The sequence below is a fragment of the Scyliorhinus torazame genome, unplaced genomic scaffold (genome assembly GCF_047496885.1).
Source record: "Scyliorhinus torazame isolate Kashiwa2021f unplaced genomic scaffold, sScyTor2.1 scaffold_1115, whole genome shotgun sequence".
Taxonomy (NCBI): Eukaryota; Metazoa; Chordata; class Chondrichthyes; order Carcharhiniformes; family Scyliorhinidae; genus Scyliorhinus; species Scyliorhinus torazame.
In genome coordinates, this window is record NW_027308842.1 from 1 (window position 1) to 66,143 (window position 66,143).

General features: G+C 53.1%; 1 protein-coding gene across 1 annotated transcript; it reads left to right on the plus strand.

Moving 5' to 3' along the window:
• Positions 1-9,224: 9,224 nt before the first annotated feature.
• On the plus strand, positions 9,225-42,472 carry LOC140407028 (sulfotransferase 1C1-like). The gene is made up of 4 exons (XM_072494810.1): positions 9,225-9,426; positions 10,225-10,319; positions 39,270-39,450; positions 42,309-42,472. The coding sequence occupies exons 1-4, from the start codon at positions 9,360-9,362 to the stop codon at positions 42,419-42,421; spliced, it is 456 nt and encodes a 151-aa protein (XP_072350911.1). The 5' UTR covers positions 9,225-9,359; the 3' UTR covers positions 42,422-42,472.
• Positions 42,473-66,143: the final 23,671 nt, after the last annotated feature.

The following is a 66,143-nucleotide window of genomic DNA, read 5'->3' on the forward strand; positions in this document are numbered from 1 at the left end:
AACTGTGGGACTCCCTCACTCCTCCCTCCTTCAGTCTCCAAACTGTGGGACTCCCTCACTCCCCCCCTCCCTCAGTCTCCAAACTGTGGGATTCCCTCACTCCCCCTCCCTCAGTCTCCAAACTGTGGGACTCCTTCACTCCCCCCTCCCTCGGTCTTCAAACTGTGGGACTCCCTCACTCCCCCCCTCCCTCAGTCTCCAAACTGTGGTACACCCTCACCCCCCCCCCCCCCCCCTCAGTCTCCAGACTGTGGGACACCTTCACTCCCCCTCCCTCAGTCTCCAAACTTTGGGACTCCCTCACTCCCCCCCCCTCCCTCAGTCTCCAAACTGTGGGACTCCCTCACTCCCCCCTCCACAGTCTCCCAACTGTGGGACTCCCTCACCTCCGCCTCCCTCAGTCTCCAAACTGTGGGACTCCCTCACTCCCCCCCTCCCTCAGTCTCCAAACTGTGGGACTCCCTCGCTCCCCCCCTCCCTCCGTCTCCAAACTGTGGGACTCCCTTACTCCCCCCTCCCTCAGTCTCCAAACTGTGGGATTCCCTCCCTCCCCCCCACCTCAGTCCCCAAACTGTGGGTATTCCCTCACTCCCCCCTCCCTCAGTCTCCAAACTGTGGGACTCCCTCTCTCCCCCCTCCCTCAGTCTCCCAAACTGTGGGACTCCCTCATTCCCCCCCTCCCTCAGTCTCCAAACTGTGGACTCCCTCACTCCCCCCCTCCCTCAGTCTCCAACTGTGGGACTCCCTCACTCCCCATCCCTCAGTCTCCAAACTGTGGGACTCCCTCACTCCCCCCTCCCCTCAGTCTCCAAACTGTGGGACCCCCTCTCTCCCCCCTCCCCTCAGTCTCCAAACTGTGGGACTCCCTCACTCCCCCCCTCCCTCAGTCTCCAAACTGTGGGACTCCCTCACTCCCCCCCTCCCTCAGTCTCCAAACTGTGGGACTCCCTCACTCCCCCCTCCCTCAGTCTCCAAACTGTGAGACTCCCTCACTCCCCCCTCCCTCAGTCTCCAAACTGTGGGACTCCCTCACTTCCCCTCCCTCAGTCTCCAAACTGTGGGACTCCCTCACTCCCCCCTCCCCCAGTCTCCAAACTGTGGGACTCCCTCTCCCCCTCCCTCAGTCTCCAGACTGTGGGAATCCCTCACTCCACCCTCCCTCAGTCTCCAAACTGTGGGACTCCCTCACTCCCCCTCCCACAGTCTCCAAACTGCGGGACTCCCTCACTCCCCCTCCCTCAGTCTCCAAACTGTGGGACTCCCTCACGCCCCCCCTCCCTCAGTCTCCAAACTGTGGGACTCCCTCACTCCCACCCCCTCCCTCAGTCTCCAAACTGTTGGACTCCCTCACTCCCCCCTCCCTCAATCTCCAAACTGTGGGACTCCCTCACTCCCCCCCCTCCCTCAGTCTTCAAACTGTGGGACTCCCTCACTCCCCCCCCCCCTCCCTCAGTCTCCAAACTGTGGGACTCCCTCACTCCCCCCTCCCTCTGTCTCCAAACTGTGGGACTCCCTCACTCCCCCCTCCCTCAGTCTCCAAACTGTGGGACTCCCTCACTTCCCCTCCCTCAGTCTCCAAACTGTGGGACTCCCTCACTCCCCCTCCCTCAGTCTACAAACTGTGGTATTCCCTCACTCCCCCCCTCCCTCAGTCTCCAAACTGTGGGACTCCCTCACTCCCCCCTCCCTCAGTCTCCAAACTGTGGGACTCCCTCACTCCCCCCCCTCCCTCAGTCTCCAAACAGTGGGACTCCCCTCACTCCCCCCTCCCTCAGCCTCCAAACTGTGGGACTCCCTCACTCCCCCCTCCCTCAGTCTCCAAACTGTGGGACTCCCTCACTCCCCCCTCCCTCAGTCTCCAAACTGTGGGACTCCCTCACTCCCCCTCCCTCAGTCTCCAAACTGTGGGATTCCCCTCACTCCCCCTCCCTCAGTCTCCAAACTGTGGGACTCATTCACTCCCCCCTCCCTCGGTCTCCAAACTGTGGGACTCCCTCACTCCCCCCCCCTCCCTCAGTCTCCAAACTGTGGGACTCCCTCACTCCCCCCCCTCCCTCAGTCTCCAAACTGTGGGACTCCCTCCCTCCCCCCTCCCTCAGTCTCCAAACTGTGGGACTCCCTCACTCCCCCCCTCCACAGTCTCCCAACTGTGGGACTCCCTCACTCCTCCGCCTCCCTCAGTCTCCAAACTGTGGGACTCCCTCACTCCCCCCCTCCCTCAGTCTCCAAACTGTGGGACTCCCTCGCTCCCCCCTCCCTCCGTCTCCAAACTGTGGGATTCCCTTACTCCCCCCTCCCTCAGTCTCCAAACTGTGAGACTCCCTCACTCCCCCTCCCTCAGTCTCCAAACTGTGGGACTCCCTCACTCCCCCTCCCTCAGTCTCCAAACTGTGGGACTCCCCTCACTCCCCCCTCCCCCAGTCTCCAAACTGTGAGACTCCCTCTCTCCCCCCCCCTCAGTCTCCAAACTGTGGGACTCCCTCACTCCCCCCTCCCTCAGTCTCCAAACTGTGGGACTCCTTCACTCCCCCCTCCCTCAGTCTCCAAACTGTGGGACTCCCTCACTCCCCCCTCCCTCAGTCTCCAAACTGTGAGACTCCCTCACTCCCCCCTCCCTCAGTCTCTAAACTGTGGGACTCCCTCACTCCCCCCCTCCCTCAGTCTCCAAACTGTGGGACTCCCTCACTCCCCCCCTCCCTCAGTCTCCAAACTGTGGGACTCCCTCGCTCCCCCCTCCCTCTGTCTCCAAACTGTGGGACTCCCTCACTCCCCCCTCCCTCAGTCTCCAAACTGTGAGACTCCCTCACTCCCCCTCCCTCAGTCTCCAAACTGTGGGACTACCTCACTCCCCCCTCCCCCATTCTCCAAACTGTGGGACTCCCTCTCCCCCCCCCCTCCCTCAGTCTCCAGACTGTGGGACTCCCTCACTCCCCCTCCCTCAGTCTCCAAACTGTGGGTCTCCCTCACTCCCCCGTCCCTCAGTCTCCAAACTGCGGGACTCCCTCACTCCCCCCCTCCCTCAGTCTACAAACTGTGAGACTCCCTCACTCCCCCCCCCCTCAGTCTCCAAACTGTGGGACTCCCTGACTCCCCCCTCCCTCAGTCTCCAAACTGTGGGACTCCTTCACTCCCCCCTCCCTCAGTCTCCAAACTGTGGGACTCCCTCACTCCCCCTCCCTGAGTCTCCAAACTGTTAGACTCCCTCACTCCCCCCCTCCCTCAGTCTCCAAACTGTGGGACTCCCTCACTCCCCCGTCCCTCAGCCTCCAAACTGTGGGACTCCCTCACTCCCCCTCCCTCAGCCTCCAAACTGTGGGACTCCCTCACTCCCCCCTCCCTCAGTCTCCAAACTGTGGGACTCCCTCACTCCCCCTCCCTCAGTCTCCAAACTGTGGGACTCCTTCACTCCCCCCTCCCTCCGTCTCCAAACTGTGGGACTCCCTCACTCCCCCCTCCCTCAGTCTCCAAACTGTGGGACTCCCTCACTCCCCCCCTCCCTCAGTCTCCAAACTGTGGTACACCCTCACCCCCCCCCCCCCCCCCCTCAGTCTCCAGACTGTGGGACACCCTCACTCCCCCTCCCTCAGTCTCCAAACTTTGGGACTCCCTCACTCCCCCCCTCCCTCAGTCTCTAAACTGTGGGACTCCCTCCCTCCCCCCTCCCTCAGTCTCCAAACTGAGGGACTCCCTCACTCCCCCCTCCACAGTCTCCAAACTGTGGGACTCCCTCACTCCGCCTCCCTCAGTCTCCAAACTGTGGGACTCCCTCACTCCCCCCTGCCTCAGTCTCCAAACTGTGGGACTCCCTCACTCCCCCCTCCCTCAATCTCCAAACTGTGGGACTCCCTCACTCCCCCCTCCCTCAATCTCCAAACTGTGGGACTCCCTCACTTCCCCTCCCTCAGTCTCCAAACTGTGGGACTCCCTCACTCCACCCTCCCTCAGTCTCCAAACTGTGGGACTCCCTCACACCCCCCTCCCTCAGTCTCCAAACTGCGGGACTCCCTCACTCCCCCCCTCCCTCAGTCTCCAAACTGTGGGACTCCCTCACTCCCCCCCTCCCTCAGTCTCCAAACTGTGGGACTCCCTCACTCCCCCCCCTCCCTCAGTCTCCAAACTGTGGGACTCCCTCGCTCCCCCCTCCCTCCGTCTCCAAACTGTGGGACTCCCTTACTCCCCCCTCCCTCAGTCTCCAAACTGTGAGACTCCCTCACTCCCCCTCCCTCAGTCTCCAAACTGTGGGACTCCCTCACTCCCCCTCCCTGAGTCTCCAAACTGTTAGACTCCCTCACTCCCCCCCTCCCTCAGTCTCCAAACTGTGGGACTCCCTCACTCCCCCGTCCCTCAGCCTCCAAACTGTGGGACTCCCTCACTCCCCCTCCCTCAGCCTCCAAACTGTGGGACTCCCTCACTCCCCCCTCCCTCAGTCTCCAAACTGTGGGACTCCCTCACTCCCCCTCCCTCAGTCTCCAAACTGTGGGACTCCTTCACTCCCCCCTCCCTCCGTCTCCAAACTGTGGGACTCCCTCACTCCCCCCTCCCTCAGTCTCCAAACTGTGGGACTCCCTCACTCCCCCCCTCCCTCAGTCTCCAAACTGTGGTACACCCTCACCCCCCCCCCCCCCCCTCAGTCTCCAGACTGTGGGACACCCTCACTCCCCCTCCCTCAGTCTCCAAACTTTGGGACTCCCTCACTCCCCCCCTCCCTCAGTCTCTAAACTGTGGGACTCCCTCCCTCCCCCCTCCCTCAGTCTCCAAACTGAGGGACTCCCTCACTCCCCCCTCCACAGTCTCCAAACTGTGGGACTCCCTCACTCCGCCTCCCTCAGTCTCCAAACTGTGGGACTCCCTCACTCCCCCCTGCCTCAGTCTCCAAACTGTGGGACTCCCTCACTCCCCCCTCCCTCAATCTCCAAACTGTGGGACTCCCTCACTCCCCCCTCCCTCAATCTCCAAACTGTGGGACTCCCTCACTTCCCCTCCCTCAGTCTCCAAACTGTGGGACTCCCTCACTCCACCCTCCCTCAGTCTCCAAACTGTGGGACTCCCTCACACCCCCCTCCCTCAGTCTCCAAACTGCGGGACTCCCTCACTCCCCCCCTCCCTCAGTCTCCAAACTGTGGGACTCCCTCACTCCCCCCTCCCTCAGTCTCCAAACTGTGGGACTCCCTCACTCCCCCCCTCCCTCAGTCTCCAAACTGTGGGACTCCCTCGCTCCCCCCCTCCCTCCGTCTCCAAACTGTGGGACTCCCTTACTCCCCCCTCCCTCAGTCTCCAAACTGTGAGACTCCCTCACTCCCCCTCCCTCAGTCTCCAAACTGTGGGACTCCCTCACTCCCCCTCCCTCAGTCTCCAAACTGTGGGACTCCCTCACTCCCCCCTCCCCCAGTCTCCAAACTGTGAGACTCCCTCTCTCCCCCCCCACCCCCTCAGTCTCCAGACTGTGGGACTCCCTCACACCCCCTCCTCAGTCTCCAAACTGTGGGACTCCCTCACTCCCCCTCCCACAGTCTCCAAACTGCGGGACTCCCTCACTCCCCCCTCCCTCAGTCTCCAAACTGTGCGACTCCCTCACTCCCCCCCCTCAGTCTCCAAACTGTGGGACTCCCTCACTCCCCCCTCCCTCAGTCTCCAAACTGTGGGACTCCTTCACTCCCCCCTCCCTCAGTCTCCAAACTGTGGGACTCCCTCACTCCCCCTCCCTCAGTCTCCAAACTGTGAGACTCCCTCACTCCCCCCCCCCCTCAGTCTCCAAACTGTGGGACTCCCTCACTCCCCCCCTCCCTCAGTCTCCAAACTTTGGGACTCCCTCACTCCCCCCTCCCTCAGTCTCCAAACTGTGGGACTCCCTCCCTCCCCCCTCCCTCAGTCTCCAAACTGTGGGACTCCCTCACTCCCCCCTCCACAGTCTCCAAACTGTCGGACTCCCTCACTCGCCCCTCCCTCAGTCTCCAAACTGTGGGACTCCCTCATTTCCCCTCCCTCTGTCTCCAAACTGTGGGACTCCCTCACTCCCCCCCTCCCTCAGTCTCCAAACTGTGGGACTCCCTCACTCCCCCCTCCCGCAGTCTCCAAATTGTGGGTCTCCCTCACTCCCCCCCTCCCTCAGTTTCCAAACTGTGGGACTCCCTCACTCTCCCCCTCCCTCAGTCTCCAGACTGTGGGACTCCCTCACTCCCCCCATCCCTCAGTCTCCAAACTGTGGGACTCCCTCACTCCCCCCCTCCCTCAGTCTCCAAACTGTGGGACTCCCTCGTTCCCCCCTCCCTCCGTCTCCAAACTGTGGGACTCCCTCACTCCCCCCTCCCTCAATCTCCAAACTGTGTGACTCCCTCACTCCCCCCTCCCTCCGTCTCCAAACTGTGGGACTCCCTCACTCCCCCCTCCCTCAGTCTCCAAACTGTGGGACTCCCTTGCTCCCCCCTCCCTCCGTCTCCAAACTTTGGGACTCCCTCACTCCCCCCTCCCTCAATCTCCAAACTGTGTGACTCCCTCACTCCCCCCTCCCTCAATCTCCAAACTGTGGGACTCCCTCAATCGCCAAACTGTGTACTCCCTCACTCCATGTTATATTCTTGTCGGATGGCCTGACATATATTACTAGAACACTTGTAGCTAAAGCCATAAACAATTTATTAACATTAACTGTGGGTCAAATATAAACAAAACGACAGATGAATAACAGTATGAACATGCACAAGAAATCTCTCCCCCAGCTCGTAGTTTTTTTCCAATTGGCTGAATTTTTAGATTTTAAAAAATCAGTCATGCTGATTAAATTGGCTTTGGCACCAGTGTCTAACTTCAATCGGACCACCGTTCCCTTCAAGCGGTAGCAGCCATTTGTCCACATCAACCTCATTTATTTTAAATGGAGCAACAGGTTGAATTATTTGAAGTGCTGGAGAATTCTTTGATGTCTCCCTAAAAATATTCTTCTCTTTTATTACTCCAGCAAAGAATGATGTTTCATGCCTGGAGACTGTGTCTGCCACTGTGCTGACTGGTCTGGGGTTCAGCTCAGAGTAACAATTCTGAGCAAAGTGATTTTTTTTCCCTTTGCGTCTGGAATAAAACTTGCCAAACGCTGGACGCTGCCTTAATCTGTGCCTTTGAGAACACTTTTTACTCAGAAATCCTTCCTCCTGATCTTTAACCTGTGTGTTGGTGTGCGAGGAGCTGCACAAACCTTCCCACCTCTTTGGAAAAAGGGCAGCAACTTTCCTCCCAGGAGACGCCGCCATGACTGGGAAACATTTCGGAATGCTGTGCTGCCAGCTCGTGAGCCCGACAAATCTTAACTGTTTGTTCTAAAGGCAGCTCCCATTCCCTCACCAACCGCTCCCTCAGCTTATTCTCATTCACACCAAACACAACCCGGTCCCCAATCATGGACCGCAGAAACATTACAGGTTTTAGCTTTTAACTTTAAATCAGTGATGGAATGATCCATAGACGTAAGAACATAAGAACTAGGAGCAGGAGTAGGCCATCTGGCCCCTCGAGCCTGCTCCACCATTCAATGAGATCATGGCTGATCTTTTGTGGACTCAGCTCCACTTTCCGGCCCGTACACCATATCCCCGAATCCCTTTATTCTTTAGAAAGGTATCTATCTTTTTCTTAAAAACGTTTAAAGAAGGAGCCTCAACTGCTTCACTGGGCAAGGAATTCCAGAGATTCGCAACCCTTTGGGTGAAAAAGTTCCTCCTACACTCCGTCCTAAATCTACTTCCCCTTATTTTGAGGCTATGCCCCCTCGTTCTGCTTTCACCCGCCAGTGGAAACAACCTGCCCGCATCTATCCTATCTATTCCCTTCATAATCTTATATGTTGCAATAAGATCCCCCGCATCCTTCTAAACTCCAATGAGTACAGTCCCAGTCTACTCAACCTCTCGTCATAATCTAATCCCCTCAACTCTGGGATCAACCTGGTGAATCTCCTCTGCACTCCCTCGAGTGCCAGTACGTCCTTTCTCAGGTAAGGAGACCAAAACTGAACACAATACTCCAGATGCAGCCTCACCAGCACCCTATACAATTGCAGCATAACCTCCCTAGTCTTGAACTCCATCCCTCTAGCAACGAAAGGCAAAACTCGATTAGCCTTCTTAATCACCTGTTGCACCTGCACACCAACGTTTTGCGACTCGTGCACTAGCACACCCAGGTCTCTCTGCTCAGCAGCATGTTTTAACATCTTACCGTTTAAATAATAATCCATTCTGCTGTTATTCCTCCCAAAATGGATAGCCTCACACTTGGCAACATTGAATTCCATCTGCCAGACCCTAGCCCATTCCCCTAACCTATCCAAATCCCTCTGCAGACTTCCGGTATCCTCTGCACTTTTTGCTTTAGACTCTTCTGTCTTCTGTAGATGTGACCTAAACACAAAGCGTTCACAAGTGTCATTCTTTCTGGGGTTACAATGTTCATCAGATCTTCGAATTACTTTGTTAAAATTGTTACTAACTTAATCGTTTGCAAATTTAAACGTAGTAAACACAGCAATTGCTTCGGGCTCTGCCACTGTAAGGAGCATCGCTACCTAAGGAGACCAAGGCAGGCCAGCAGCACGGTTCAATTCCCGTACCAGCCTCCCCGAACAGGCGCCGGAATGTGGCGACTAGGGGCTTTTCACAGTAACTTCATTTGAAGCCGACTTGTGACAATAAGCGATTTCCATTTCATTTCGTGAGGCAAATCTGATTGATCTCCTAAATTTACTGCAGTAAGAAACAGAATAACTTGTTGTTTAAACACACGCCAGTTGCCGTGACCAGGCAATTGCAGACATTCGTAGCTTCAGCGACTCCACGTGGTTCATTCTTGAAGTCTGCAAAATCTCAAAATCTCTGTGGACCGCGATGCAGGCTTCACTCGATGATGTTATCGTTTTCTCACAGCGTTTAATACCATCCAAACCTGGTACCATGTAATGTCCTTGTAGGATGGCTGGTTTATATTACAAGAACACTTGTTGCTAAAGCTATAAATGATTTATTAACATTGGCTGAGGTCAAATATATACAAAACAACAGATGAATAACAGTAAGACCATGCACAAGCAACCTCTCTCCCAGCTCCCTAGTCAGTCTGAGGTCATCTGACTCTAACATTCACTTATATACTAATGAGACTCCTAGTGGTCAGTCAGTGAATTACAACACAACCATGATATCATCACATCCCCTTCCTCAGGCTCCAAACTCTGGGACTCCCTCGATTCCCCACTCACTAAGACAAGAGGGAAGAGTGAGGATTCCTAATGGATTTGTGCTTCCTCTTCCCAGACCATTGTGGTCACTCGAAATGCCAAAGATAATCTTGTGTCGTACTTTCATTTCCATCTGATGGACAAAGAAATGCCGGAACCGGGAAACTGGCCGGAGTTCTTCGAGAAATTCCTGCATGGACAAGGTGAGATTCTTCCGCACATCAACATTCCCCAAACTGAGCATCAAACATTCCCAGGACAGGTACAGAACGGGGTTAGATACAGAGTAAAGCTCCCTCTACACTGTCCCCATCAAACACTCCCAGGACAGGTACAGCACGGGGTTAGGTACAGAGTAAAGCTCCCTCTACACTGTCCCCATCAAACACTCCCAGGACAGGTACAGTACGGGGTTAGAGACAGAGTAAAGCTCCCTCTACACTGTCCCCATCAAACACTCCCAGGACAGGTACAGCACGGGGTTAGGTAGAGAGTAAAGCTCCCTCTACACTGTCCCCATCAAACACTCCCAGGACAGGTACAGTACGGGGTTAGATACAGAGTAAAGCTCCCTGTGCACTGTCCCCATCAAATACTCCCAGGACAGGTACAGCACGGGGTTAGATACAGAGTAAAGCTCCCTCTACACTGTCCGCATCAAACACTCCCAGGACATGTACAGCACGGGGTTAGATACAGAGTAAAGCTCGCCTTGACACTGTCCCCATCAAACACTCCCAGGACAGGTACAGTACGGGGTTAGATACAGAGTAAAGCTCCCTCTACACTGTCCCCATCACACACTCCCAGGACAGGTACAGTACGGGGTTAGATACAGAGTAAAGCTCCCTCTACACTGTCCCCATCACACACTCCCAGGACAGGTACAGCACGGGGTTAGATACAGAGTAAAGCTCCCTCTACACTGTCCCTGTTTTTGTCTTTGGGAACAGGCAGATACTCGGTGGGATCTTACTGTGCCTGTTCTTGCTCTGTTTCAGTGAGCTGGGGTTCCTGGTACGACCATGTGAAGGGATGGTGGGAAGCGCAGGACAAACATCGGATTCTCTTCCTCTTCTATGAGGATATGAAGGAGGTAACGGCAGTGGGAGGGACCGAGTGTGGAGGAGAATGAGTGTCCGAGGGTGTGACACAGACAGAGGGAGGGGGGTGTGAGAGAGAGAGAGGGAGCAAGATAGAGAGGGAGATAGAGAGAGGGAGATAGAGAGAGGGAGATAGAGAGAGCGAGATAGAGAGAACGAGATAGTGAGAGCGAGATAGAGAGACCGAGCTAGAGAGAGCGAGATAGGGAGAGCAAGATAGAGAGAGCGAGATAGAGAGCGCGAGATAGAGAGAGCGCGAGATAGAGAGAGCGCGATAGAGAGAGCGCGATAGAGAGAGCGCGATAGAGAGAGCGCGATCGAGAGAGCGCGATAGAGAGAGCGCGAACGCGATGGAGAGACCGAGCTTGAGAGAGTGAGATAGAGAGAGCGAGATAGAGAGAGCGAGACAGAGAGCGCAAGATAGAGAGAGCGAGATAGAGAGAGCGAGATAGAGAGAGCGCGATAGAGAGGGCGCGACAGAGAGAGCGCGATAGAGAGAGCGAGATAGAGATAGCGAGATAGAGAGAGCGCAATAGAGAGAGCGCGATAGAGAGAGCGCGATAGAGAGACCGAGCTTGAGAGAGCGAGAGAGTGAGATAGCGAGAGCGAGATAGAGAAACCGAGCTAGAGCGAGCGAGATAGAGAGAGCGTGAGATAGAGAGAGCGCGAGATAGAGAGAGTGCGAGATAGAGAGAGCGAGACAGCGAGAGCGCGATAGAGAGAGCACGATTGAGAGAGCGAGATAGAGAGAGCGAGATAGGGAGAGCGAGATAGAGAGCGCGAGATAGAGAGCGCGAGATAGAGAGCGCGAGATAGAGAGAGCCCGATAGAGAGAGCGCGATAGAGAGAGCGCGATAGAGAGCACGAGATAGAGAGAGCGAGATAGAGAGAGCGCGAGAGAGAGAGAGCATGATAGAGAGAGCGCGATAGAGAGAGCGAGATAGAGAGAGCGAGATAGGGAGAGCGAGATAGAGAGAGCGAGATAGAGAGCGCGAGATAGAGAGAGTGAGACAGAGAGAGCGCGATAGAGAGAGCGCGATAGAGAGCGCGAGATAGAGCGAGATAAAGAGAGCGAGATAGAGAGAGCGCGATAGAGAGAGCGCGATAGAGAAGCAAGATTGAGAGAGCGAGATAGAGAGTGCGAGATAGAGGGAGCGAGATAGAGCGAGTGTGATAGAGAGAGTGTGATAGAGAGTGCGCGATAGAGAGAGTGCAATAGAAAGAGCAAGATGGAGAGAGAGACCGAGGGACAGCGAGACAGAGAGTTTGATAGAGAGAGCAAAATGGAGAGAGAGCGAGATAGAGAGAGCATGATAGTGAGAGCGAGATGGTGAGCGAGGAAGAGCGAGATCGAGATGGAGAGAGAGCGAGGAAGAGCGAGATTGAGAGAGTGAGATAGATAGAGCGAAAGAGAGAGAGCAAGATAGTGAGCACGAAAGAGCGAGAGCGCGACAGGGAAAGCGAGACAGTGAGAGCGAGATAGAAAGAGCGAGATAGAGAGAGATAAATAGAGAGAGCGAGATAGAAAGAGCGTTATAGAGAGAGCGCGATAGAGGGAGCGAGATAGAGAGAGCGAGATAGGGAGAGCGAGATAGAGAGCGCGAGATAGAGAGAGTGAGACAGAGAGAGCGCGATAGAGAGAGCGCGATAGAGAGCGCGAGATAGAGCGAGATAAAGAGAGCGAGATAGAGAGAGCGCGATAGAGAGAGCGCGATAGGGAGAGCGTGATAGACAAAGCGAGATAGAGAGCGAGATAGAGAGAGCGAGATAGGGAGAGCGGGATAGGGAGAGCGAGATAGGGAGAGCGGGATATGGAGAGCAGGATAGGGATAGCGTGATAGAGAGAGCGAGATAGAAAGAGCAAGATAGAGAGAGCGCGCGAGATAGGGAGAGCGAGATAGGGAGAGCGAGATAGGGAGAGCGAGTTAGCGAGAGCGAGATAGGGAGAGCGAGATAGAGCGAGCGACATAGGGAGAGCGGGATAGGGAGAGCGGGATAGGGAGAGCGAGATAGAGCGAGCGAGATAGGGAGAGCGAGATAGGGAGAGCGGGATAGGGAGAACGGGATAGGGAGAGCGGGATCGGGCGAGCGAGATAGAGAGAGCGAGATAGAGAGAGTGCGATAGAGAGCAAGATAGAGAGAGCGCGATAGAGAGCGAGATAGAGAGAGCGCGATAGACAGAGCGAGATAGAGAGAGCACGATAGAGAGCGAGAGCATGATAGACAGAACGAGCGAGATTGAGAGAGCAAGATTGAGAGAGCGAGATAGAAAGTGCGAGATAGAGGGAGCGAAATAGAGAGAGCGCGATAGAGAGAGCGAGATAGAGAGAGCGAGATAGAGAGAGCGAGATAGAGAGAGCGAGATAGAGAGAGCGCGATAGAGAGAGCGAGAAGGAGCGAGCGAGATGGAGCGAGCGAGATGGAGCGAGCGAGTTACAGAGCGCGAGATAGAGAGAGCGATATAGAGAGAGCGATATAGAGAGAGCGAGATAGAGAGCGCGAGATAGAGAGCACGAGATAGAGAGAGCGAGATAGAGAGAGCGAGATAGAGAGAGCGAGATAGAGAGAGCGAGATAGAGAGAGCGAGATAGAGTGAGATAGAGAGCGCGAGATAGAGAGAGCGAGATAGAGAGAGCGAGATAGAGAGAGCGAGATAGAGAGAGTGAGATAGAGAGCGCGAGATAGAGAGAGCGAGATAGAGAGAGCGAGATAGAGAGAGCGAGCTAGAGAGAGCAAGACGGGGAGAGCGAGATAGGGAGAGCGATATATAGAGAGCGAGATAGAGAGAGCGAGATAGAGAGAGTGAGATAGGGAGAGCGAGAAAGAGAGAGCGCGACAGGGAGAGCGAGATAGGGAGAGCGAGATAGAGAGAGCGAGATAGAGAGAGCGAGATAGAGAGAGTGAGATAGGGAGAGCGAGATAGAGAGAGCGTGACAGGGAGAGCGAGATAGGGAGAGCGAGATAGAGAGAGCGAGATAGACAGAGTGAGATAGGGAGAGCGAGATAGAGTGAGCGAGATAGAGAGAGCGCGATAGGGAGAGCGAGATAGGGAGAGCGAGATAGAGAGAGCGAGATAGAGAGAGTGAGATAGGGAGAGCGAGATAGAGAGAGCGCGACAGGGAGAGCAGGATAGGGAGAGCGGGATAGGGAGGGCGGGATAGGGAGAGCGGGATAGGGGGAGCGAGATAGAGAGAGTGAGATAGGGAGAGCGAGATAGAGAGAGCGAGATAGAGAGAGCGCGACAGGGAGAGCGAGATAGGGAGAGCGAGATAGAGAGAGCGAGATAGAGAGAGTGAGATAGGGAGAGCGAGATAGAGAGAGCGCGACAGGGAGAGCGAGATAGGGAGAGCGGGATAGGGAGAGCGGTATAGGGAGAGCGGGGTAGGGAGAGCGGGATAAGGAGAGCGTGATAGAGAGAGCTTGATAGAGGGAGCGAGATAGAGAGTCCAAGATAGAGACAGTGTGAGATAGAGAGAGCGAGATAGAGAGTGTGAGATAGAGCGAGCGGGATAGGGAGAGCGAGATAGAGAGAGCGTGATAGAGAGAGCGAGATAGAGAGAGCGTGATAGAGACCAAGATAGAGAGAGCGCAATAGAGAGCAAGAGAGAGAGAGCGCGATAGAGAGCGCGATAGCGCGATACACAGAGTGAGAAAGAGAGAGCTCTATTGAGAGAGCAAGCTTGAGAGAGCGAGCTAGAGAGAGTGAGCTAGAGAGAGCATGATAGAGAGAGTGAGATAGAGAGCGCGAGAAAGGGAGAGCGAGATAGAGAGAGAGAGATAGAGAGCGTGAGATAGGGAGAGTGAGATAGAGAGAGTGAGATAGGGAGAGCGAGATAGAGAGAGCGAGAAAGTGAGAGCGAGCTGGAGAGAGCGGGATAGCGTGAGCGAGATAGAGAAAGCATGATAGAGAGCGAGATAGAGAGAGCACGATAGAGAGAGAGAGCATGATAGAGAGAACGAGCGAGATTGAGAGAGCAAGTTTGAGAGAGCGAGATAGAGAGTGCGAGATAGAGGGAGCGAGATAGAGCGAGTGCGATAGAGAGAGTGTGATAGAGAGTGCGCGATAGAGAGAGTGCAATAGAAAGAGCAAGATGGAGAGAGAGACCGAGGGACAGCGAGACAGAGAGTTTGATAGAGAGAGCAAAATGGAGAGAGAGCGAGATAGAGAGAGCGTGATAGTGAGAGCGAGATGGTGAGCAAGGAAGAGCGAGATCGAGATGGAGAGAGAGCGAGGAAGAGCGAGATTGAGAGAGTGAGATAGAGAGAGCGAAAGAGAGAGAGCAAGATAGTGAGCACGAAAGAGCGAGAGCGCGACAGGGAAAGTGAGACAGTGAGAGCGAGATAGAAAGAGCGAGATAGAGAGAGATAAATAGAGAGAGCGAGATAGAAAGAGCGTGATAGAGAGAGCGAGATAGAGAGAGCGAGATAGAGAGAGCACGAGAGAGAGAGAGAGCATGATAGAGAGAGCGCGATAGAGAGAGCGAGATAGAGAGAGCGAGATAGGGAGAGCGAGATAGAGAGAGCGAGATAGAGAGCGCGAGATAGAGAGAGTGAGACAGAGAGAGCGCGATAGAGAGAGCGCGATAGGGAGAGCGTGATAGGGAAAGCGGGATAGGGAAAGCGGTATAGGGAGAGTAGGATAGGGATAGCGTGATAGAGAGAGCGAGATAGAGAGAGCAAGATAGGGACAGCGCGATAGAGAGAGCGAGATAGGGAGAGCGAGATAGAGAGAATGCGATAGAGAGCAAGATAGAGAATGCGCGATAGAGAGCGAGATAGTGAGAACACGATAGAGAGCAAGATAGAGAGAGCGCGATTGAGAACGAGCTGGAGAGAGCGAGATAGGGAGAGCGAGATAGAGGGAGCGAGATAGGGAGAGCGAAATAGGGAGAGCGGGATAGGGAGAGCGGGATAGGGCGAGCGAGATAGAGAGAACGGGATAGAGAGAGTGCGATAGAGAGCAAGATAGAGAGAGCGCGATAGAGAGCGAGATAGAGAGAGCATGATAGAGAGCAAGATAGAGAGAGCACGATAGAGAGCATGATAGAGAGAACGAGCGAGATTGAGAGAACAAGTTTGAGAGAGCGAGATAGAGGGAGCGAGATAGAGCGAGTGTGATAGAGAGAGTGTGATAGAGAGTGCGCGATAGAGAGAGTGCAATAGAAAGAGCAAGATGGAGAGAGAGTCCGAGGGACAGCGAGACAGAGAGTTTGATAGAGAGAGCAAAATGGAGAGAGAGCGAGATAGAGAGAGCGTGATAGTGAGAGCGAGATGGTGAGCAAGGAAGAGCGAGATCGAGATGGAGAGAGCGCGAGGAAGAGCGAGATTGAGAGAGTGAGATAGATAGAGCGAGAAATAGAGAGCACGAGAGAGAGAGAGCATGATAGAGAGGGGGCGATAGAGAGAGCGAGATAGAGAGCGCGAGATAGGGAGAGCGAGATAGAGAGAGCGAGATAGAGAGCGCGAGATAGAGAGAGTGAGACAGAGAGAGCGCGATAGAGAGAGCGCGATAGGGAGAGCGTGATAGGGAAAGCGGGATAGGGAAAGCGGTATAGGGAGAGTAGGATAGGGATAGCGTGATAGAGAGAGCGAGATAGAGAGAGCAAGATTGGGACAGCGCGATAGAGAGAGCGAGATAGGGAGAGCGAGATAGAGAGAGCGAGATAGAGGGAATGCGATAGAGAGCAAGATAGAGAATGCGCGATAGAGAGCGAGATAGTGAGAACGCGATAGAGAGCAAGATAGAGAGAGCGCGATTGAGAACGAGCTGGAGAGAGCGAGATAGGGAGAGCGAGATAGAGGGAGCGAGATAGGGAGAGCGAAATAGGGAGAGCGGGATAGGGAGAGCGGGATAGGGCGAGCGAGATAGAGAGAACGGGATAGAGAGAGTGCGATAGAGAGCAAGATAGAGAGAGCGCGATAGAGAGCGAGATAGAGAGAGCATGATAGAGAGCGAGATAGAGAGAGCACGATAGAGAGAGAGAGCATGATAGAGAGAACGAGCGAGATTGAGAGAGCAAGTTTGAGAGAGCGAGATAGAGAGTGCGAGATAGAGGGAGCGAGATAGAGCGAGTGTGATAGAGAGAGTGTGATAGAGAGTGCGCGATAGAGAGAGTGCAATAGAAAGAGCAAGATGGAGAGAGAGACCGAGGGACAGCGAGACAGAGAGTTTGATAGAGAGAGCAAAATGGAGAGAGAGCGAGATAGAGAGAGCGTGATAGTGAGATAGAGATGGTGAGCAAGGAAGAGCGAGATCGAGATGGAGAGAGAGCGAGGAAGAGCGAGATTGAGAGAGTGAGATAGAGAGAGCGAAAGAGAGAGAGCAAGATAGTGAGCACGAAAGAGCGAGAGCGCGACAGGGAAAGTGAGACAGTGAGAGCGAGATAGAAAGAGCGAGATAGAGAGAGATAAATAGAGAGAGCGAGATAGAAAGAGCGTGATAGAGAGAGCGAGATAGAGAGAGCGAGATAGAGAGAGCACGAGAGAGAGAGAGCATGATAGAGAGAGCGCGATAGAGAGAGCGAGATAGAGAGAGCGAGATAGGGAGAGCGAGATAGAGAGAGAGAGATAGAGAGCGCGAGCTAGAGAGAGTGAGACAGAGAGAGCGCGTTGAGAGAGCGCGATAGGGAGAGCGTGATAGGGAAAGCGGGATAGGGAAAGCGGTATAGGGAGAGTAGGATAGGGATAGCGTGATAGAGAGAGCGAGATAGAGAGAGCAAGATAGGGACAGCGCGATAGAGAGAGCGAGATAGGGAGAGCGAGATAGAGAGAGCGAGATATAGAGAATGCGATAGAGAGCAAGATAGAGAATGCGCGATAGAGAGCGAGATAGTGAGAACGCGATAGAGAGCAAGATAGAGAGCGCGATTGAGAACGAGCTGGAGAGAGCGAGATAGGGAGAGCGAGATAGAGGGAGCGAGATAGGGAGAGCGAAATAGGGAGAGCGGGATAGGGAGAGCGGGATAGGGCGAGCGAGATAGAGAGAACGGGATAGAGAGAGTGCGATAGAGAGCAAGATAGAGAGAGCGCGATAGAGAGTGAGATAGAGAGAGCATGATAGAGAGCGAGATAGAGAGAGCACGATAGAGAGAGAGAGCATGATAGAGAGAACGAGCGAGATTGAGAGAGCAAGTTTGAGAGAGCGAGATAGAGAGTGCGAGATAGAGGGAGCGAGATAGAGCGAGTGTGATAGAGAGAGTGTGATAGAGAGAGTGTGATAGAGAGAGTGTGATAGAGAGAGTGTGATAGAGAGTGTGCGATAGAGAGAGTGCAATAGAAAGAGCAAGATGAGGAGAGAGACCGAGGGACAGCGAGACAGAGAGTTTGATAGAGAGAGCAAAATGGAGAGAGAGCGAGATAGAGAGAGCGTGATAGTGAGAGCGAGATGGTGAGCAAGGAAGAGCGAGATCGAGATGGAGAGAGAGCGAGGAAGAGCGAGATTGAGAGAGTGAGTTAGAGAGAGCGAAAGAGAGAGAGCAAGATAGTGAGCACGAAAGAGCGAGAGCGCGACAGGGAAAGTGAGACAGTGAGAACGAGATAGAAAGAGCGAGATAGAGAGAGATAAATAGAGAGAGCGAGATAGAAGAGCGTGATAGAGAGAGCGAGATAGAGAGAGCGAGATAGAGAGAGCACGAGAGAGAGAGAGCATGATAGAGAGAGCGCGATAGAGAGAGCGAGATAGAGAGAGCGAGATAGGGAGAGCGAGATAGAGAGAGCGAGATCGAGAGCGCAAGATAGAGAGAGTGAGATAGAGAGAGCGAAATAGAGAGAGCACGAGAGAGAGAGAGAGAGCATGATAGAGAGAGCGCGATAGAGAGAGCGAGATAGAGAGAGCGAGATAGGGAGAGCGAGATAGAGAGAGCGAGATAGAGAGAGCGAGATAGAGAGCGCGAGATAGAGAGAGTGAGACAGAGAGAGCGCGATAGAGAGAGCGCGATCGGGAGAGCGTGATAGGGAAAGCGGGATAGGGAAAGCGGTATAGGGAGAGTAGGATAGGGATAGCGTGATAGAGAGAGCGAGATAGAGAGAGCAAGATAGGGACAGCGCGATAGAGAGAGCGAGATAGGGAGAGCGAGATAGAGAGAGCGAGATAGGGAGAGCGAAATAGAGAGAGCGGGATAGGGAGAGCGGGATAGGGCGAGCGAGATAGAGAGAACGGGATAGAGAGAGTGCGATAGAGAGCAAGATAGAGAGAGCGCGATAGAGAGCGAGATAGAGAGAGCATGATAGAGAGCGAGATAGAGAGAGCACGATAGAGAGTGAGAGCATGATAGAGAGAACGAGCGAGATTGAGAGAGCAAGTTTGAGAGAGCGAGATAGAGAGTGCGAGATAGAGGGAGCGAGATAGAGCGAGTGTGATAGAGAGAGTGTGATAGAGAGTGCGCGATAGAGAGAGTGCAATAGAACGAGCAAGATGGAGAGAGAGACCGAGGGACAGCGAGACAGAGAGTTTGATAGAGAGAGCAAAATGGAGAGAGAGCGAGTTAGAGAGAGCGTGATAGTGAGAGCGAGATGGTGAGCAAGGAAGAGCGAGATCGAGATGGAGAGAGAGCGAGGAAGAGCGAGATTGAGAGAGTGAGATAGAGAGAGCGAAAGAGAGAGAGCAAGATAGTGAGCACGAAAGAGCGAGAGCGCGACAGGGAAAGTGAGACAGTGAGAACGAGATAGAAAGAGCGAGATAGAGAGAGATAAATAGAGAGAGCGAGATAGAAAGAGCGTGATAGAGAGAGCGAGATAGAGAGAGCGAGATAGAGAGAGCACGAGAGAGAGAGAGCATGATAGAGAGAGCGCGATAGAGAGAGCGAGATAGAGAGAGCGAGATAGGGAGAGCGAGATAGAGAGAGCGAGATAGAGAGCGCGAGATAGAGAGAGTGAGACAGAGAGAGCGCGATAGAGAGAGCGCGATAGGGAGAGCGTGATAGGGAAAGCGGGATAGGGAAAGCGGTATAGGGAGAGTAGGATAGGGATAGCGTGATAGAGAGAGCGAGATAGAGAGAGCAAGATAGGGACAGCGCGATAGAGAGAGCGAGATAGAGAGAGCGAGATAGAGAGAGCGAGATAGAGAGAATGCGATAGAGAGCAAGATAGAGAATGCGCGATAGAGAGCGAGATAGTGAGAACGCGATAGAGAGCAAGATAGAGAGAGCGCGATTGAGAACGAGCTGGAGAGAGCGAGATAGGGAGAGCGAGATAGAGGGAGCGAGATAGGGAGAGCGAAATAGGGAGAGCGGGATAGGGAGAGCGGGATAGGGCGAGCGAGATAGAGAGAACGGGATAGAGAGAGTGCGATAGAGAGCAAGATAGAGAGAGCGCGATAGAGAGCGAGATAGAGAGAGCATGATAGAGAGCGAGATAGAGAGAGCACGATAGAGAGAGAGAGCATGATAGAGAGAACGAGCGAGATTGAGAGATCAAGTTTGAGAGAGCGAGATAGAGAGTGCGAGATAGAGGGAGCGAGATAGAGCCAGTGTGATAGAGAGAGTGTGATAGAGAGTGCGCCATAGAGAGAGTGCAATAGAAAGAGCAAGATGGAGAGAGAGACCGAGAGACAGCGAGACAGAGAGTTTGATAGAGAGAGTAAAATGGAGAGAGAGCGAGATAGAGAGAGCGTGATAGTGAGAGCGAGATGGTGAGCGAGGAAGAGCGAGATCGAGATGGAGAGAGAGCGAGGAAGAGCGAGATTGAGAGAGTGAGATAGAGAGAGCGAAAGAGAGAGAGCAAGATAGTGAGCACGAAAGAGCGAGAGCGCAACAGTGAAAGCGAGACAGTGAGAGCGAGATAGAAAGAGAGCGAGATAGAGAGAGCGAGATAGAGAGAGCGAGATAGACAGAGTGAGATAGGGAGAGCGAGATAGGGAGAGCGAGATAGAGAGAGCGAGATAGAGAGAGCGCGACAGGGAGAGCGAGATAGGGAGAGCAGGATAGGGAGAGCGGGATAGGGAGAGCGGGATAGGGAGAGCAAGATAGAGAGAGCGAGATAGGGAGAGCGAGATAGGGAGAGCGCGATAGAGAGCGAGATAGAGAGAGCGCGATAGACAGAGCGAGATAGAGAGAGCGAGATAGAGAGAGCGAGATAGAGAGAGTGAGATAGGGAGAGCGAGAAAGAGAGAGCACGACAGGGAGAGCGAGATAGGGAGAGCGAGATAGAGAGAGCGAGATAGAGAGAGCGAGATAGAGAGAGCGAGATAGGGAGAGCGAGATAGAGAGAGCGCGACAGGGAGAGCGAGATAGGGAGAGCGAGATAGAGAGAGCGAGATAGAGAGAGCGAGATAGAGAGAGCGAGATAGACAGAGTGAGATAGGGAGAGCGAGATAGGGAGAGCGAGATAGAGAGAGCGAGATAGAGAGAATGCGATAGAGAGCAAGATAGAGAATGCGCGATAGAGAGCGAGATAGTGAGAACGCGATAGAGAGCAAGATAGAGAGAGCGCGATTGAGAACGAGCTGGAGAGAGCGAGATAGGGAGAGCGAGATAGAGGGAGCGAGATAGGGAGAGCGAAATAGGGAGAGCGGGATAGGGAGAGCGGGATAGGGAGAGCGGGATAGGGCGAGCGAGATAGAGAGAACGGGATAGAGAGAGTGCGATAGAGAGCAAGATAGAGAGAGCGCGATAGAGAGCGAGATAGAGAGAGCATGATAGAGAGCGAGATAGAGAGAGCACGATAGAGAGAGAGAGCATGATAGAGAGAACGAGCGAGATTGAGAGATCAAGTTTGAGAGAGCGAGGTAGAGAGTGCGAGATAGAGGGAGCGAGATAGAGCCAGTGTGATAGAGAGAGTGTGATAGAGAGTGCGCCATAGAGAGAGTGCAATAGAAAGAGCAAGATGGAGAGAGAGACCGAGAGACAGCGAGACAGAGAGTTTGATAGAGAGAGTAAAATGGAGAGAGAGCGAGATAGAGAGAGCGTGATAGTGAGAGCGAGATGGTGAGTGAGGAAGAGCGAGATCGAGATGGAGAGAGAGCGAGGAAGAGCGAGTTTGAGAGAGTGAGATAGAGAGAGCGAAAGAGAGAGAGCAAGATAGTGAGCACGAAAGAGCGAGAGCGCAACAGGGAAAGCGAGACAGTGAGAGCGAGATAGAAAGAGAGCGAGATAGAGAGAGCGAGATAGAGAGAGCGAGATAGACAGAGTGAGATAGGGAGAGCGAGATAGGGAGAGCGAGATAGAGAGAGCGAGATAGAGAGAGCGCGACAGGGAGAGCGAGATAGGGAGAGCAGGATAGGGAGAGCGGGATAGGGAGAGCGGGATAGGGAGAGCAAGATAGAGAGAGCGAGATAGGGAGAGCGAGATAGGGAGAGCGCGATAGAGAGCGAGATAGAGAGAGCGCGATAGACAGAGCGAGATAGAGAGAGCGAGATAGAGAGAGCGAGATAGAGAGAGTGAGATAGGGAGAGCGAGAAAGAGAGAGCACGACAGGGAGAGCGAGATAGGGAGAGCGAGATAGAGAGAGCGAGATAGAGAGAGTGAGATAGGGAGAGCGAGATAGAGAGAGCGCGACAGGGAGAGCGAGATAGGGAGAGCGAGATAGAGAGAGCGAGATAGAGAGAGCGAGATAGAGAGAGCGAGATAGACAGAGTGAGATAGGGAGAGCGAGATAGGGAGAGCGAGATAGAGAGAGCGAGATAGAGAGAGCGCGACAGGGAGAGCGAGATAGGGAGAGCAGGATAGGGAGAGCGGGATAGGGAGAGCGGGATAGGGAGAGCAAGATAGAGAGAGTGAGATAGGGAGAGCGAGATAGAGAGAGCGCGACAGGGAGAGCGAGACAGGGAGAGCGAGATAGAGAGAGCGAGATAGAGAGAGTGAGATAGGGAGAGCGAGATAGAGAGAGCGCGACAGGGAGAGCGAGATAGGGAGAGCGGGATTGGGAGAGCGGTATAGGGAGAGCGGGATAAGGAGAGCGTGATAGAGAGAGCTTGATAGAGGGAGCGTGATAGAGCGAGATAGAGAGTCCAAGATAGAGACAGTGTGAGATAGAGAGAGCGAGATAGAGAGAGTGAGATAGAGCGAGCGTGATAGGGAGAGCGAGATAGAGAGAGCGTGATAGAGAGAGCGAGATAGAGAGCAAGATAGAGAGAGCGCAATAGAGAGCAAGATAGAGAGAGCGCGATAGAGAGCGCGATAGCGCGATACACAGAGTGAGATAGAGAGAGCACGATTGAGAGAGCAAGCTTGAGAGCGAGCTAGAGAGAGTGAGCTAGAGAGAGCATGATAGAGAGAGTGAGATAGAGAGCGCGAGATAGGGAGAGCGAGTTAGAGAGAGAGAGATAGAGAGCGTGAGATAGGGAGAGTGAGATAGAGAGAGTGAGATAGGGAGAGCGAGATAGAGAGAGCGAGAAAGTGAGAGCGAGCTAGAGAGAGCGAGATAGCGAGAGCAAGATAGAGAGAGCTCGATAGAGAGAGCGAGATAGGGAGAGCGAGATAGAGAAACCGAGCTAGAGAGATCGAGATAGAGAGAGCGAGACAGAGAGAGCGAGATAGAGAGAGCAAGATGGTGCGACCGAGATGGAACGAGCGAGTTACAGAGAGTGAGATAGAGAGAGCGATATAGGGAGAGCGAGATAGAGAGAGCGAGATGGAGCGAGCGAGATGGAGCGAGCGAGTTACAGAGAGTGAGATAGAGAGAGCGATATAGAGAGAGCGATATAGAGAGAGCGAGATAGAGAGAGCGAGATAGAGAGAGGGAGATAGTGAGAGCGAGACAGAGAGAGCGAGAAAGTGAGAGCGAGCTAGAGAGAGCGAGATGGGGAGAGCGAGATAGGGAGAGCGAGATATAGAGAGCGAGATAGATAGAGCAAGAAAGTGAGATTGTGATAGAGAGCAAGAGAGAGAGAGCACGATTGAGAGCGAGCTAGAGAGAGCAAGATAGGGAGAGCGAGATAGAGAGAGCGAGATAGGGGGAGCGAGATAGGGAGAGCGAGATAGGGAGAGCGAGATAGGGAGAGCGGGATAGGGAGAGCGGGATAGGGAGAGCGGGATAGGGCGAGCGAGATAGAGAGAGCGAGATAGAGAGAGCGAGATAGAGAGTGCGATAGACAGCAAGATAGAGAGAGCGCGATAGAGAGCGAGATAGAGAGCGCAATAGACAGAGCGAGATAGAGAGAGCACGATAGAGAGAGAGAGCGAGATAGAGAGAGCGAGATGGAGCGGGCGAGATGGAGCGAGCGAGATAGAGAGAGTGAGTTACAGAGAGTGAGATAGAGAGACCGAGCTAGAGAGAGCGAGATAGAGAGAGCGAGATAGGGAGAGCAAGATAGAGAGAGCGAAATAGAGAGCGCGAGATAGAAAGAGCGAGATAGAGAGCGCGAGATAGGGAGAGCGAGATAGAGAGAGCGAGAAAGTGAGAGCGAGATAGGGAGAGCGAGATAGGGAGAGCGAGATAGGGAGAGCGAGATAGGGAGAGCGAGATAGGGAGAGCGAGATAGGGAGAGCGAGATAGGGAGAGCGAGATAGGGAGAGCGTGATAGAGAGAGCGAGATAGGTAGAGTGCGATAGAGGAGCCAGATACAGAGAGCTTGATAGAGAGAGTGTGATAGCGAGAGCGAGATAGAGTGTGCGTGATAGAGAGCGCGCGAGATAGGGAGAGCGAGATAGAGAGGGAGAGATAGAGCGTGCGTGGTAGAGAGCGCGCGAGATAGAGAGAGCGAGATAGAGAGATTGAGATAGGGAGAGCGAGATAGAGAGAGCGAGATAGAGAGAGCGAGATGGAGCGGGCGAGATGGAGCGAGCGAGATAGAGAGAGCGAGATAGAGAGTGCGAGATCGAGGGAGCGAGATAGAGCGAGTGTGATAGAGAGAGTGTGATAGAGAGTGCGCGATAGAGAGAGTGCAATAGAAAGAGCAAGATGGAGAGAGAGACCGAGGGACAGCGAGACAGAGAGTTTCATAGAGAGAGCAAAATGGAGAGAGAGCGAGATAGAGAGAGCGTGATAGTGAGAGCGAGATGGTGAGCGAGGAAGAGCGAGATCGAGAAGGAGAGAGAGCGACGAAGAGCGAGATTGAGAGAGTGAGATAGAGAGAGCGAAAGAGAGAGAGCAAGATAGTGAGCACGAAAGAGCGAGAGCGCGACAGGGAAAGTGAGACAGTGAGAACGAGATAGAAAGAGCGAGATAGAGAGAGATAAATAGAGAGAGCGAGATAGAAAGAGCGTGATAGAGAGAGCGAGATAGAGAGAGCGAGATAGAGAGAGCACGAGAGAGAGAGAGCATGATAGAGAGAGCGCGATAGAGAGAGCGAGATAGAGAGAGCGAGATAGGGAGAGCGAGATAGAGAGAGCGAGATAGAGAGCGCGAGATAGAGAGAGTGAGACAGAGAGAGCGCGATAGAGAGAGCGCGATAGGGAGAGCGTGATAAGGAAAGCGGGATAGGGAAAGCGGTATAGGGAGAGTAGGATAGGGATAGCGTGATAGAGAGAGCGAGATAGAGAGAGCAAGATAGGGACAGCGCGATAGAGAGAGCGAGATAGAGAGAGCGAGATAGAGAGAGCGAGATAGCGAGAATGCGATAGAGAGCAAGATAGAGAATGCGCGATAGAGAGCGAGATAGTGAGAACGCGATAGAGAGCAAGATAGAGAGAGCGCGATTGAGAACGAGCTGGAGAGAGCGAGATAGGGAGAGCGAGATAGAGGGAGCGAGATAGGGAGAGCGGGATAGGGCGAGCGAGATAGAGAGAACGGGATAGAGAGAGTGCGATAGAGAGCAAGATAGAGAGAGCGCGATAGAGAGCGAGCTAGAGAGAGCACGATAGAGAGAGAGAGCATGATAGAGAGAACGAGCGAGATTGAGAGATCAAGTTTGAGAGAGCGAGATAGAGAGTGCGAGATAGAGGGAGCGAGATAGAGCCAGTGTGATAGAGAGAGTGTGATAGAGAGTGCGCCATAGAGAGAGTGCAATAGAAAGAGAGCGAGATAGAGAGAGCGAGATAGAGAGAGCGAGATAGACAGAGTGAGATAGGGAGAGCGAGATAGGGAGAGCGAGATAGAGAGAGCGCGACAGGGAGAGCGAGATAGGGAGAGCAGGATAGGGAGAGCGGGATAGGGAGAGCGGGATAGGGAGAGCAAGATAGAGAGAGCGAGATAGGGAGAGCGAGATAGGGAGAGCGCGATAGAGAGCGAGATAGAGAGAGCGCGATAGACAGAGCGAGATAGAGAGAGCGAGATAGAGAGAGCGAGATAGAGAGAGTGAGATAGGGAGAGCGAGAAAGAGAGAGCACGACAGGGAGAGCGAGATAGGGAGAGCGAGATAGAGAGAGCGAGATAGAGAGAGCGAGATAGGGAGAGCGAGATAGAGAGAGCGCGACAGGGAGAGCGAGATAGGGAGAGCGAGATAGAGAGAGCGAGATAGAGAGAGCGAGATAGAGAGAGCGAGATAGAGAGAGCGAGATAGACAGAGTGAGATAGGGAGAGCGAGATAGGGAGAGCGAGATAGAGAGAGCGAGATAGAGAGAATGCGATAGAGAGCAAGATAGAGAATGCGCGATAGAGAGCGAGATAGTGAGAACGCGATAGAGAGCAAGATAGAGAGAGCGCGATTGAGAACGAGCTGGAGAGAGCGAGTAGGGAGAGCGAGATAGAGAGAGCGCGACAGGGAGAGCGAGATAGGGAGAGCGAGATAGAGAGAGCGAGATAGAGAGAGCGAGATAGAGAGAGCGAGATAGACAGAGTGAGATAGGGAGAGCGAGATAGGGAGAGCGAGATAGAGAGAATGCGATAGAGAGCAAGATAGAGAATGCGCGATAGAGAGCGAGATAGTGAGAACGCGATAGAGAGCAAGATAGAGAGAGCGCGATTGAGAACGAGCTGGAGAGAGCGAGATCGGGAGAGCGAGATAGAGGGAGCGAGATAGGGAGAGCGAAATAGGGAGAGCGGGATAGGGAGAGCGGGATAGGGCGAGCGAGATAGAGAGAACGGGATAGAGAGAGTGCGATAGAGAGCAAGATAGAGAGAGCGCGATAGAGAGCGAGATAGAGAGAGCATGATAGAGAGCGAGATAGAGAGAGCACGATAGAGAGAGAGAGCATGATAGAGAGAACGAGCGAGATTGAGAGATCAAGTTTGGGAGAGCGAGATAGAGAGTGCGAGATAGAGGGAGCGAGATAGAGCCAGTGTGATAGAGAGAGTGTGATAGAGAGTGCGCCATAGAGAGAGTGCAATAGAAAGAGAGCGAGATAGAGAGAGCGAGATAGAGAGAGCGAGATAGACAGAGTGAGATAGGGAGAGCGAGATAGGGAGAGCGAGATAGAGAGAGCGAGATAGAGAGAGCGCGACAGGGAGAGCGAGATAGGGAGAGCAGGATAGGGAGAGCGGGATAGGGAGAGCGGGATAGGGAGAGCGAGATAGGGAGAGCGAGATAGGGAGAGCGCAATAGAGAGCGAGATAGAGAGAGCGCGATAGACAGAGCGAGATAGAGAGAGCGAGATAGAGAGAGCGAGATAGAGAGAGTGAGATAGGGAGAGCGAGAAAGAGAGAGCACGACAGGGAGAGCGAGATAGGGAGAGCGAGATAGAGAGAGCGAGATAGAGAGAGTGAGATAGGGAGAGCGAGATAGAGAGAGTGCGACAGCGAGAGCGAGATAGGGAGAGCGAGATAGAGAGAGCGAGATAGAGAGAGCGAGATAGAGAGAGCGAGATAGACAGAGTGAGATAGGGAGAGCGAGATAGAGAGAGCGCGACAGGGAGAGCGAGACAGGGAGAGCGAGATAGAGAGAGCGAGATAGAGAGAGTGAGATAGGGAGAGCGAGATAGAGAGAGCGCGACAGGGAGAGCGAGATAGGGAGAGCGAGATAGAGAGAGCGAGATAGAGAGAGCGAGATAGAGAGAGCGAGATAGACAGAGTGAGATAGGGAGAGCGAGATAGAGAGAGCGCGACAGGGAGAGCGAGACAGGGAGAGCGAGATAGAGAGAGCGAGATAGAGAGAGTGAGATAGGGAGAGCGAGATAGAGAGAGCGCGACAGGGAGAGCGAGATAGGGAGAGCAGGATAGGGAGAGCGGGATAGGGAGAGCGGGATAGGGAGAGCAAGATAGAGAGAGTGAGATAGGGAGAGCGAGATAGAGAGAGCGCGACAGGGAGAGCGAGACAGGGAGAGCGAGATAGAGAGAGCGAGATAGAGAGAGCGAGATAGGGAGAGCGAGATAGAGAGAGCGCGACAGGGAGAGCGAGATAGGGAGAGCGGGATAGGGAGAGCGGTATAGGGAGAGCGGGATAAGGAGAGCGTGATAGAGGGAGCGTGATAGAGCGAGATAGAGAGTCCAAGATAGAGACAGTGTGAGATAGAGAGAGCGAGATAGAGAGAGTGAGATAGAGCGAGCGTGATAGGGAGAGCGAGATAGAGAGAGCGTGATAGAGAGAGCGAGATAGAGAGAGCGAGATAGAGAGAGCGCGATAGAGAGCAAGATAGAGAGAGCGCAATAGAGAGCAAGCTAGAGAGAGCGCGATAGAGAGCGCGATAGCGCGATACACAGAGTGAGATAGAGAGAGCACGATTGAGAGAGCAAGCTTGAGAGAGCGAGCTAGAGAGAGTGAGCTAGAGAGAGCATGATAGAGAGAGTGAGATAGAGAGCGCGAGATAGGGAGAGCGAGATAGAGAGAGAGAGATAGAGAGCGTGAGATAGGGAGAGTTAGATAGAGAGAGTGAGATAGGGAGAGCGAGATAGAGAGAGCGAGAAAGTGAGAGCGAGCTAGAGAGAGCGAGATAGCGAGAGCAAGATAGAGAGAGCTCGATAGAGAGAGCGAGATAGGGAGAGCGAGATAGAGAAACCGAGCTAGAGAGATCGAGATAGAGAGAGCGAGACAGAGAGAGCGAGATAGAGAAAGCAAGATGGAGCGACCGAGATAGAACGAGCGAGTTACAGAGAGTGAGATAGAGAGAGCGATATAGGGAGAGCGAGATAGAGAGAGCGAGATGGAGCGAGCGAGATGGAGCGAGCGAGTTACAGAGAGTGAGATAGAGAGAGCGATATAGAGAGAGCGATATAGAGAGAGCAATATAGAGAGAGCGAGATAGAGAGAGCGAGATAGAGAGAGGGAGATAGTGAGAGCGAGATAGAGAGAGCGAGAAAGTGAGAGCGAGCTAGAGAGAGCGAGATGGGGAGAGCGAGATAGGGAGAGCGAGATATAGAGAGCGAGATAGATAGAGCAAGAAAGTGAGATTGTGATAGAGAGCAAGAGAGAGAGAGCACGATTGAGAGCGAGCTAGAGAGAGCAAGATAGGGAGAGCGAGATAGAGAGAGCGAGATAGGGGGAGCGAGATAGGGAGAGCGAGATAGGGAGAGCGAGATAGGGAGAGCGGGATAGGGAGAGCGGGATAGGGAGAGCGGGATAGGGCGAGCGAGATAGAGAGAGCGAGATAGAGAGAGCGAGATAGAGGGTGCGATAGACAGCAAGATAGAGAGAGCGCGATAGAGAGCGCGATAGAGAGCGAGATAGAGAGCGCAATAGACAGAGCGAGATAGAGAGAGCACGATAGAGAGAGAGAGCGAGATAGAGAGAGCGAGATGGAGCGGGCGAGATGGAGCGAGCGAGATAGAGAGAGTGAGTTACAGAGAGTGAGATAGAGAGACCGAGCTAGAGAGAGCGAGATAGAGAGAGCGAGATAGGGAGAGCAAGATAGAGAGAGCGAAATAGAGAGCGCGAGATAGAAAGAGCGAGATAGAGAGCGCGAGATAGGGAGAGCGAGATAGAGAGAGCGAGAAAGTGAGAGCGAGATAGGGAGAGCGAGATAGGGAGAGCGAGATAGGGAGAGCGAGATAGGGAGAGCGAGATAGGGAGAGCGTGATAGAGAGAGCGAGATAGGTAGAGTGCGATAGAGGAGCCAGATACAGAGAGCTTGATAGAGAGAGTGTGATAGCGAGAGCGAGATTTGTGCGTGCGTGATAGAGAGCGCGCGAGATAGGGAGAGCGAGATAGAGAGGGAGAGATAGAGCGTGCGTGATAGAGAGCGCGCGAGATAGAGAGAGCGAGATAGAGAGATTGAGATAGGGAGAGCGAGATAGAGAGAGCGAGATAGAGAGAGCGAGATGGAGCGGGCGAGATGGAGCGAGCGAGATAGAGAGAGCGAGATAGAGAGTGCGAGATCGAGGGAGCGAGATAGAGCGAGTGTGATAGAGAGAGTGTGATAGAGAGTGCGCGATAGAGAGAGTGCAATAGAAAGAGCAAGATGGAGAGAGAGACCGAGGGACAGCGAGACAGAGAGTTTCATAGAGAGAGCAAAATGGAGAGAGAGCGAGATAGAGAGAGCGTGATAGTGAGAGCGAGATGGTGAGCGAGGAAGAGCGAGATCGAGAAGGAGAGAGAGCGAGGAAGAGCGAGATTGAGAGAGTGAGATAGAGAGAGCGAAAGAGAGAGAGCAAGATAGTGAGCACGAAAGAGCGAGAGCGCGACAGGGAAAGCGAGACAGTGAGAGCGAGATAGAAAGAGCGAGATAGAGAGAGATAAATAGAGAGAGCGAGATAGAAAGAGCGTGATAGAGAGAGCGAGATGGAGCGAGCGAAATGGAGCGAGCGAGATGGGGCGAGCGAAATGGAGCGAGCGAGATGGAGCAAGCGAGATAGAGAGAGCGAGATAGAGAGAGATAAATAGAGAGAGCGAGATAGAGAGACCGAGCTAGAGAGAGCGAGATAGGGATAGCAAGATAGAGAGAGCAGGATAGGGAGAGCGAGATAGAGAGAGCGAGAGACTGGGAGCGAGATAGAGGGAGCGAGATAGAGAGAGCGAGATAGAGAGCGTGAGATAGAGAGAGCGAGATAGAGAGCGCGAGATAGGGAGAGCGAGATAGAGTGAGCGAGATAGGGAGAGCGGGATAGAGAGAACAAGATAGAGAGAGCAAGATAGAGAGAGCAAGATAGAGAGAGCAAGAAAGTGAGAGCGAGCTAGAGAGAGCGAGATAGGGAGAGCGCGACAGGGAGAGCGAGATAGGGAGAGAGGAATAGGGAGAGCGGGATAGGGAGAGCGTGATAGTGAGAGCGAGATAGAGAGAACGAGATAGGGAGAGCGCGATATAGAGAGCCAAACACAGAGAGCTTGATAGAGGGAGCGTGATAGACAGAGCGAGATAGAGAGTGCAAGATAGTGAGAGTGCGAGATAGAGAGAGTGAGATAGAGAGAGCATGATAGGGAGAGCGAGATAAAGAGAGCATGATAGAGAGAGCATGATAGAGAGAGTGAGATAGAGAGAGTGAGATAGAGAGAGTGAGATAGAGAGAGCGAGATAGAGAGAGCGAGATAGAGAGAGCGAGATAGAGAGAACAAGATAGAGAGGGCGCGATAGAGAGCGAGATAGAGAGAGTGAGATAGAGAGAGCGTGATAGGGCGAGTGAGATAGAGAGAGCGTGATAGAGAGAGCGTGATAGAGGGAGCGTGATAGAGAGAGCGAGCTAGAGAGAGCGAGCTAGAGAGAGCAAAATTGAGAGAGCGAGATAGAGATTGTACTATAGAGAGAGCGAGATGGAGAGAGCGCGAGATAGTGAGCGCGAGGTAGAGAGAGCTAGATAGGGAGAGCGAGATAGAGAGCGCGAAATTGAGAGATCGAGATAGAGATTGTACGATTGAGAGAGCGAGATAGAGAGAGCGCGAAATAGAGAGCGCGAGGTAGAGAGAGCGAGATAGAGAGAGCGAGATAGAGAGCGTGAAATTGAGAGAGTGTGATAGAGAGAGCGAGATAGTGAGAGCGAGATAGCGAGAGCGAGCTAGAGAGAGTGAAGAAGAGCGAAAGAGAGAGAGCGAGACAGTGAGAGCGAGAAACAGACACAGTGAAAGCGAGGGTGAGAGAGCGAGAGAGATAGAGACAGTGAGAGATACCGTGAGAGATACCATGAGAGGTATAGAGACAGCGAAAGAGAGAGTGCGAGAGACAGCGACAGAGAGAGAGAGACGGAGAGAGATAGAGCAATAGATTTTGAGAGACAGAAGGAGAGACAGAGAGAGACAGAGTGAAAGACAGAACATGAGAATGCGAGAGATAGAGTTTGAGAGAGAGAGAGATAGAGAGAGAGACAGAGAGAGAGAGATAGAGAGAGTGAGATAGAGGGAGCAAGATAGAGCGAGCGAGATGGAGAGAGCGAGCGAGATAGAGAGAGCGTGATAGTGAGAGGGGGATGGTGAGCGAGGAAGAGCGAGATCGAGATGGAGAGGGAGCAAGGAAGAGTGAGATAGAGAGTGAGATAGAGAGAGCGAAAGAGAGAGAGCGAGATAGAGAGAGCGAGATAGAGAGAGCGAGATAGAGGGAGCGAGATAGAGAGCGCGAGATAGGGAGAGCGAGATCGAGAGAGCAAGATAGGGAGAGCGAGTTAGAGAGCGTGAGATAGGGAGAGCGAGATAGAGAGAGCGAGAAAGTGCGAGCGAGCTAGAAAGAGCAAGATAGGGAGAGCGAGATAGGGAGAGCGAGATAGGGAGAGCGAGATAGGGAGAGCGAGAGAGTGAGATAGAGAGAGCAAGATAGAGAGAGCAAGAAAGTGAGAGCGAGATACGGAGAGCGAGATACGGAGAGCGAGATAGGGAGAGCGGGATAGGGAGAGCGGGATAGGGAGAGCATGATAGAGAGAGCGAGATAGAGAGAGCGAGATAGGGAGAGCACGATAGAGAGAGCCAGATACAGAGAGCTTGATAGAGGGAGCGTGATAGAGAGAGCGAGATAGAGAGAGCGAGATAGGGAGAGCACGATAGAGAGAGCCAGATACAGAGAGCTTGATAGAGGGAGCGTGATAGAGAGAGCGAGATAGAGAGTGCAAGATAGAGAGAGTGCAAGATAGAGAGAGTGCAAGATAGAGAGAGCGAGATAGAGAGAGTGAGATAGAGAGAGCGAGATAGGGAGAGCGTGATAGAGAGAGTGAGATAGAGAGAGCGAGATGGATAGAGCGCGATAGAGAGAGCGAGATAGAGAGCGCGATAGGGAGAACAAGATGGACAGAGCGAGATAGAGCAAGTGAGATAGAGAGAGCGCGATAGAGAGAGCGAGATAGGGAGAGCCCGATAGAAAGAGTGAGATAGGGAGAGCGAGATGGAGAGAGCGAGATAGGGAGAGCGAGCTAGAGAGAGAGAGCTAGAGAGAGCGAGCTAGAGAGAGAGCAATAGAGAGAGAGCGATAGAGAGAGCAAGATAGAGCGAGCGAGGTAGAGAGAGCGAGGTAGGAGAGTGAGGTAGAAAGAGCAAGCTAGAGAGAGAGCGATAGAGAGAGAGCGATAGAGAGAACAAGATGGACAGAGCGAGATAGAGCAAGTGAGATAGAGAGAGCGTGATAGAGAGAGCGAGATAGAGAGAGCGAGATAGGGAGAGCGAGCTAGAGAGAGAGAGCTAGAGAGAGCGAGCTAGAGAGAGAGCGATAGAGAGAGCAAGATAGAGCGAGCGAGGTAGAGAGAGCGAGCTAGAGAGAGCGAGGTAGAGAGAGCGAGGTAGAGAGAGCGAGGTAGAGAGAGCGAGGTAGAGAGAGCGAGATAGGGAGCGCGGGATGGAGAGCACGAAAGAGAGAGCGAGACAGGGAAAGCGAGACCGTGAGAGCGAGATAGAAAGAGTGAGATAGAGAGAGCGAGATAGAGAGCGAGATAGAGCGAGCGAGCTAGAGAGAGCGAGATAGAGAGAACGAGATAGAGAGAGCGAGATGGAGCGAGCGAGATAGAGATTGTACGATAGAGCGAGCGAGCTAGAGAGAGCGAGATAGAGAGAACGAGATAGAGAGAGCGAGATGGAGCGAGCGAGATAGAGATTGTACGATAGAGCGAGCGAGCTAGAGAGAGCGAGATAGAGAGAACGAGATAGAGAGAGCGAGATGGAGCGAGCGAGATAGAGAGAGTGAGATAGAGAGAGCGAGATAGAGAGAGCGAGATAGAGAGAGCGAGATAGAGAGAGCGAGATAGAGAGAGCGAGATAGAGAGGGCGCGATAGAGAGCGAGATAGAGAGAGTGAGATAGAGAGAGCGTGATAGGGAGAGTGAGATAGAGAGAGCGTGATAGAGAGAGCGTGATAGAGAGAGCGAGCTAGAGAGAGCGAGCTAGAGAGAGCAAAATTGAGAGAGCGAGATAGAGATTGTACTATAGAGTGAGCGAGATAGAGAGAGCGCGAGATAGAGAGCGCGAGGTAGAGAGAGCGAGATAGAGAGAGCGAGATAGAGAGCGTGAAATTGAGAGAGTGTAATAGGGAGAGCGAGATAGTGAGAGCGAGATAGCGAGAGCGAGCTAGAGAGAGTGAAGAAGAGCGAAAGAGAGAGAGCGAGACAGTGAGAGCGAGAAACAGACACAGTGAAAGCGAGGGTGAGAGAGCGAGAGAGATAGAGACAGTGAGAGATACCGTGAGAGATACCATGAGAGGTATAGAGACAGCGAAAGAGAGAGTGCGAGAGACAGCGACAGAGAGAGAGAGAGACGGAGAGAGATAGAGCAATAGATTTTGAGAGACAGAAGGAGAGACAGAGAGAGACAGAGTGAAAGACAGAACATGAGAATGCGAGAGATAGAGTTTGAGGGAGAGAGAGAGATAGGGAGAGAGACAGAGAGAGAGAGAGTGAGATAGAGAGAGCAAGATAGAGCGAGCGAGATGGAGAGAGCGAGCGAGATAGAGAGAGCGTGATAGTGAGAGGGGGATAGAGAGAGCGCGATAGAGAGAGCCCGATAGAGAGAGCCCGATAGAGAGAGCGAGATAGAGAGAGCGAGATAGAGAGAGCGCGAGATAGAGAGCGCGAGGTAGAGAGAGCGAGATAGAGAGAGCGAGATAGAGAGCGTGAAATTGAGAGAGTGTGATAGAGAGAGCGAGATAGTGAGAGCCAGATAGCGAGAGCGAGCTAGAGAGAGTGAAGAAGAGCGAAAGAGAGAGAGTGAGACAGTGAGAGCGAGAAACAGACACAGTGAAAGCGAGGGTGAGAGAGCGAGAGAGATAGAGACAGTGAGAGATACCGTGAGAGGTACCATGAGAGGTATAGAGACAGCGAAAGAGAGAGTGCGGGAGACAGCGACAGAGTGAGAGAGACAGACAGAGAGAGAGAGACGGAGAGAGATAGAGCAATAGATTTTGAGAGACAGAAGGAGAGACAGAGTGAAAGACAGAACATGAGAATGCGAGAGATAGAGTTTGAGAGAGAGAGAGAGATAGAGAGAGAGACAGAGAGAGAGAGATAGAGAGAGTGTGATAGAGAGAGCAAGATAGAGCGAGCGAGATGGAGAGAGCGAGCGAGATAGAGAGAGCGTGATAGTGAGAGGGGGATGGTGAGCGAGGAAGAGCGAGATCGAGATGGAGAGGGAGCAAGGAAGAGTGAGATAGAGAGTGAGATAGAGAGAGCGAAAGAGAGAGAGCGAGATAGAGAGAGCGAGATAGAGAGCGCGAGATAGAGAGCGCGAGATAGAGAGCGCGAAATAGAGAGCGCGAGATAGAGAGCGCGAGATAGGGAGAGCGAGATAGAGAGAGTGAGATAGAGAGTGTGAGATAGAGAGTGTGAGATAGGGAGAGCGAGATAGAGAGAGCGAGATAGGGAGAGCGTGAGATAGGGAGAGCGAGATAGAGAGAGCGAGAAAGTGCGAGCGAGCTAGAGAGAGCAAGATAGGGAGAGCGAGATAGGGAGAGCGAGATAGGGAGAGCGAGATAGGGAGAGCGAGATAGGGAGATAGAGAGAGCAAGATAGAGAGAGCAAGAAAGTGAGAGCGAGATACGGAGAGCGAGATACGGAGAGCGAGATACGGAGAGCGAGATACGGAGAGCGAGATAGGGAGAGCGGGATAGGGAGAGCGGGATAGGGAGTGCATGATAGAGAGAGCGAGATAGAGAGAGCGAGATAGGGAGAGCACGATAGAGAGAGCCAGATACAGAGAGCTTGATAGAGGGAGCGTGATAGAGAGAGCGAGATAGAGAGAGCGAGATAGGGAGAGCACGACAGAGAGAGCCAGATACAGAGAGCTTGATAGAGGGAGCGTGATAGAGAGAGCGAGATAGAGAGTGCAAGATAGAGAGAGTGCGAGATAGAGAGAGCGAGATAGAGAGAGTGAGATAGAGAGAGCATGAAAGGGAGAGCGCGATAGAGAGAGTGAGATAGAGAGAGCGAATGGAGAGAGCGCGATAGAGAGAGCGAGATAGAGAGCGTGAGATAGGGAGAGCGAGATGGAGAGAGCGAGATAGAGAGAGCGAGCTAGAGAGAGAGCGATAGAGAGAGCGCGATAGAGAGAACATGATGGACAGAGCGAGATAGAGCAAGTGAGATAGGGAGAGCGAGATGGAGAGAGCGAGATGGAGAGAGCGAGATAGGGAGAGCGAGCTAGAGAGAGCGAGCTAGAGAGAGAGCAATAGAGAGAGAGCGATAGAGAGAGCAAGATAGAGCGAGCGAGGTAGAGAGAGCGAGGTAGAGAGAGCGAGGTAGAGAGAGCGAGGTATAGAGAGCGAGATAGGGAGCGCGGGATGGAGAGCACGAAAGAGAGAGAGCGAGACAGGGAAAGCGAGACAGTGAGAGCGAGATAGAAAGAGCGAGATAGAGCGAGCGAGCTAGAGAGAGCGAGATAGAGAGAACGAGATAGAGAGAGCGAGATGGAGCGAGCGAGATAGAGATTGTACGATAGAGCGAGCGAGATAGAGAGAGCGCGAGATAGAGAGCGCGAGATAGAGAGCGCGAGATAGAGAGCGCGAGGTAGAGAGAGCGAGATAGAGAGTGCGAGATAGAGAGAGCGAGATTGAGAGAGCGAGATTGAGAGAGCGAGATTGAGAGAGCGAGATAGAGAGCGCGAGATAGAGAGAGCGAGATAGAGAGCGTGAGATTGAGAGAGCGAGCTAGAGAGAGCGAGCTAGAGAGAGCGAGCTAGAGAGATCGAGATAGAGAGCGCGAGATAGAGAGAGCGAGATAGAGAGCGTGAGATAGAGAGAGCGAGCTAGAGAGAGCGAGGAAGAGCAAAAGAGAGAGAGCGAGACAGTGAGAGCGAGAAACAGACACAGTGAAAGCGAGGGTGAGAGAGCGAGAGAGATAGAGACAGTGAGAGATACCGTGAGAGATACCGTGAGAGGTATAGAGACAGCGAAAGAGAGAGTGCGGGAGAAAGCGACAGAGTGAGAGAGACAGAGTGAGAGAGACGGAGAGAGTTGGAGCAATAGATTTTGAGAGACAGAGAGAGAGACAGAGAGCGAGACAGAGAGAAAGACAGAGAGAGACAGAGAGAGAGAGACAGAGAGAGACAGACTCAGTCTGAATGGTAAGTCCCTCTCCCACTGACCCCTGACCCTCAGTCTGAATGGTCAGTCCCCCTCCCACTGACCCCTGACCCTCAGTCTGAATGGTCAGTCCCTCTCCCACTGACCCTTGACCCTCAGTCTGAATGGTCAGTCCCCCTCCCACTGACCCCCTGACCCTCAGTCTGAATGGTTAGTCCCTCTCCCACTGACCCCTGACCCTCAGTCTGAATTGTCAGTCCCTGTCCCACTGACCCCTGACCCTCAGTCTGAATGGTCAGACCCTCTCCCACTGACCCTCAGTCTGAAAGGTCAGTCACTCTCCCACTGACCCTGACCCTTGTCTGAAAGGTCAGTCACTCTCCCACTGACCACTGACCCTCAGTCTGAAAGGTCAGTCACTCTCCCAATGACCCCTGACCCTCAGTCTGAATGGTCAGTCCCTCTCTCACTGACCCCTGACCCTCAGTCTGAAAGGTCAGTCCCCCTCCCACTGACCCCTGACCCTCAGTCTGTAAGGTCAGTCACTCTCCCACTGACCCCTGACCCTCAGTCTGAAAGGTCAGTCCCTCTGCCACTGACCCCTGACCCTCTGTCTGAAAGGTCAGTCCCCCTCCCACTGACCCCTGACCCTCAGTCTGAAAGGTCAGTCACTCTCCCACTGACCCCTGACCCTCAGTCTGAAAGGTCAGTCCCCCTCCCACTGACCACTGACCCTCAGTCTGAAAGGTCAGTCCCTCTCCCACTGACCCCTGACCCTCAGTCTGAAAGGTCAGTCCCCCTCCCACTGACCCCTGACTCTCAGTCTGAATGGTCAGTCCCTCTCCTTCTGACCCCTGACCCTCAGTCTGAAAGGTCAGTCCCTCTCCCACTGACCCCTGACCCTCAGTCTGAAAGGTCAGCCCCCCCTCCCACTGACCCCTGACCCTCAGTCTGAAAGGTCAGTCACTCTCCCACTGACCCCTGACCCTCAGTCTGAAAGGTCAGTCCCCCTCCCACTGACCACTGACCCTCAGTCTGAAAGGTCAGTCCCTCTCCCACTGACCCCTGACCCTCAGTCTGAAAGGTCAGTCCCCCTCCCACTGACCCCTGACTCTCAGTCTGAATGGTCAGTCCCTCTCCTTCTGACCCCTGACCCTCAGTCTGAAAGGTCAGTCCCTCTCCCACTGACCCCTGACCCTCAGTCTGAAAGGTCAGCCCCCCCTCCCACTGACCCCTGACCCTCAGTCTGAATAGTCAGTCCCTCTCCTACTGACCCCTGACCCTCAGTCTGAATGGTCAGTCCCTCTCCCACTGACCCCTGACCCTCAGTCTGAATGGTCAGTCCCTCTCCCACTGACCCCTGACCCTCAGTCTGAAAGGTCAGTCCCCCTCCCACTGACCCCTGACCCTCAGTCTGAAAGGTCAGTCCCTCTCCCACTGACCCCTGACCCTCAGTCTGAATGGTCAGTCCCTCTCCTACTGACCCCTGACCCTCAGTCTGAATGGTCAGTCCCTCTCCCACTGACCCCTGACCCTCAGTCTGAATGGTCAGTCCCTCTCCCACTGACCCCTGACCCTCAGTCTGAAAGGTCAGTCCCCCTCCCACTGACCCCTGACCCTCAGTCTGAGTGGTCAGTCCCTCTCCTACTGACCCCTGACCCTCAGTCTGAAAGGTCAGTCCCTCTCCCACTGACCCCTGACCCTCAGTCTGAAAGGTCAGTCACTCTCCCACTGACCCCTGACCCTCAGTCTGAAAGGTCAGTCCCTCTCCCACTGACCCCTGACCCTCAGTCTGAAAGGTCAGTCACTCTCCCACTGCTCTCGTTTTTATTGTTTTTCTAAATAAATGTAGAATACCCAATTATTTTTCCGAATTAAGGGGCAATTTAGCATCGGCCAATCAGCCGACCCGGCACCTCTTTGGGTTGTGGGGGTGAGACTCACGCAGACACGGGGAGAATGTGCAAACTCCACACGGACAGTGACCCGGGACCGGAGTCGAACCTGGGACCTCGGCGATGTGAGGCAGCAGTGCTAACCACTGCGCCACCGTGCTGCCCTGTCACTGCTCTCTAACCCCGAGTCTGAAGGGCCCATGCCTCACTGTGACCTCTGACCCTTGCCCTGGAGGGTCAGTGCCTCTCCCACTGACCTCTGACCCCTGTTCTGGATGGCCGGTATCTCTCTTGCTGACATCTGACCCCTGGTCTGGGTGGTCAGTCCCTCTCTCAATGAGCCTGGGTGTGGATGGTCAGTTAATCTCTGCTTGACCCCTGACCCCACTGATGGTTCCTCAGTCCCCCTCTCTCAGTGACCCCTGACCCCGGTTCTGGTTTCTCGGTCCCCCTGTCTCACTGACCCCTGACCCCGGTTCTGGTTTCTCGGTCCCCCCTGTCTCACTGACCCCTGACCCCGGTTCTGGTTTCTCGGTCCCCCCTGTCTCACTGACCCCTGACCCCGGTTCAGGTTTCTCGGTCCCCCCTGTCTCACTGACCCCTGACCCCGGTTCTAGTTATTCAGTCCCCCCTGTCTCACTGACCCCTGACCCCGGTTCTGGTTCCTCAGTCCCCCTCTCTCAGTGACCCCTGACCCCGGTTCTAGTTATTCAGTCTCCCCTGTCTCACTGACCCCTGACCCCGGTTCTGGTTTCTCGGTCCCCCTGTCTCACTGACCCCTGACCCCGGTTCTGGTTTCTCGGTCCCCCTGTCTCACTGACCCCTGACCCCAGTTCTGGTTTCTCGGTCTCCCTGTCTCACTGACCCCTGACCCCCCGGTTCTGGTTTCTCGGTCCCCCTGTCTCACTGACCCATGAGGTCTCTAACTCTGGCCCATTCCCATCCTATAGAATCCCAGACGGGAGATCCTGAAGGTGGCAGAGTTCATGGAGAAGGTTCTGGAAGAGGACGTCATTGAGAAGATCGTTCACCATTCCTCCTTCGAGGTCATGAAGGACAATCCGATGACCAATTACACCACCTTCCCGATGAACATCTTGGATCACAACATCTCCAGGTTCATGCGCAAGGGTAGGTTCGAAGGGTCAAGGGTGAGAGAGCGGGGTGATCGGGATTGACCTTTCACACTTTGGGCCCTGTTCCCTGACCTCCCCTGGGCCCAGCCTTTCCGGGTAGGCCGGATTGGGCCTCCCCTGAACCCACCCCCTGGACCTCCATTCTGGGCTGGGAGAGACGATCTAGTCATTGGAAAGGGTCAATGTAGAGCATGCGGGGCGGGTCGGCTCCCTGAGACACTGTCTCCCTCTCCTCACACACGCACACACACACCAGGAAAGGCTCAAGCTATAAGTCCCGCCTTTGCACTAAATCATTCACCCGATGTGGGGTGTGGTGATATGCATCACTGTGAATACACAAGGGGTTAATGTAAATACACTACGACTAAGTAAACACGAGAGGGAGCACCGGAGATGCCATGACATGCAGACATACAGCTAATGAACACATAGAATAGGACACGACCAATGGGCAGTCAAGACACTCAGAGGTGACACTACCACAAGGGGGCATTACACAACTCAGGTATAAGGACAGGGCACACGTGCTCTGTCTCTTTGCACAGGCGACACTCTGAGAGACAGGGACAGATCAGAAGCATCACACCCACCACGTGGCTTAGAGCAGACTGGTTAGTTAGACTGAGTTACTGTAGCAAGATCAGCAGGAGAATCGAACACATAGAGAACTGTGCAAATGGAGTGTGTGTGTGTGGGTGGGGGGGGGGGGGGGGATGGGGGGACTTGCAGTCGGGGCGTTCACCATGCCACTGCTGCCCCTTGTCCCTCTGGGTGGGAGAGGTGGCGGGTTTGGAAGGTGCTGTCGAAGGAGCCTCGGCGAGCGGCTGCCGTGCATCTTGTAGACGGTACACACGGCTGCCGCAGTGCGTCGGTGGGGGGGGGGAGCGGCTGTGGAAGGTGGGTGTCAGCGTGTCGATCGAGCGGGAGCTGCTTTGTCCTGGACGGTGTCGAGCTTCCCGAGTGTTGTTGGAAGCCGCACCCATCCAGGCAACTGGAGAGGGTCTCATCACACTCCTGACTTGTGTCCTTGTCGGTGGTGGACAGGCTTTGGGGGGGGGGTCAGGAGGTGAGTTGCTCTCCGCAGGATTCCCAGCCTCTGACCTGCTCTGGGAGCCACAGTGTTTATGTGGCTGGGTCCAGTTTCTGGTCAGTGGGAACCCCCAGGATGTTGATTGTGGGGATTCAGCGATGGGAACGCCTTCGAATGTCAAGAGGCGATGAGGAGAGTCCTCGGCCCCCAGTCACCTTCAGCTGCTTCATCAACGACCTTCCCTCCATCGTAAGGTCAGAAGTTCGCTGATGACTGCACCATGTTCAGCACCATTCACAACTCCTCAGACACTGAATCCGTCCGTGACCATATCCATCTCCCCTTGACATTCAATGACATCACCATCGCTGAATCCCCCACTGCCAACATCCTGGGGGGTTCCCATTGGCCAGAGACACTGCAGGAAGTCGCCAAGCCTCCGTCAACAGAGGGCGAGGGGAATGGTGATCCCAGGGACGGAATGGATGGGAAGAGGGGATCCAAACACATCAGCTCGGGAATTTCACCCAAATATATTGAAACACTCTTTGTACATTGACAGTGGTACATTAACAAGTAGAGATTGGTTACAGTGTGGAACAAGGGGCCAAACAAGAGCAGCAGAGGGCGTCGTGAATAGTGTTCTTACAGGGAACAGATCAGTCCGAGGGGGAGTCGTTGAGGAGTCTGGTAGCTGTGGGGAAGAAGCTGTTTCTATGTCTGGATGTGCGGGTCTTCAGACTCCTGTACCTTCTGCCTGATGGAAGGGTCTGGAAGAAGGCAATGCCTGGGTGGGAGGGGCCTCTGATAATGCTGTCGGCCTTCCTGAGGCAGCGGGAGGTGTAGACAGAATCAATGTGGGGGGGGGGCAAGCTGGTGTGGTGCGTTGGGCTGAGTTCACCACACTCTGCAGTTTCTTGCGATCTTGGACCGAGCAGTTGCCATACCGGCCTGTGATGCAGCCGGATAGGATGCTCTCTATCGCACATCTGTACAAGTTAGTGAGAGTCGATGCAGACGTGCCGAATTTCTTTAGCTTCCGGAGGAAGTCGAGACGTTGTCGGTCTTTCTTGACTGTCGCATCAACGGGAGTGGCCCAGGACAGACTGTTGGTGATGGTGACCCCCAGGAACCTAAAGCTATCGACCATCTCCACTTTGAGCCATTGATGCAGACGGGAGTGTGTGTCGTGCCGCGCTTCCTGAAGTCGATGATCAGTTCCTCGGTCTTTCCAACATTTAGAGAGGTTGTTTTCGGTACACCATGCAAGTGATTTATCTCCCTCCTGTAGTCGTTGTTTGAGATGCGGCCCACCTCAGTCGTATCATCCGCAAACTTACAGATTGAGTTGGAGTTAAATCTTGCCCCACAATCGTGTGTGTACAGGGAGTACAGTGGAGGACTGAGCACACATCCTTGCGGGGCTCCGGGTGTTGAGGACTATGGTGGAGGAGGTGCTGTTGCCTATCCTGACGGATTGCGGTCTGTTGGTGAGGGAATCGAGGATCCAGCTGCACAGGGAGGGGTCACGTCAGAGGTTGCGGAGTTTGGTTATTAGTCTTGTCGGGATAATGGTGTTGAAGGCGGAGCTTTAGTCTACGAACCGCAGTCTCACGTAGGTGTCCTTGTTGTCGAGGTGTTCGAGTGTTGCTTCGAGAGCCAGGGAGATAGCATCTGCTGTGGAGCGGTTGCGGACAAACTGCAAACGGTCCACAGCAGGTGCCTCTCTCCCTCTCTCTTTCCCCCACACCATCTCTATCTCTCTGTCCCTCTCTCACACCCTGATTTTCACTCTCTCTCTCTCTCTCCCTCTCTCACAGGTGAGGTTGGAGACTGGAAGAATCACTTCACAGTATCTCAGAATGAAGATTTTGATGAACACTATGCGAGACAGATGGTTCACAGCTCACTGAAGTTTCGCAACGTTCTGTAACCACTCTGAGCGATAAAGCAAATAAACTTCTCCAATCACCAAAAACACAAACTCCGATTATTTCACATCAACTCTGATCCATCATTGAACAGATTACAGATATCGTCCTGAGAGAGAGAGAGAGAGAGGGAACTGAGAGACATCAGTCAGTGTACCGATATCTCCCTGAGAGAGGGAGGGGACTGAGAGACACCAGTCAGTGTACAGATATCTCCCTGAGAGAGAGGGGACTGAGAGACATCAGTCAGTGTACCGATATCTCCCTGAGAGAGAGAGGGGGAACTGAGAGACATCAGTCAGTGTACCGATATCTCCCTGAGAGAGGGAGGGGACTGAGAGACACCAGTCAGTGTACAGATATCTCCCTGAGAGAGAGGGGACTGAGAGACATCAGTCAGTGTACCGATATCTCCCTGAGAGAGAGAGGGGACTGAGAGACACCAGTCAGTGTACAGATATCTCCCTGAGAGAGGGAGGGGACTGAGAGACACCAGTCAGTGTACAGATATCTCCCTGAGAGAGGGAGGGGACTGAGAGACACCAGTCAGTGTACAGATATCTCCCTGAGAGAGAGGGGACTGAGAGACACCAGTCAGTGTACAGATATCTCCCTGAGAGAGAGGGGACTGAGAGACACCAGTCAGTGTACAGATATCTCCCTGAGAGAGAGAGGGGACTGAGAGACACCAGTCAGTGTACAGATATCTCCCTGAGAGAGAGGGGACTGAGAGACACCAGTCAGTGTACAGATATCTCCCTGAGAGAGAGAGAGGACTGAGAGACACCAGTCAGTGTACAGATATCTCCCTGAGAGAGAGGGAACTGAGAGACACCAGTCAGTGTACAGATATCTCCCTGAGAGAGAGGGGACTGAGAGACACCAGTCAGTGTACAGATATCTCCCTGAGAGAGAGAGAGGACTGAGAGACACCAGTCAGTGTACAGATATCTCCCTGAGAGAGAGGGGACTGAGAGACACCAGTCAGTGTACAAATATCTCCCAGAGAGAGAGGGGACTGAGAGACACCAGTCAGTGTACAGATATCTCCCTGAGAGAGAGAGGGGACTGAGAGACACCAGTCAGTGTACAGATATCTCCCTGAGAGAGAGAGGGGACTGAGAGACACCAGTCAGTGTACAGATATCTCCCTGAGAGAGAGAGGGGACTGAGAGATACCAGTCAGTGTACAGATATCTCCCTGAGAGAGAGAGGACTGAGAGACCCCAGTCAGTGTACAGATATCTCCCTGAGAGAGCGAGGGGACTGAGAGACAACATCAGTGTACAGATATCTCCCTGAGAGAGAGAGGGGACTGAGAGACAACAGTCAGTGTACAGATATCTCACTGAGAGAGAGAGAGGGGACTGAGAGACACCAGTCAGTGTACAGATATCTCCCTGAGAGAGTGGGAGAGGACTGAGAGACACCAGTCAGTGTACAGATATCTCCCTGAGAGAGAGGGGGGACAGAGACACCAGTCAGTGTACAGATATCTCCCTGAGAGAGGGAGGGGACTGAGCGACACCAGTCAGTGTACAGATATCTCCCTGAGAGAGAGGGGGGACTGAGAGACACCAGTCAGTGTACAGATATCTCCCTGAGAGAGTGGACTGAGATACACCAGTCAGCGTACAGATATCTCCCTGAGAGAGAAAGGACTGAGAGACACCAGTCAGTGTACAGATATCTCCCTGAGAGAGAGGGGACTGAGCGACACCAGTCAGTGTACAGATATCTCCCTGAGAGAGGGGACCGAGAGACACCAGTCAGCGTACAGATATCTCCCTGAGAGAGAGAGGGAACTGAGAGACACCAGTCAGTGTACAGATATCTCCCTGAGAGAGAGAGGGAACTGAGAGACACCAGTCAGTGTACAGATATCTCCCTGAGAGAGTGGGAGAGGACTGAGAGACACCAGTCAGTGTACAGATATCTCCCTGAGAGAGAGGGGGGACTGAGAGACACCAGTCAGTGTACAGATATCTCCCTGAGAGAGAGAGGACTGAGAGACACCAGTCAGCGTACAGATATCTCCCTGAGAGAGAGAGGGGACTGAGAGACACCAGTCAGTGTACAGATATCTCCCTGAGAGAGTGGGAGAGGACTGAGAGACACCAGTCAGTGTACAGATATCTCCCTGAGAGAGAGCGGGGACTGAGAGACACCAGTCAGTGTACAGATATCTCCCTGAGAGTGGGAGGGGACTGAGATACACCAGTCAGCGTACAGATATCTCCCTGAGAGAGAAAGGACTGAGAGACACCAGTCAGTGTACAGATATCTCCCTGAGAGAGAGGGGACTGAGAGACACCAGTCAGTGTACAGATATCTCCCTGAGAGAGAGAGGCGACCGAGAGACACCAGTCTGTGTACAGATACCTCCCTGAGAGAGAGAGGGGACTGAGAGACACCAGTCAGTGTACAGATATCTCCCTGAGAGAGAGAGAGGACTGAGAGACACCAGTCAGTGTACAGATATTTCCCTGAGAGAGAGAGAGAGGACTGAGAGACACCAGTCAGTGTACAGATATCTCCCTGAGAGAGAGGGGACTGAGAGACACCAGTCAGTGTACAGGTATCTCCCTGAGAGAGAGAGGACTGAGAGACACCAGTCAGTTTACAGATATCTCCCTGAGAGAGAGAGGGGACTGAGAGGCACCAGTCTGTGTACAGATATCTCCCTGAGAGAGGGGGGACTGAGAGGCACCAGTCAGTGTACAGGTATCTCCCTGAGAGAGAGAGGGGACTGAGAGACACCAGTCAGTGTACAGATATCTCCCTGAGAGAGAGAGAGGGGACTGAGAGCCACCAGGCAGTGTACAGATATCTCCCTGAGAGAGAGAGGGGACAGAGAGACACCAGTCAGTGTACAGATATCTCCCTGAGAGAGAGGGGACTGAGAGACACCAGTCAGTGTACAGATATCTCCCTGAGAGAGAGAGGACTGAGAGACACCAGTCAGTGTACAGATTGCTCCCTGAGAGAGAGACAGGACTGAGAGACACCAGTGCGTGTACAGATATCTCCCTAAGAGAGGGAGGGGACTGAGAGACACCAGTCAGTGTACAGATATCTACCTGAGAGAGAGAGGGGACTGAGAGACACCAGTCAGTGTACAGACATCTCCCTGAGAGAGAGGGGCCTGAGAGACACCAGTCAGTGTGTACATATCTCCCTGAGAGAGAGAGGGGACTGAGAGACACCAGTCAGTGTACAGATATCTCCCTAAGAGAGAGAGGACTGAGAGACACCAGTCAGTGTACAGACATCTCCCTGAGAGAGAGGGGCCTGAGAGACACCAGTCAGTGTGTACATATCTCCCTGAGAGAGAGAGGGGACTGAGAGACACCAGTCAGTGTACAGATATCTCCCCGAGAGAGAGCGTACTGAGAGACATCAGTCAGTGCACAGATAACTCCCTGAGAGAGAGGGGACTGAGAGACACCAGTCAGTGTACAGATATCTCCCTGAGAGAGAGAGGGGACTGAGAGACACCAGTCAGTGTACAGATATCTCCCTGAGGGAGAGGTGACTGAGAGACACCAGTCAGTGTACAGATATCTCCCTGAGAGAGAGGGGACTGAGAGACACCAGTCAGTGTACAGATATCTCCCTGAGAGAGAGAGGGGACTGAGAGACACCAGTCAGTGTACAGATATCTCCCTGAGGGAGAGGTGACTGAGAGACACCAGTCAGTGTACTGATATCTCCCTGAGAGAGAGAGGGGACTGAGAGACACCAGTCAGTGTACAGAAATCTCCCTGAGAGAGAGAGGGGACTGGGAGACACCAGTCAGTGTACAGATATCTCCCTGAGAGAGAGAGGGGACTGAGAGACACCAGTCAGTGTACAGATATCTCCCTGAGGGAGAGGTGACTGAGAGACACCAGTCAGTATACAGATATCTGCCTGAGAGAGAGAGGACTGAGAGACACCAGTCAGTGTACAGATATTTCCCTGAGAGAGAGAGAGGACTGAGAGACACCAGTCAGTGTACAGATATCTCCCTGAGAGAGGGGACTGAGAGACAACAGTCAGTGTACAGATATCTCCCTGAGAGAGAGGGGACAGAGAGACACCAGTCAGTGTACAGATGTCTCCCTGAGAGAGAGGGGAATGAGAGACACCAGTCAGTGTTTAGATATCTCCCTGAGAGAGGGGACTGAGAGACACCAGTCAGCGTACAGATATCTCCCTGAGAGAGAGGGGGGACTGAGAGACACCAGTCAGTGTACAGATATCTCCCTGAGAGAGGGGACTGAGAGACACCAGTCAGTGTACAAATATCTCCCAGAGAGAGAGGGGACAGAGAGACACCAGTCAGTGTACAGATATCTCCCTGAGAGAGAGGGGACTTAGAGACATCAGTCAGTGTACAGGTATCTCCCTGAGAGAGGACTGAGAGACACCAGTCAGTGTACAGATATCTCCCTGAGAGAGGACTGAGAGACACCAGTCAGTGTACAGATATCTCCCTGAGAGAGAGAGAGGACTGAGAGACACCAGTCAGTGTACAGATATCTCCCTGACAGAGAGAGGGGACAGAGACACCAGTCAGTGTACAGATATCTCCCTGAGAGAGAGAGGACTGAGAGACACCAGTCAGTGTACAGATATCTCCCTGAGAGAGAGGGGGAACTGAGAGACACCAGTCAGTGTACAGATATCTCCCTGTGAGAGAGGGGACGGAGAGACACCAGTCAGTGTACAGATATCTCCCTGAGAGAGAGGGGACGGAGAGACACCAGTCAGTGTACAGATATCTCCCTGAGAGAGAGGGGACGGAGAGACACCAGTCAGTGTACAGATATCTCCCTGAGAGAGAGGGGACTGAGAGACACCAGTCAGTGTACAGATATCTCCCTGGGAGAGAGGGGACTGAGAGACACCAGTCAGTGTACAGATATCTCCCTGAGAGAGAGAGGGGACTGAGAGACACCAGTCAGTGTACAGATATCTCCCTGAGAGAGAGGACTGAGAGACACCAGTCAGTGTACAGATATCTCCCTGAGAGAGAGAGGGGACTGAGAGACACCAGTCAGTGTACAGATATCTCCCTGAGAGAGGGGGAACTGAGAGACACCAGTCAGTGTACAGATATCTCCCTGGGAGAGAGGGGACTGAGAGACACCAGTCAGTGTACAGATATCTCCCTGAGAGAGAGAGGGGACTGAGAGACACCAGTCAGTGTGCAGATATCTCCCTGAGAGAGAGAGGGGACTGAGAGACACCAGTCAGTGTACAGATATCTCCCTGAGAGAGAGAGAGGGGACTGAGAGACACCAGTCAGTGTACAGATATCTCACTCAGAGAGAGGGGACTGAGAGACACCAGTCAGTGTACAGATATCTCCCTGAGAGAGAGGGGACTGAGAGACACCAGTCAGTGTACAGATATCTCCCTGAGAGAGGACTGAGAGACACCAGTCAGTGTACAGATATCTCCCTGAGAGAGAGGGGGGACTGAGAGACACCAGTCAGTGTACAGATATCTCCCTGAGAGAGAGAGGGGACTGAGAGACACCAGTCAGTGTACAGATATCTCCCTGAGAGAGAGAGGGGACTGAGAGACACCAGTCAGTGTACAGATATCTCCCTGAGAGAGAGGGGACTGAGAGACACCAGTCAGTGTACAGATATCTCCCTGAGAGAGAGAGGGGACTGAGAGACACCAGTCAGTGTACAGATATCTCCCTGAGAGAGAGAGGGGACTGAGAGACACCAGTCAGTGTACAGATATCTCCCTGAGAGAGAGAGGGGACTGAGAGACACCAGTCAGTGTACAGATATCTCCCTGAGAGAGAGGGGACTGAGAGACACCAGTCAGTGTACAGATATCTCCCTGAGAGAGAGAGAGGACTGAGAGACACCAGTCAGTGTACAGATATCTCCCTGAGAGAGAGGGGACTGAGAGACACCAGTCAGTGTACAGATATCTCCCTGAGAGAGGACTGAGAGACACCAGTCAGTGTACAGATATCTCCCTGAGAGAGAGGGGGGACTGAGAGACACCAGTCAGTGTACAGATATTTCCCAGAGAGAGAGGGGACAGAGAGACACCAGTCAGTGTACAGATATCTCCCTGAGAGAGAGGGGACTGAGAGACATCAGTCAGTGTACAGATATCTCCCTGAGAGAGGACTGAGAGACACCAGTCAGTGTACAGATATCTCCCTGAGAGAGGACTGAGAGACACCAGTCAGTGTACAGATATCTCCCTGAGAGAGAGAGAGGACTGAGAGACACCAGTCAGTGTACAGATATCTCAATGACAGAGAGAGGGGACTGAGAGACACCAGTCAGTGTACAGATATCTCCCTGAGAGAGAGATGACTGAGAGACACCAGTCAGTGTACAGATATCTCCCTGAGTGAGAGGGGACTGAGAGACACCAGTCAGTGTACAGATATCTCCCTGAGAGAGAGAGAGGACTGAGAGACACCAGTCAGTGTACAGATATCTCCCTGAGAGAGAGAGGACTGAGAGACACCAGTCAGTGTACAGATATCTCCCTGAGAGAGAGGGGACGGAGAGACACCAGTCAGTGTACAGATATCTCCCTGAGAGAGAGGGGACGGAGAGACACCAGTCAGTGTACAGATATCTCCCTGAGAGAGAGAGGACTGAGAGACACCAGTCATTGTACAGATATCTCCCTGAGAGAGAGGGGACGGAGAGACACCAGTCAGTGTACAGATATCTCCCTGAGAGAGAGGGGACTGAGAGACACCAGTCAGTGTACAGATATCTCCCAGAGAGGGAGGGGACTGAGAGACACCAGTCAGTGTACAGATATCTCCCTGAGAGAGAGAGTGGACTGGGAGACACCAGTCAGTGTACAGATATCTCCCTGAGAGAGAGGGGACTGAGAGACACCAGTCTGTGTACAGATATCTCCCTGAGAGAGAGGGGACTGAGAGACACCAGTCAGTGTACAGATATCTCCCTGAGAGAGAGTGAGCGGACTGAGAGACACCAGTCAGTGTACAGATATCTCCCTGACAGAGAGAGAGGGGACTGAGAGACAGCAGTCAGTGTACAGATATTTCCCTGAGAGAGTGAGAGGACTGAGAGACACCAGTCAGTGTACAGATATTTCCCTGAGAGAGAGAGGACTGAGAGACACCAGTCAGTGTATATATCTCTCCCAGAGAGAGAGAGGACTGAGAGACACCAGTCAGTGTACAGATATTTCCCTGAGAGAGAGAGAGAGGACTGAGAGACACCAGTCAGTGTACAGATATCTCCCTGAGAGAGAGGGGACTGAGAGACACCAGTCAGTGTACAGGTATCTCCCTGAGAGAGAGAGGACTGAGAGACACCAGTCAGTTTACAGATATCTCCCTGAGAGAGAGGGGGGACTGAGAGGCACCAGTCTGTGTACAGATATCTCCCTGAGAGAGGGGGGACTGAGAGGCACCAGTCAGTGTCCAGGTATCTCCCTGAGAGAGAGAGGGGACTGAGAGACACCAGTCAGTGTACAGATATCTCCCTGAGAGAGAGAGGGGACTGAGAGACACCAGACAGTGTACAGATATCTCCCTGAGAGAGAGAGGGGACTGAGAGACACCAGACAGTGTACAGATATCTCCCTGAGAGAGAGAGGGGACTGAGAGACACCAGTCAGTGTACAGATATCTCCCTGAGAGAGAGGGGACTGAGAGACACCAGTCAGTGTACAGATATCTCCCTGAGAGAGAGAGGACTGAGAGACACCAGTCAGTGTACAGATATCTCCCTGAGAGAGAGTGAGGCGACTGAGAGACACCAGTCGGTGTACAGATATCTCCCTGAGAGAGAGGGGGGACTGAGAGACACCAGTCAGTGTACAGATATCTCCCTGAGAGAGAGAGGAGACTGAGAGACACCAGTCAGTGTACAGATATCTCCCTGAGAGAGAGAGGGGACTGAGAGACACCAGTCGGTGTACAGATATCTCCCTGAGAGAGAGGGGGGACTGAGAGACACCAGTCAGTGTACAGATATCTCCCTGAGAGAGAGAGGAGACTGAGAGACACCAGTCAGTGTACAGATATCTCCCTGAGAGAGAGAGGGGACTGAGAGACACCAGTCAGTGAACAGATACCTCCCTGAGAGGGAGGGGACTGAGAGACACCAGTCAGTGTACAGATATCTCCCTGAGGGAGAGGGGACTGAGAGACACCAGTCAGTGTACAGATATCTCCCTGAGAGAGGGGGAACTGAGAGACACCAGTCAGTGTACAGATATCTCCCTGGGAGAGAGGGGACTGAGAGACACCAGTCAGTGTACAGATATCTCCCTGAGAGAGAGAGGGGACTGAGAGACACCAGTCAGTGTACAGATATCTCCCTGAGAGAGAGAGGGGGCTGAGAGACACCAGTCAGTGTACAGATATCTCCCTGAGAGAGAGAGAGGGGACTGAGAGACACCAGTCAGTGTACAGATATCTCACTCAGAGAGAGGGGACTGAGAGACACCAGTCAGTGTACAGATATCTCCCTGAGAGAGAGGGGACTGAGAGACACCAGTCAGTGTACAGATATCTCCCTGAGAGAGAGAGGGGACTGAGAGACACCAGTCAGTGTACAGATATCTCCCTGAGAGAGAGAGGGGACTGAGAGACACCAGTCAGTGTACAGATATCTCCCTGAGAGAGAGGGGACTGAGAGACACCAGTCAGTGTACAGATATCTCCCTGAGAGAGAGAGAGGACTGAGAGACACCAGTCAGTGTACAGATATCTCCCTGAGAGAGAGGGGACTGAGAGACACCAGTCAGTGTACAGATATCTCCCTGAGAGAGGACTGAGAGACACCAGTCAGTGTACAGATATCTCCCTGAGAGAGAGGGGGGACTGAGAGACACCAGTCAGTGTACAGATATTTCCCAGAGAGAGAGGGGACAGAGAGACACCAGTCAGTGTACAGATATCTCCCTGAGAGAGAGGGGACTGAGAGACATCAGTCAGTGTACAGATATCTCCCTGAGAGAGGACTGAGAGACACCAGTCAGTGTACAGATATCTCCCTGAGAGAGGACTGAGAGACACCAGTCAGTGTACAGATATCTCCCTGAGAGAGAGAGAGGACTGAGAGACACCAGTCAGTGTACAGATATCTCCCTGACAGAGAGAGGGGACTGAGAGACACCAGTCAGTGTACAGATATCTCCCTGAGAGAGAGATGACTGAGAGACACCAGTCAGTGTACAGATATCTCCCTGAGAGAGAGGACTGAGAGACACCAGTCAGTGTACAGATATCTCCCTGAGAGAGAGAGGACTGAGAGACACCAGTCAGTGTACAGATATCTCCCTGAGAGAGAGGGGACGGAGAGACACCAGTCAGTGTACAGATATCTCCCTGAGAGAGAGGGGACGGAGAGACACCAGTCAGTGTACAGATATCTCCCTGAGAGAAAGAGGACTGAGAGACACCAGTCATTGTACAGATATCTCCCTGAGAGAGAGGGGACGGAGAGACACCAGTCAGTGTACAGATATCTCCCTGAGAGAGAGGGGACTGAGAGACACCAGTCAGTGTACAGATATCTCCCAGAGAGGGAGGGGACTGAGAGACACCAGTCAGTGTACAGATATCTCCCTGAGAGAGAGAGTGGACTGGGAGACACCAGTCAGTGTACAGATATCTCCCTGAGAGAGAGGGGACTGAGAGACACCAGTCTGTGTACAGATATCTCCCTGAGAGAGAGGGGACTGAGAGACACCAGTCAGTGTACAGATATCTCCCTGAGAGAGAGTGAGGGGACTGAGAGACACCAGTCAGTGTACAGATATCTCCCTGACAGAGAGAGAGGGGACTGAGAGACAGCAGTCAGTGTACAGATATTTCCCTGAGAGAGTGAGAGGACTGAGAGACACCAGTCAGTGTACAGGTATCTCCCTGAGAGAGGGGACTGAGAGACACCAGTCAGTGTACAGATATCTCCCTGAGAGAGTGAGGGGACTGAGAGACACCAGTCAGTGTACAGATGTCTGCCTGAGAGAGAGGGGAATGAGAGACACCAGTCAGTGTACAGATATTTCCCTGAGAGAGAGAGGGGACTGAGAGACACCAGTCAGTGTACAGATATCTCCCTGAGAGAGAGAGGACTGAGAGACACCAGTCAGTGTACAGATATCTCCCTGAGAGAGAGAGGGGACTGAGAGGCACCAGTCAGTGTACAGATATCTCCCTGAGAGAGAGAGGACTGAGAAACATCAGTCAGTGTACAGATATTTCCCTGAGAGAGAGAGGACTGAGAGACACCAGTCAGTGTATATATCTCTCCCAGAGAGAGAGAGGACTGAGAGACACCAGTCAGTGTACAGATATTTCCCTGAGAGAGAGAGAGAGGACTGAGAGACACCAGTCAGTGTACAGATTGTGGTGTTGGGTGTTCTGACACACAGATGAGCCAACACAGTTGCATATGGTACAACGCTTCTTTATTTAAACTCACTATTTACAACTTGGTCTTTGCACTCTGCACGTGGGGGGCTCCCTGCTTGTGGTGTTTCAACAGCTCTTTCATGTTTCCTTCTCCCCAGACCTACTGACCTCCAGGTGTCGTGCTCGTGCTTTTTATGTGGTTGGTGTTCTTGTCTGTGATTGGTTGTGGTGTTGTGTACTCTGATTTGCCTGTTAGTGTGTCCATCATGATGTGTGTGTTTGAATATCATGACATCCCCCCTTTTTACAAAGATATGTGCCTACGTGGTAATAAATATGATCGTGACGTGAGTGCATCTAAGAGTGTGTGTGTGTCGTGTGCAGCATGTGTCTATGACGGAACTATGTACATGGGGCGATGTCGAGTGCGTCACATGAATCCAGTTGTACCATAACATAACAGAAATGCGAACGAGAGAAGAAGAAAAAAAATTTGAACAGTTGTCCAGTCAGACGACATCTGGAACGATAAACAACAACAGGTTATCATGTAAAATTGTCCAACTTATTAAACATATGAACTGTATTATAAGTCCATTCTAATGGGTTTGCGACGAATTCGGGTTGACCGCCTTAAAGGTGGATCAAGAACCACCGGCTGCTGTGCAGGCATGGCCATGGGTGGCGATGGAAAGGGCGTGATGTGCGGCAGCTCCACAAAGTCATCCTCGGAAGCCTGTTGAGGATCTGGCGTGTTGTGTGGCTGTGAGCGTGGAAGTCGGCGAAGGGCGCGCCGATTGCGGCGACGCACGGAACCATCCGGCATGCGAACCAGGAACGAGCGGGGAGCCACTTGTCGGAGGACTTCGGCCGGTGCTGACCAGCCACCATACGGTTGATGGACGCGTACTTTGTCTCCGGAGGACAGGGGGGGCAGGTCCGTCGCTCGTGTGTCGTACCGACCTTTCTGGCGATCACGCTGCAGTTGCATGTTCCGAAGAACCGCCTCATGGTCTGTTGTCGGTGCCAGGACGGAAGGTACCGTCGTCCTGAGGGAGCGACCCATTAGTAGCTGCGCTGGCGAGAGGCCCGTGGATAACGGGGCCGATCGATAGGCCAGCAAGGCAAGGTTAAAGTCCGATCCGTCATCAGCCGCCTTGCACAGGAGCCGCTTTGCGATGTGGACACCCTTTTCAGCCTTCCCGTTCGATTGTGGATGCAGAGGGCTGGATGTCACATGAGTGAAACCATATGCTGCGGCAAAGGACGACCATTCACGGCTGGCAAAACAAGGTCCATTGTCTGACATGACAGTCCTTGGAATGCCGTGGCGAGCAAACGTTTCCTTGCAGGCCCCAATGACTGCGGACGACGTCAGATCATGGAGAGGCATGACTTCCGGGTAGTTTGAGAAGTAGTCTATAATAACAATGTAATCTCTGCCGAGCGCGTGAAATAGGTCAACACCCACCTTCGCCCAGGGGGACGTCACCATCTCGTGTGGTAGAAGTGTTTCCGGAGGTTGCGCTGGCTGAAACCTCTGACAGGTTGTGCAGTTGAGCACCATGTTGGCTATGTCTTCATTAATACCCGGCCAATATACCGCCTCCCGGGCCCTTCGTCTGCATTTTTCGACGCCCAAGTGGCCTTCGTGTAGTTGACGAAGAATCATCTGGCGCACACTGTGTGGAATGACGATCCTATGCGATTTCATAAGGACCCCGTCTATATTGGTGAGATCATCTCGCACATTATAAAACTGGGGGCACTGCCCTTTTAGCCACCCTTCCGTCATGTGGCGCATCACTCGCTGCAGCAGAGGGTCAGTCGCCGTCTCTGCGCGTATGTGGGCCAGACAAGGATCATCAGCTGGCATATTTGCTGCTGTCAGAGTCACGTGTGCCTCAATTTGACGCACGAACCCCTCCGCATCTGGTGGTGTGCTCACTGCTCGGGAAAGCGTGTCCGCCACTATGAGTTCCTTCCCCGGAGTGTAGATCAGTTCAAAATCGTACCTCCTGAGTTTGAGTAAGATGCGCTGGAGGCGAGGAGTCATGTCATTCAGGTCTTTGTTAATGATGTTGACCAGGGGGCGGTGGTCAGTTTCGACCGTGAATCGTGGCAGGCCATACACATAGTCGTGGAACTTGTCCAGTCCAGTTAACAAGCCCAGGCATTCTTTTTCGATTTGCGCGTAGCGCTGTTCGGTAGGGGTCATGGCTCGTGAGGCATACGCAACCGGGGCCCATGATGACGTGCTGTCTTTTTGCAGGAGTACCGCTCCAATACCAGATTGGCTGGCGTCTGTTGAGATCTTTGTAGGGCGAGTCGTGTCAAAGAAGGCCAGCACTGGTGCCGTGACCAGTTTGTGCTTGAGCTCCTCCCATTCCCGCTGATGCGACTGGTGCCAGTTGAATTCCGTCGATTTTTTTACGAGATGGCGCATGTTTGTTGTATGAGAAGCCAGGTTGGGAATGAACTTCCCAAGGAAGTTGACCATGCCCAGGAATCTTAAGACAGCCTTTTTGTCAGCCGGTCGTGGCATGGCTGTGATGGCGCTAACCTTGTCTGCATCGGGACGGACCCCGGACCTTGAGATGTGGTCCCCGAGGAATTTCAGCTCCGTCTGGCCGAAAGCACACTTCGCACGGTTGAGACGCAGGCCATTTTGCCGTATGCGGGTGAAGACACGTCGAAGACGATGCATGTGTTCCTGCGGAGTGGTGGACCAAATGATGATATCGTCCACATATACACGTACCCCTTCGATGCCTTCCATCATCTGCTCCATAATGCGGTGGAATACTTCAGATGCCGAAATGATGCCGAATGGCATCCGGTTGTAGCAGAATCTGCCAAAAGGGGTGTTGAATGTGCATAGTCTTCGGCTGGCCGGGTCCAGTTTGATCTGCCAGAATCCTTTGGACGCATCCAATTTAGTGAATATGTTGGCTCGCGCCATCTCGCTGGTGAGGTCTTCTCGTTTCGGGATGGGATAGTGTTCCCGCATGATGTTGTTGTTCAGATCTTTTGGATCTATACATATACGGAGCTCGCCAGAGGGCTTCTTTACACAGACCATGGAGCTGACCCATGGCGTGGGCTCCGTGACCTTGGATAGGACCCCTTGGTCCTGAAGAATCTGCAGTTGTGCCTTGAGGCGGTCTTTGAGAGGCGCAGGAACCCTGCGAGGTGCGTGAACGACAGGGATGGCGTCCGGTCTGAGTCGAATCTTGTACGTGTGTGGCAATGTCCCCATGCCTTCAAAAACCTCCTGGTTGTGAGCGAGGAGGGAATGGAGATTTGCGTGGAACTCAGCATCCGGGAAGTCGGATATCTCATCTGGAGAGAGAGACATGATGCGCTGTACCAGGTGAAGGACCTTACACGCTTGTGCGCCCAGTAACGAGTCCTTTGATGAGCCCACAACTTCGAAGGGGAGTGTGGCCGTGTACCTCTTGTGAGTCACCTGTAGCTGGCAAGATCCTACGGACGGGATAACGTTCCCGTTATAGTCAACCATCTTAAGCCGGGATGGTGTGATGGGTGGTTTGACCTTCATGGCCTGGACTGCAGAGTAAGCAATCAGGTTGGCGGATGCGCCGGTGTCCAGACGGAAGGCGACGCGCGATCGGTTGACCGTCAGGGTGGCACACCACTCATCGTCTGGATTGATGGCATTGACCTTGTTGACATCAATGACGGCAACTCGGAAGTCATCCTGGTCATCTGCATCACTTAACTGGAAGTCGTGATGCGTGGGCTGGACGGTCCTGACTCGTGTGCGAGGTTGTCGAGGATGCGCCGGATCCATGGGTTGAGCCGCACGACAGCGGGCTGCGTAGTGGCCTATCATGGCACATCTGTTGCACTGTCGGTATTTTGCAGGACATTGCCCTTTTAAGTGTAGACCTCCACACTTGCTGCACGTCATGACGTCACGACGTTCGTTGCGCCACTGCGCATGCGCAGTGCGATCTTGCGGTGGGCGCGCCTGCGCAGTGCGTCCCTCGTTGTGGCCGTTATTCTTGGCGCGCACCTGCGCGGGAGACCGCGAAAAGCGCGGGAAGCGGCCGCTGTCGTCCGGGCCGTGGGGCGGGAAGAAATCGACGGCCTGGATGCGTTCAACGTCGTGGGCGGCCTGGCTTGCCGATTCGACGGCTGGGGACCCCCTCCGTGCCAACTCGGACGCCTGAAATCGGGCAAAACGGCAGGCAGCATGTTCATGGAGGACACAGGCTTCCACAGCAGACGCTAAGGTGAGGCTCTTTATTTTAAGAAGCTGCTGGCGTAGGCCACTAGAGGCAACGCCAAAAACAATCTGGTCCCTAATCATGGACTCTGTGGTGGTGCCGTAACCGCAGGACTGCGCTAGAATCCGGAGGTGCGTCAAAAAGGGTTGAAAAAGCTCCTCCTTACCTTGCAGGCGTTGCTGAAAGATGTATCTTTCGAAAGTTTCGTTTACTTCAGTTTGAAAGTGCTGGTCCATTTTGAGGATGACCGTGTCATATTTGGCCTGGTTTTCGCCTTCCTCGAACACCAGTGAATTAAAGACATCGGTTGGGTGCGGGCCTGCGTGGAAGAGGAGCATTGCAATCTTCGAATCATCCGAGGCATTCTGTTTTTCGGTGGCACGGATGTACAGGTCAAATCGCTGCCTGTAGAGCTTCCAGTTGGTGCCTAGGTTCCCCGTGACTTGCATCGGCTGCGGTTTGCCGGTGTGGTCCATGTCCAGAATGGCAGGTTAGTAGGCAGGTATCGATCCACTCATGTACCATGTGGTGTTGGGTGTTCTGACACACAGATGAGCCAACACAGTTGCATATGGTACAACGCTTCTTTATTTAAACTCACTATTTACAACTTGGTCTTTGCACTCTGCACGTGGGGGGCTCCCTGCTTGTGGTGTTTCAACAGCTCTTTCTGTTTCCTTCTCCCCAGACCTACTGACCTCCAGGTGTCGTGCTCCTGCTTTTTATGTGGTTGGTGTTCTTGTCTGTGATTGGTTGTGGTGTTGTGTACTCTGATTTGCCTGTTAGTGTGTCCATCATGATGTGTGTGTTTGAATATCATGACACAGATATCTCCCTGAGAGAGAGGGGACTGAGAGACACCAGTCAGTGTACAGATATCTCCCCGAGAGAGAGAGGGGACTGAGAGACACCAGTCAGTGTACAGATATCTCCCTGAGAGTGAGAGGGGACTGAGAGACACCAGTCAGTGTACAGATATCTCCCTGAGAGAGAGGGGACTGAGAGACACCAGTCAGTGTACAGATATCTCCCTGAGAGAGAGGGGACTGAGAGACACCAGTCAGTGTACAGATATCTCCCTGAGAGAGAGAGGACTGCGAGACACCAGTCAGTGTACAGATATCTCCCTGAGAGAGAGGGGACTGAGAGACACCAGTCAGTGTACAGATATCTCCCTGTGAGAGAGGGGACTTAGAGTCACCAGTCAGTGTACAGATATCTCCCTGAGAGAGAGGGGACTGAGATACACCAGTCAGTGTACAGATATCTCCCTGAGAGAGAGGGGACTGAGAGACACCAGTCAGTGTACAGATATCTCCCTGAGAGAGAGGGGACTGAGATACACCAGTCAGTGTACAGATATCTCCCTGAGAGAGAGGGGACTGAGATACACCAGTCAGTGTACAGATATCTCCCTGAGAGAGAGGGGGGACTGAGAGTCACCAGTTAGCGTACAGATATCTACCTGAGAGAGAGGGGACTGAGAGACACCAGTCAGTGTACAGATATCTCCCTGAGAGATAGAGGGGACTGAGAGACACCAGTCAGTGTACAGATATCTCCCTGAGAGAGAGAGAGAGGACTCAGAGACACCAGTCAGTGTACAGATATCTCGCTGAGAGAGAGAGGGGACTGAGAGACACCAGTCAGTGTACAGATATCTCCCTGAGAGATAGAGGGGACTGAGAGACACCAGTCAGTGTACAGATATCTCCCTGAGAGAGAGAGAGAGGACTCAGAGACACCAGTCAGTGTACAGATATCTCCCTGAGAGAGAGAGAGGGGACTGAGAGACACCAGTCAGTGGACAGATATCTCCCTGAGAGAGAGGGGACTGAGAGACACCAGTCGGTGCACAGATATCTCCCTGAGAGAGAGGGGACTGAGAGACACCAGTCAGCGTACAGATATCTCCCTGAGAAAGAGGGGACTGAGAGACACCAGTCAGTGTACAGATATCTCCCTGAGAGAGAGAGGGGACTGAGAGATACCAGTCAGTGTACAGATATCTCCCTGAGAGAGAGAGGGGACTGAGAGACACCAGTCAGTGTACAGATATCTCCCTGAGAGAGAGAGAGGACTGAGAGACACCAGTCAGTGTACAGATATTTCCCTGAGAGAGAGAGGGGAATGAGAGACACCAGTCAGTGTACAGATATCTCCCTGAGAGAGGGGGGACTGAGAGACACCAGTCAGTGTACAGGTATCTCCCTGAGAGAGAGAGAGGACTGAGAGACACCAGTCAGTGTACAGATATCTCCCTGAGAGAGAGAGGGGACTGAGAGACACCAGTCAGTGTACAGATCTCTCCCTGAGAGAGAGGACTGAGAGACACCAGTCAGTGTACAGATATCTCCCTGAGAGAGAGAGAGGACTGAGAGGCACCAGTCAGTGTACAGATATCTCCCTGAGAGAGAGAGAGGACTGAGAGACACCAGTCAGTGTATAGATATCTCCCTGAGAGAGAGAGGGGACTGAGAGACACCAGTCAGTGTACAGATATCTCCCTGAGAGAGAGGACTGAGAGACACCAGTCAGTGTACAGATATCTCCCTGAGAGAGAGAGAGGACTGAGAGACACCAGTCATTGTACAGATGTCTCCCTGAGAGAGTGGGAACTGAGAGATACCAGTCAGTGTACAGATATCTCCCTGAGAGAGAGGGGACTGAGAGACACCAGTCAGTGTACAGATATCTCCCTGAGAGAGAGGGGACTGAGAGACACCAGTCAGTGTACATATATCTCCCTGAGAGACAGAGAGGACTGAGAGACACCAGTCAGTGTACAGATATCTCCCTGAGAGAGATGGGGAACTGAGAGACACCAGTCAGTGTACAGATATCTCCCTGAGAGAGAGAGAGGACTGAGAGACACCAGTCAGTGTACAGATATCTCCCTGAGAGAGAGAGGGACTGAGAGACACCAGTCAGTGTACAGATATCTCCCTGAGAGAGAGAGAGGACTGAGAGACACCAGTCCGTGTACAGATATCTCCCTGAGAGAGAGGACTGAGAGACACCAGTCAGTGTACAGATAACACCCTGAGAGAGAGAGGGAACTGTGAGACACCAGTCAGTGTACAGATATCTCCCTGAGAGAGAGGGGACTGAGAGACACCAGTCAGTGTACAGATATCTCCCTGTGAGAGAGAGAGGACTGAGAGACACCAGTCAGTGTACAGATATCTCCCTGAGAGAGAGAGAGGACTGAGATACACCAGTCAGTATACAGATATCTCCCTGAGAGAGAGAGAGGACTGAGAGACACCAGTAAGTGTACAGATATCTCCGTGAGAGAGAGAGGGACTGAGAGACACCAGTCAGTGTACAGATATCTCCCTGAGAGAAAGGGGACTGAGAGACACCAGTCAGTGTACAGATATCTCCCTGAGAGAGAGAGGACTGAGAGACACCAGTCAGTGTACAGATATCTCCCTGAGAGAGAGAGAGGACTGAGAGACACCAGTCAGTGTATGGATATCTCCCTGAGAGAGAGAGGGGACGGAGAGACACCAGTCAGTGTACAGATATCTCCCTGAGAGAGAGGACTGAGAGACACCAGTCAGTGTACAGATATCTCCCTGAGAGAGAGAGTGGACTGAGAGACACCAGTCAGTGTACAGATATCTCCCTGAGAGAGAGGGAACGGAGAGACACCAGTCAGTGTACAGATATCTCCCTGAGAGAGAGGGGACTGAGAGACACCAGTCAGTGTACAGATATCTCCCTGAGAGAGAGGGGGAACTGAGAGACACCAGTCAGTGTACAGATCTCTCCCTGAGAGAGAGAGGGGACTGAGAGACACCAGTCAGTGTACAGATATCTCCCTGAGAGAGAGAGGGCTGAGAGACACCAGTCAGTGTACAGATATCTCCCTGAGAGAGAGGGGACTGAGAGACACCAGTCAGTGTACAGATATCTCCCTGTGATAGAGTGAGGACTGAGAGACACCAGTCAGTGTACAGATATCTCCCTGAGAGAGGGGGAACTGAGAGACACCAGTCAGTGTACAGATATCTCCCTGAGAGAGAGAGAGGGGACAGAGAGACACCAGTCAGTGTACAGATATCTCCCTGAGAGAGAGGGGACTGAGAGACACCAGTCAGTGTACAGATATCTCCCTGAGAGAGAGGACTGAGAGACACCAGTCAGTGTATAGATATCTCCCTGTGAGAGAGTGAGGACTGAGAGACACCAGTCAGTGTACAGATATCTCCCTGAGAGAGGGGGAACTGAGAGACACCAGTCAGTGTACAGATATCTCCCTCAGAGAGAGAGAGGGGACTGAGAGACACCAGTCAGTGTACAGATATCTCCCTGAGAGAGAGAGGGGACTGAGAGACACCAGTCAGTGTACAGATATCTCCCTGAGAGAGAGGGGACTGAGAGACACCAGTCAGTGTACAGATATCTCCCTGAGAGAGAGAGGACTGAGAGACACCAGTCAGTGTACAGATATTTCCCTGAGAGAGAGAGAGAGGACTGAGAGACACCAGTCAGTGTACAGATTGTGGTGTTGGGTGTTCTGACACACAGATGAGCCAACACAGTTGCATATGGTACAACGCTTCTTTATTTAAACTCACTATTTACAACTTGGTCTTTGCACTCTGCACGTGGGGGGCTCCCTGCTTGTGGTGTTTCAACAGCTCTTTCATGTTTCCTTCTCCCCAGACCTACTGACCTCCAGGTGTCGTGCTCGTGCTTTTTATGTGGTTGGTGTTCTTGTCTGTGATTGGTTGTGGTGTTGTGTACTCTGATTTGCCTGTTAGTGTGTCCATCATGATGTGTGTGTTTGAATATCATGACATCCCCCCTTTTTACAAAGATATGTGCCTACGTGGTAATAAATATGATCGTGACGTGAGTGCATCTAAGAGTGTGTGTGTGTCGTGTGCAGCATGTGTCTATGACGGAACTATGTACATGGGGCGATGTCGAGTGCGTCACATGAATCCAGTTGTACCATAACATAACAGAAATGCGAACGAGAGAAGAAGAAAAAAAATTTGAACAGTTGTCCAGTCAGACGACATCTGGAACGATAAACAACAACAGGTTATCATGTAAAATTGTCCAACTTATTAAACATATGAACTGTATTATAAGTCCATTCTAATGGGTTTGCGACGAATTCGGGTTGACCGCCTTAAAGGTGGATCAAGAACCACCGGCTGCTGTGCAGGCATGGCCATGGGTGGCGATGGAAAGGGCGTGATGTGCGGCAGCTCCACAAAGTCATCCTCGGAAGCCTGTTGAGGATCTGGCGTGTTGTGTGGCTGTGAGCGTGGAAGTCGGCGAAGGGCGCGCCGATTGCGGCGACGCACGGAACCATCCGGCATGCGAACCAGGAACGAGCGGGGAGCCACTTGTCGGAGGACTTCGGCCGGTGCTGACCAGCCACCATACGGTTGATGGACGCGTACTTTGTCTCCGGAGGACAGGGGGGGCAGGTCCGTCGCTCGTGTGTCGTACCGACCTTTCTGGCGATCACGCTGCAGTTGCATGTTCCGAAGAACCGCCTCATGGTCTGTTGTCGGTGCCAGGACGGAAGGTACCGTCGTCCTGAGGGAGCGACCCATTAGTAGCTGCGCTGGCGAGAGGCCCGTGGATAACGGGGCCGATCGATAGGCCAGCAAGGCAAGGTTAAAGTCCGATCCGTCATCAGCCGCCTTGCACAGGAGCCGCTTTGCGATGTGGACACCCTTTTCAGCCTTCCCGTTCGATTGTGGATGCAGAGGGCTGGATGTCACATGAGTGAAACCATATGCTGCGGCAAAGGACGACCATTCACGGCTGGCAAAACAAGGTCCATTGTCTGACATGACAGTCCTTGGAATGCCGTGGCGAGCAAACGTTTCCTTGCAGGCCCCAATGACTGCGGACGACGTCAGATCATGGAGAGGCATGACTTCCGGGTAGTTTGAGAAGTAGTCTATAATAACAATGTAATCTCTGCCGAGCGCGTGAAATAGGTCAACACCCACCTTCGCCCAGGGGGACGTCACCATCTCGTGTGGTAGAAGTGTTTCCGGAGGTTGCGCTGGCTGAAACCTCTGACAGGTTGTGCAGTTGAGCACCATGTTGGCTATGTCTTCATTAATACCCGGCCAATATACCGCCTCCCGGGCCCTTCGTCTGCATTTTTCGACGCCCAAGTGGCCTTCGTGTAGTTGACGAAGAATCATCTGGCGCACACTGTGTGGAATGACGATCCTATGCGATTTCATAAGGACCCCGTCTATATTGGTGAGATCATCTCGCACATTATAAAACTGGGGGCACTGCCCTTTTAGCCACCCTTCCGTCATGTGGCGCATCACTCGCTGCAGCAGAGGGTCAGTCGCCGTCTCTGCGCGTATGTGGGCCAGACAAGGATCATCAGCTGGCATATTTGCTGCTGTCAGAGTCACGTGTGCCTCAATTTGACGCACGAACCCCTCCGCATCTGGTGGTGTGCTCACTGCTCGGGAAAGCGTGTCCGCCACTATGAGTTCCTTCCCCGGAGTGTAGATCAGTTCAAAATCGTACCTCCTGAGTTTGAGTAAGATGCGCTGGAGGCGAGGAGTCATGTCATTCAGGTCTTTGTTAATGATGTTGACCAGGGGGCGGTGGTCAGTTTCGACCGTGAATCGTGGCAGGCCATACACATAGTCGTGGAACTTGTCCAGTCCAGTTAACAAGCCCAGGCATTCTTTTTCGATTTGCGCGTAGCGCTGTTCGGTAGGGGTCATGGCTCGTGAGGCATACGCAACCGGGGCCCATGATGACGTGCTGTCTTTTTGCAGGAGTACCGCTCCAATACCAGATTGGCTGGCGTCTGTTGAGATCTTTGTAGGGCGAGTCGTGTCAAAGAAGGCCAGCACTGGTGCCGTGACCAGTTTGTGCTTGAGCTCCTCCCATTCCCGCTGATGCGACTGGTGCCAGTTGAATTCCGTCGATTTTTTTACGAGATGGCGCATGTTTGTTGTATGAGAAGCCAGGTTGGGAATGAACTTCCCAAGGAAGTTGACCATGCCCAGGAATCTTAAGACAGCCTTTTTGTCAGCCGGTCGTGGCATGGCTGTGATGGCGCTAACCTTGTCTGCATCGGGACGGACCCCGGACCTTGAGATGTGGTCCCCGAGGAATTTCAGCTCCGTCTGGCCGAAAGCACACTTCGCACGGTTGAGACGCAGGCCATTTTGCCGTATGCGGGTGAAGACACGTCGAAGACGATGCATGTGTTCCTGCGGAGTGGTGGACCAAATGATGATATCGTCCACATATACACGTACCCCTTCGATGCCTTCCATCATCTGCTCCATAATGCGGTGGAATACTTCAGATGCCGAAATGATGCCGAATGGCATCCGGTTGTAGCAGAATCTGCCAAAAGGGGTGTTGAATGTGCATAGTCTTCGGCTGGCCGGGTCCAGTTTGATCTGCCAGAATCCTTTGGACGCATCCAATTTAGTGAATATGTTGGCTCGCGCCATCTCGCTGGTGAGGTCTTCTCGTTTCGGGATGGGATAGTGTTCCCGCATGATGTTGTTGTTCAGATCTTTTGGATCTATACATATACGGAGCTCGCCAGAGGGCTTCTTTACACAGACCATGGAGCTGACCCATGGCGTGGGCTCCGTGACCTTGGATAGGACCCCTTGGTCCTGAAGAATCTGCAGTTGTGCCTTGAGGCGGTCTTTGAGAGGCGCAGGAACCCTGCGAGGTGCGTGAACGACAGGGATGGCGTCCGGTCTGAGTCGAATCTTGTACGTGTGTGGCAATGTCCCCATGCCTTCAAAAACCTCCTGGTTGTGAGCGAGGAGGGAATGGAGATTCGCGTGGAACTCAGCATCCGGGAAGTCGGATATCTCATCTGGAGAGAGAGACATGATGCGCTGTACCAGGTGAAGGACCTTACACGCTTGTGCGCCCAGTAACGAGTCCTTTGATGAGCCCACAACTTCGAAGGGGAGTGTGGCCGTGTACCTCTTGTGAGTCACCTGTAGCTGGCAAGATCCTACGGACGGGATAACGTTCCCGTTATAGTCAACCATCTTAAGCCGGGATGGTGTGATGGGTGGTTTGACCTTCATGGCCTGGACTGCAGAGTAAGCAATCAGGTTGGCGGATGCGCCGGTGTCCAGACGGAAGGCGACGCGCGATCGGTTGACCGTCAGGGTGGCACACCACTCATCGTCTGGATTGATGGCATTGACCTTGTTGACATCAATGACGGCAACTCGGAAGTCATCCTGGTCATCTGCATCACTTAACTGGAAGTCGTGATGCGTGGGCTGGACGGTCCTGACTCGTGTGCGAGGTTGTCGAGGATGCGCCGGATCCATGGGTTGAGCCGCACGACAGCGGGCTGCGTAGTGGCCTATCATGGCACATCTGTTGCACTGTCGGTATTTTGCAGGACATTGCCCTTTTAAGTGTAGACCTCCACACTTGCTGCACGTCATGACGTCACGACGTTCGTTGCGCCACTGCGCATGTGCAGTGCGATCTTGCGGTGGGCGCGCCTGCGCAGTGCGTCCCTCGTTGTGGCCGTTATTCTTGGCGCGCACCTGCGCGGGAGACCGCGAAAAGCGCGGGAAGCGGCCGCTGTCGTCCGGGCCGTGGGGCGGGAAGAAATCGACGGCCTGGATGCGTTCAACGTCGTGGGCGGCCTGGCTTGCCGATTCGACGGCTGGGGACCCCCTCCGTGCCAACTCGGACGCCTGAAATCGGGCAAAACGGCAGGCAGCATTCTCATGGAGGACACAGGCTTCCACTGCAGACGCTAAGGTGAGGCTCTTTATTTTAAGAAGCTGCTGGCGTAGGCCACTAGAGGCAACGCCAAAAACAATCTGGTCCCTAATCATGGACTCTGTGGTGGTGCCGTAACCGCAGGACTGCGCTAGAATCCGGAGGTGCGTCAAAAAGGGTTGAAAAAGCTCCTCCTTACCTTGCAGGCGTTGCTGAAAGATGTATCTTTCGAAAGTTTCGTTTACTTCAGTTTGAAAGTGCTGGTCCATTTTGAGGATGACCGTGTCATATTTGGCCTGGTTTTCGCCTTCCTCGAACACCAGTGAATTAAAGACATCATTTGGGTGGGGGCCTGCGTAG

What these genes read in the sequence shown, in the direction of transcription:
- LOC140407028 (XM_072494810.1), top strand. Translation starts at nt 9,360, where the DNA reads ATGGACAAAGAAATGCCGGAACCGGGAAACTGGCCGGAGTTCTTCGAG. An exon ending in TCTATGAGGATATGAAGGAG is followed by an intron (nt 10,320 to 39,269) that starts GTAACGGCAGTG and finishes CCCATCCTATAG; the next exon opens with AATCCCAGACGGGAGATCCT. An exon ending in CTCCAGGTTCATGCGCAAGG is followed by an intron (nt 39,451 to 42,308) that starts GTAGGTTCGAAG and finishes CCTCTCTCACAG; the next exon opens with GTGAGGTTGGAGACTGGAAG.